Source organism: Thermobia domestica, chromosome 1 (genome assembly GCF_964235325.1).
Source record: "Thermobia domestica chromosome 1, izTheDome1.hap1.1, whole genome shotgun sequence".
Classification (NCBI taxonomy): Eukaryota; Metazoa; Arthropoda; class Insecta; order Zygentoma; family Lepismatidae; genus Thermobia; species Thermobia domestica.
This window is the reverse complement of record NC_137454.1, coordinates 126,899,164-126,971,252: the sequence shown is the minus strand read 5'-3', so window position 1 is coordinate 126,971,252 and position 72,089 is coordinate 126,899,164. Positions and strand designations below refer to the sequence as shown.

Sequence of the window (72,089 nt, the reverse complement as noted above, 5' to 3'; positions counted from 1 at the left end):
TCAAATTAATCACAAATGTCACAGAATTAATATTCCGATGCTCCTTGCATGTGTCAGTGACTGATATGGGGCTACAGCCTCCCTTCCAAAAATCATATTAAAAATTCACCATAAATATCCTTAGCAGGAACATACCGGAAGAAACTATTTTTTAAAAATCAATTAAGTTAAATTTGGTGTTATTGTGCTAAAAAGGTATGTGTCTTTTAATATGGGATGTTACTTTGGTACCGCACCGCCTTAGGGGGCACAGGGGACGAAACATAAAATGATGGATGTTTATAAAAATTCCAAATTTTATTCTGGAAATGCCAGTGAACATCAGATTAATCATAAATTTCGCAGAATTAATATTCCGATGTTTTTTGTATGTGCCAGTGATTGATATGGGGCTACAGCCCCCTTCCAAAAAATCACATAAAAAATTAGCCGTAAATATTTTAGCAGGGACATCCGAGAAACCATTATTTCTTGTCAAATTAATGTAAAATAATTTGTTATCTTAGTAAAAAGGTACGCGTTTTTGAAATATAGAATGTTATTTTGGTGACAACGGATTAGGAGGGCACAGGGTTTCGCAGCATAAGCATTTGAATCTTTATAAAAAAAAATCCAAATTTTATTCTGGAAGTGTGAATGAGTATCAGATTAATCACAAATGACACAGAATTAAGATTCCGATGCTCCTTGCATGTGCCAGTGATTGATGTGGGGCTACAGCCCCCTTCCACAAATCACGATAAATATCCTTAACAGGGACACACCGGAAGAAGCTATTTTTTTAAAATCAAGTAATGTCAAATTTGGCGCTGGCTTTTTTTTTAATTCGGTATAATTTTGATAACGCACCACCTTTAGCGGCAAAGAGGGCGAAGCATAAGATTGTGGATCTTTATGGAAATTCCAAATTTTATTTTGAAAATGTTAATGAGCGCGAGATTAGTCACAAATGTCACAGAATTAATATTCTGATACTCTTTGCATGTCCCAGTGACTTATATGGGCTACAGCCCCCTTCCAAAAATTACAAAAATTCACAATAAATATGTCATAATTAAAATGTAAGTTGTCATTATTGCAAAACAATAAAAAAAATACAACAAACCTGGAAATTACTGTAAATGAATAACTTCTGTCAGTGTAACTGATTATGCATATAGCTTTGTTGTTATGGTATCACTGGAATATAATCAAAGAATTTTATATTTTTAAAAATCAATTACAGCTCTTTTTATAGCAGAAAATCTCACACACAAATCACCTAGTATTTTCTACACACTTAAGCAGAACCATCTCGAAATAGAACACAAAATGACAACGGAAAACGTAGCAGGAAAAAAAAATCTTAATGAAAAGTAAGATCTTAAAAATTATAAGTGAGCTTTAAGTTTCAATATTGTTTGCTTTATTCTTAAAAAGAAAAAGCATGTATTTTCATTACTTCTTACACAATAAACGTATTATCCAACTTTCCATATAACAACTTACTCGTATGTACTGCAGATGTAATACACATGGACACACGGTTGTAATAAAAACAAATGTTTCCCGATGAATAAGAATCAGTTGCTGGAAATTATTCTTTGTTGACAAGAACTCTTTTTGGCTCCACTATCACTAATTGTTTAAAAAGATCATTAACCTAAGTGTAAAACCAATAAAATCAACTTACTTTTATTCGGCATGCCCTCCTGAACGAGCAAGACATAAATTAATGCGATTTACTAAAGAAACTGTGAACACCTTCTCTAACATATCTGGAGTGATCATCTCTATACTGTGGACAATCCTCTGTTTCAAGTCCTCTACACTGTTACATGATTTTTGGTAGACAATTTGTTTTAGGAATCCCCACAAGAAAAAATCGCATGGTGTAAGATCTTGGTGGCCATTCGACACTTGACCCCATAGAAATAACCCGTTCCCCAAATTTCTCTCTCAAAAGATTTATAGTCCTATTTGAGCGATGCGTTGGCGCTCCATCTTGCATAAACCATAATTCATCACTTTGACCCAAATTTAAACGATCCAGTTCAGCAAATACTTTTTCTCTTAGTAGCTTTTGGTATGATGACGTTGTTACATTTTAATCAAAAAAGGAAGGTCCTATCACCTCAGTCGCAGTTATACCACACCAAACCATTATTCCTCGTTTGTCCATTGATACTTCTGTTCTCACGTTCGGCTGTATCGATGACCAATATCTTGCATGTGATGAGGACACAGAACGATTTAAGAAGAATTTTGCTTCATCGGAAAACATCACTTGAAATAAGAACATAGGGTTTTCATTTAACTTCTCGATAAACCAGTTACAGAAATAAACACGATCATCATAATCAATTCCACACAATTCAGAAACCATTCGGGCCTTGTATGGTTTTACCTTAAAGTTTCTTAAAATTCTTTGTAGCGTAGTTTTCTTAATATTTAAGCCTAAGCTTCGACGAGCAAGGGATTTCCGCGGTGAACTAGTAACAGATAACAAAACCTGTCTTTTTGTTTCTTCTGTAGATACACTTGGAGATCTTCCTGCACTTTTTCTAGATGCAAGATGAGCAGTGTGAAAACAATTGCTGCGGAACTGTTTGTACAAACGGTGAATTTGCATATCGTGTACTTTTAATCCGAGTTCTTTAATTATACGGGATCTTGTTGCTCTTGCAGATATTTCTGATAAAATGTACCATTCAATTACATTAGCACGCTGATCCTGAGTTAAAGACTGCATGATCAAAGGACACTACAGTATGAATGCACTCTTATAGTATACTGGAAACGACAAGTAATTATCAAATGATTAAGCCAGTCTATCCCCGAGATTCACCTACTATGTAATGTCCATTTCCAAAGAAGTCAATCTAACCCAGGTGTTGATTACAGACACGAAATCCTATTAAACTGTTAACTCGTAAATCGTTGGTGTGTTGCGATAAGAAAATGTCTGAAACTGTTGTCAGCACACATGAACAAGAAGTTGAGTCAGGAATTAGAGGGTATTTTATAAACAAAAGTTTGTTGACATTGCTTAAAATCAGCTTACAGTGGGACGCCAACAAATGATTCGGACGTGTTCCAATGCTTCTTAAACACACATGTCTTAGCATGCATTCTGAATAGTCCAGAGAGAAGCATGGAAAATAATAAAACAAAGTGGTGTGGTTCTTTAAATGATTTTGGGACCGGAAAGGGGGAATTGAATCACTAAAGTTGTCGCTGGTACATGGAGGTAGCTTCTAAGCATTAATTTTGGTATATTTCCAAATATTTTGACGCTTACGGGAAATAACGAAAAGTTTGAATTTTTCTTACTGCCTATCTTCCCCAATTTGGAGGTTTGACGTAATAAAACTAGAAACGCATGTACCATCATAGATGAAAGGGGAGGAAGAAGAGGAATGGTATCGTATTTTCTACCTGAAACTGCTAATTTACAGCAAAATTCGTATAAATATAGAGCAAACTGCTTTCCGCATTTTACATTGAAACTCCAGTTAGGCCAATCAAATTTTGAGTTGACGCCACTAAAAGAGATCAACACATGACCATTATCATATTGTCGCTTTAGCTCTTTTTCTAAACAAACATTTTTCGACAATAATGCCAAATTTCACTTTAATAATGAAAAATATTTACCTTCTGCCAGTAGGTCCTTGCGTATAAGGACATTCATCATGAATTTCTATTGTTTTATGAAAGGGGATTGTAGCCTAATATCAGTCACTGGTACAGTCCGCAGCAACCTGCAACATGAGCATATATGTTTATTGTGAAACGACGAAGTCTTTTGCTCCAAAATAAATGTGCAGGAGAGGACGCCGTTGATTCCCTGTGCTGTTAGTCGTAGTTTCACAATAAACTTACATGCTCAAGTTGCAGATTCTTTGCTGCGGGAGCATTAATTCTGTGCGCCTTGCAATTAATTTCATGCTCATTGGCACTACCAAAATAAAATTTGGAATTTTTATACTTCGGCCCCTGTGCCCTCCAAAGCCAAAAATTACGAACCGTGCCCTTTGTCCCCTGTTACCAAAATGACATTTCAGATTTGGAAAATACATAACTTTTTATTACAATAACGCCAAATTTCACATTAATCGACCAATAGAGAAAAAGCTTCTTCTGATATGTCCCTGTTAAGGATATTTATCGTGATTTTTGGTGATTTGTGGAAGGTGGCTGTAGCACCACATCAATCACTGGCACATGCAAGGAGCATTAGAATATTAATTCTGTGTCATTTGTGATTAATCTAATACTCATTCACACTTCCAGAATAACATTTGAAATTTTTATAAACATCCATCATTTTATGTTTCGCCCCTTGTGCCTCCCTAAGGCGGTGCGTTATCAAAATAACATTCCAGATTTGAAAAACGCATACTCTTTTGATACAATGACGCCTAATTTTACATTAATTAGCAAAAATACCTTCTTCTCGTATGTCCCTACTAAGGATATTTATGGTGATTTTTTTTTATTTTCAAAAGGGGGCTATAGCCCCATATAAGTCACTGGCACATGAAAGGAGCATTAGAATATTAATTCTGTGACAGTGGAGAAACTTCTGACGCTCACTGGAATTTCCGGAACAAAATTTTGAATTTTTGTAAAGATCCATCATCGAGTGCTTTGCCCTCTGTGCCCTCCTAAGGCGGTGCGTTATCAAAATAACATTCCAGATTTGAAAAACTCATACTCTTTTGTTACAATGACGCCTAATTTTACATTAATTTAATAAAAATATCTTTTCCTCGTATGTCCCTACTAAGAATATTTATGGTGATTTTTTGTTTTTGAAAGGGGGCTGTAGCCCCATTATCAGTCACTCTTACATGTAAGGACAGTGGAGCATTAATTCTGTGACATTTGTGATTAATCTGACGCTTACTGGCATTCCGAAAATAAATTTTGGGATTTTGGTAACATATCACCCACCACCTTTTTACGCCCCTTGCCCCCCAAAAGGGGGACCTTCGCAAAATAATGTTTGAGACGGCTTTATTAGCTTTGTGAATGAGCGTTTTTGCGTTTTGTAACAAACACAACTCATTTGCTCCAAAATCTTCACGAATAATTATTGGAGAAAACTGCTTCTAACATTTAACATTGAATCTCCCATAAGGAAAATGAACTTTCGTGTTTACACCCCTAAAAGGGGACCTAAACAGCAATTTTCTCTTATTTTCTTTAGAAATTCAAAAAATTCAGATATTTCTCAATAAGAGTGCCAAATTTTACATTAATAATATATAAACTTCATCTTCTCCCAGCGTTGTAGAAAATAACACGAATTATGGAGCAGTCTGTATATATATATAGAGAGAGAGTGAGATTTTTGTATATATTTCCTCCTATTTCCTCCAGATATATATAGTGTGTGTCCATAAGTTACGCAACCCAAAGTTTGATGGCATATATTAAATATCTTTTGAACCAAGAACGATAAAGACATGAGACTTGAAACAAAGGTAAGCGTGTTCCATGTAGATATTTTCCAGATCATGACCAATGTTGGAATTTGTAACGTTTTTATGTAGTGACCAAAGAAAGTATCGATAGCATAACATAAAAATTGTACAAAATGAAGAAAATCAATATTCAGTTGCAGAAAACTGATTTCCTGCGGTGAATATCTATGTATATGTGCAGTATGCATCAACGCTTATCCAACTGTGTAAAATGGGTATTCTTTGGCAGAAACGCAGCCCCTGGCAACACTGTTGTCGTAAAATTACTGCAACAGGTGCAAGGGCGCCCATCAGGGGGGGCAAGGTGGTGCGCTCGCCCCTAGAAGAAATTGTACTTCGAAATATCGAAAACCCAATAGAATTTTTAGAATAGTTACAGCAAAATTTAAAACTATATTTGAAATGTGGCTTTTTTTGCCCCCCTGGAAATCACAACATGGGCGCCCACGAACAGGTGTATTCTGGTTAACTAATGATAAGCAATGAGAATTTGCACATAATTTATAACCTGTGTTTTGATTCAAAATTTGTGATAAGAAAATCCCACCTGACAGCTGGCATAAAAACTCAGGTTATGAATTATATGCAAATTCTCATTGCTTATCATTAATTAACCACAATACACCTGTTGCAGTAATTTTACGACCACATTGTTGCCAGGAGCTGCATTTTTGCCAAAAAACACCCATTTTACTGAGTTGCATTAAATAGTCTTTCTGCATGGCAACACTGCATCAACTTTGTCACATTTTTGCAACAATCGATAAATGTTGATGCATACTGCACACATACACAGGGATTCACCATAAAGAAATCAGTTGTCTGCAACTGAATATTGATTTTCTTCATTTTGTACATTTTTAATTTTACACGTCCGATACCTTCTTTCGTCAATACCTAAAAGCGTTACAAATTCCAACATTGGTTATGATCTCGAAAATATCTACATGGAAGACACTTACATTTGTTTCAAGTCTCATGTCTTTATCGTTCTTGGTTCAAAAGATATATGCCATCGACCTTTGGGTTGCGTAACTTTACGGACACACTATATATATATATATATAAATTAGGATGGCACTCTCGAGCCTAAAGGAAAGTATAGTTCGTTTCCCATGTTTCAGGGTTTTCTAATAAAAAAATCCGTGTAGATCTCCAGTGCTTCTAACAGCTTTCTGGTGTTTCTGGAAACAAAGTTACTAAGGGCTCTTTCTTTGTGGTCTCCTCATATCTTAAGCTCATGAGTTCTTCTTCTTCATTTCCATCCCTAAATAACACTGTAACCATGTCTTTCTTCACTGCTGCGTGGACTTCAGGATCAAAGAAATTGAGACCAGTAAGTGGTTCGCTCAAATACCACAGATGTCATGAGAACATGTTCATTGCTGCTTCTGCAATTTTTGCATTAACATTCTTGTAGGAATAAATGAGTCGTAAGAGATTCAGGTCATTTCTTGGAGCTAAAAGCACAAGAGGAAATGAATACACTGCGACGACAACTATAACGTCCCGGAACCTGTTCAGCTCACAAAATGTAAGGTTCAACTGTGACCGGAAAAGATATCTTCAGGCAATAAATAAATTTCACGATCGTGCAGGATGGTAGGTTCCAGGAACGCAGAATGTGATTTCTCCTGGAAGAACTTCGCCAAAAAATATGAGAGCAGGTTGTAAAAGTTCTCTGCAATCATCTCTGACTTGATAGTGCGTCAGTTGCTGCTTGAAGAAAGCTATCAGTTCATACTTTACTGGAGTGAAAACCTCTGTGACAACTTCGTCCTGAATTCCGGTGTCGAACTTCAGTTTGTCAGTTGAGTTCTATGCTTCAGAGAAACGTTGAAACAGTTTTATGTGTGGACCCATTGAAGCATCGAAAACCATGTCGAACACTCTCGCCACAATTAGTTCCATCATGTGATGCCTGCAAGGGACCTTGATTAGATCCTTCTGTATTTTCTGTTCCAGTAGGGTATAAGCTCCATTTTGTGACCCCGTGTTATATGCTGTTATATCAAAGCACATGAAATGCATACGTGAGGTTAAGTTACAATCCTCCAGCAATTTAAAAACAGCTTCCGACTGGAAGGTACCTCTTCCATTTGGAATAGGAGGCACTCCTAATAGTTTTGTGTCACCATTCCCAGAAGCGAGAACCGCTATGCGATTAACTTATTCCTTAGAAGTGAGAGCAGGTAACAATTCGTCATTCCAATTCACTGTAGGTGGGCTACCAGATGGAAAAGACGAACAAATTTCACTAGCGATTTCCTTGCTGTTCCTTTTGCGTGCTCTTCTAATAGATTCCTCACTAGCACAGAATTCTCGTAGCCCAAAGCGTTCGCTGCAGCAGCTTTCCGCTGCAGAAAGTGTATTCATGATTCCTAAAGAGTATTTCACATCATATCTTATTTTCAAATGTCAAATGCTAGGTTTTTCTTATGTCAGGTAAAATGAGAAAGTCAAACGACGTTACAACCACCAAATGTAATATACTCGTCAGACACTCTATATATGACACCTCTAAATATATCATCATCAAACTTTACAATACGTTGTGGATACATCCACAAGTCATATACTGTAAGTGTGAACAATGTAACTGAAAGGGAAAAAGTTGGGCTGATCCCGGTTAAGACACTCTGAGTTTCGCATGTAATGCTTAAGTAATGTAGACGTAGCTGTAAGTTGGAGCGCGTTGAGCGACCTTTAAATATTAAAATACTTTCATGAAATTTTGAACGCCTGTTTAAGTAACCAAAAGGAATAGAATTAGGGGGTGAGACTCTATTAAAATAAATTTTAAAATTTTCCCATATAACTGATTGCCACCCTAATATATATATATAAAGTACATTTTTTGAAAAGTAATTCCAGATATAATAATAATAAAAGTAGGGGAAGATCTCACACTTTCTTCAGTCAACAAATGGGCTTCCGTGAAACAAAATAAACGTTTCCCCTCTTCGAAACTGTATCAAGAATTCGAGTTTGAATTTTTTTTCTTTATAAACGTATGACTGTGAACATTGTGCTTTTCTGAAGATCTAACCGACATTTCTAAGCTATGAAAGTTTCATAGATTTAACTATCTAACTAATTAACTCTATGTCCTATGCTACCCGGAGGTTCAATGCCGCGTTCATAAAAGCTCTCCATTGACTTCTGTCCTTAGTGGATTCAGTTTCTACTTTGTATTCCTATTTCTGCAAGATCCATCTTAATATTGTTTTTCCATCTGCGTCTAGGTCTTCCTAATGGCAATTTCCCATTTGGGCTTCCAGTTAAGACTTTGAAAGCGTTTCTACTTTCTTCCATTCTTGCTACATGACCTGCACTGCTGAGTCTCCTAAACTTGATGACCTAACAATGTCCGGGAAATGGTATCAATTATGCGGCATAGAATAACAGTTATAAGTTTCACAGATATGGTATATCTATGATAATTTAAAATGTAGCTTTATATCAATGAAGGTAAAGTTATCATCTACTAATTATTTGTAAAAAAAAATAAGTCATAATCAAACATTATTAAGTTTCGGCATACATTTGTTACTTGCAGATAGTGTTGTCCATGAGACGATACTAGAAATAGATTTTCTGGTCTGGTCTTGTCTGGTCCCGTAAATTTTGTTGAAGTTTCGTTATGTCTCGTTTCTAGACGAATTCTTTTTCGTCTTGTTTCCTTTTGTAAATTTATGTAGAAAATTTAAGACCTGATTTTCTTTTAAATTTAATCTAGAAGTTATCAGATTCTCTCGTCTGGTTCAATCTTGCTGAGGTTATATGCATCTAATTTTCCCATTAAAGCGCTATTAATATTAGGCGTGCTTCTACGGCGATGCTACGGTTATACAATATAAAGGGAGCTCTACTAATTAGCATAAGCTCTCATCGCTGATCTTGTGGTTATGATCGGGTACACTACAGCAGATTAGATCCTGCTTTAAACGGGATTATCTCTCGAATATAGCCTCACTGCTGACAAAGGACATGATTCTAATCCAATCAATCTGCTAATTAATTTATATACACAATTCATTATAATAAAACAAGAAAAGTCAATCCGGAAATCAATAGTTTAAAAGCTATACATAAGGCTGTTTACGAGACGAGACGAGACAGAATTTTTTCTTGAGATATGAGACGAGACATAGCTCTTCTAATAGATACAGATACACTTTTTGAGACGAGACTGCAGTTTCAGAACACTTTTCGACACGAGAAACCCTTAAACACCGGCTACAGGTATCCGATAGCATGGAAAAATGAGATTATGTAATTAGAGCTGAATATAACGAAAATTATTACATGTAGAACTAATGTGGAATATTATTCTCAAAGATCATCACATATTGTGTTCAGGATTATACAGTACACGATTGTGTCATGGAGCCGCGATGGTTCAATAATAGAGCGCTAACTTTTGGCACTTTGGGTCCTTGGTTCGATTCCTGGTCCCACCAAGTGAGCTTTGTGATGGAACAACTATGTTCGTAGATTTTTTCGGAGTTCTCCCTTTTCTTCCCATTTTTGTCATTCCATCATTATTGTAAATCTTCTCATCACCGTCTCCTTTAGGCCTGGTGCATAATATGGAACGTTAAACTAAGAAAAAAGAGGGGAATATGTCTAATGGCGACACTCGGAATTCCCCAGGGCTGTGTGGGATTCTTGAATATTTTATGACGTAAAGAAACGTGTAAATCAGTATGCATCGAATAGCAGACACGAAGGACTAATTTCGGTGTGGTGATAACGAGTATGTTAAACAGAGCAATACTAGTGGACAAATAAATAACATAGTAAGAGGCTGCATGGTTACAAGGATAAATAAATACAAAATTAAAGGTATTCAAAAAACCTTGTGATTACTACATAGAATGATATGCAATTACTTCGGCAGAAGAGTAATTCTAGACTGCGCAGAAGAAACAGTATAAGTCAGGTTTTCACAGTAACAGTAAAAACACCGGTCTTCAGGAGGCTATATTTTATTTTACCAAGCATAAGTATGAATCAGTTATACTAACAGTACCAAGACATGATTATTGAACTCACGTTTAGAATTGACTTACCAAGTTAGCCGGTGTTGAAACATGATACATAGATCTCAAATTTTGACTTATCTCATTTTGGCCAATTTCTGATTTATACTATTTCTCTCGCGCAGTCTAGAATTGTTCTTATTTAAATATATAGTACCAAATATAAAATGCGAATAATGTGTTTGTCTAATGACTTCGACGCGCGTGGTATACGAACAAAACATAGGGTGTATTACACATTTGTTGAAAAGCCTTTGTAGGAATAATAGAAAAAATGAATGTTTATTTGTTGCAGTGTGGACATGAGTTTTGCTAAATGTCCAGACATGTTGAAGTATTTCTATCTCTTACGCGAAAATGAAACAAAACATAAATGGCACATAATTTCGTAATGAAAATAGATAAAACTAAAACGTACACAAAATAATTGTGATAACAGCATGGCTTTTAATACTTGACGATCGACATCGAATGTATTGAAATTTCATTATAGGGTATCTTGGGGCTATATCGATTATTTCACTTCGAACAGTATATAAAAAATAGAAAAACAACTTTCCCCCAAATTGTTAATTTATTTCGAAACACCATTTCTTTTGCTATAAAAGTGAACAATTGAAATTCAAATTTCTCACTACTCCAGAAATTACTGAAATTCCGTTTCCAGTTCTAGAAACGGAAAAACTGAAACACTACACATTACAGGATTTTCCATAACTAGGAGTAATTCTGATTATTGATCGGGCTATTCTGATAACTTTCAAAATCATGTCAAGGTACCTTTTGGTGTAAGAAACATATTAGGATCCATGTCTGTTGAAATTGTACGATATGTATATATTTTCCTTTTAAAAAATCACGTATAACCCTTTTATTCATTCCGTCAACCCTATCCTTTGAAAGACCCTTAGGTTTCCGAAATGAAAGGTCGGGATGTCGCTTCATAAATCCAGAAAATTAATCTTTCCAGCTGTCCTTTTAGTACTCCAAGATTGTCAAATTTGATGTTTTTGTGCGCACATAAACGCAGCCTGTTGAACTACTGTAGATGTGATTTCGAAGCCTCTGTTTGTCAGCAACCTCTTCGCCAACACTTTCTTCTTATCTTTCGAAAGAATGGTTGGATCTTCGACTACTTTCGAAAAGATGTTTTCTTCTTGAAGGACCTGGCTTTTGTTAGCACTCAAAATTCTATTCTGTAATGTCGTATATGCACGTTAAAGATGACCGCCGCAGCATGTAAACTTACATCTTCACGCAATACGGTTGAATCAGCCCCATTCATATTGTTTTTCAACCATTTCATTCCAACTCCTTTCGTCTTATACTTGTGAACGATAACATAAAAAAGTTATGGTAATTAATTTTTGGAGGGAGTAGCACCAAATCTGCTGATCTACATAGTATCGAAAAAAAAAAATAATCGTAAAAGCAATGAAAGCCAATATACAGGGTGGCCCAAAAGTGGGTAGGTATACAGTCCCGTACTGATAAACTCATTACTTTTAATATAATTTCTTATTGTTATCCATCAGTTAGACTTAATTTCTTTATTTGTTCTTAATGTATTTTTACTTATATATATCAAGCTCGAGACAGCCAGAACAAATAAATCTATAAGCTAGAATGTTATACTTGATCAATACATGGGTGTATACCTACTTTCGGACCACCCTGTATTTTTGGCTACGCTGTACTATACAACTTTGGCGACAAGAACGTTTATGACACAAGTTTCTCATATACTTATCCTATTATTACGTAACATATTCACTCAATTCCTTGTCATAATGTGGCTGGTACAACTTACATTCTAAAGTTCTTCTGTTTAACTATGTGAAAATGGATATTCAGATCCCATACCTTATTTCCAAACCAAACTCTTTAAATAATTTCTAAATAACAGCATTGTGGGGCTCGTCTCAAACGTGTTGGTTTTCTTCCTCCACTGATGCTACGCAGTTTCTCATCCCTAGCATCATCAATGCTCTAGGATCGATATCATTCATGGATCGATATAGCGCCATTATTCATACAACCCCGGACTTCTCTAGACATGATACTTGGGTGTGTATGTGTGTGTTTTGCAATTATAGCGACTATTTTTCTGGCTTCAAACGAGTTCAGGCATATAATAGATTTACACTTTCTGGTTAAACAACTGAGAAAAATGTGGAATAATAGAATAATTTAATTTTGTTATGCTAAGAGAAACAAATGATCTGAAATCACTTTAAACCTGTTGTTCATTGAATTATTTCTAAGGGAAAAGACATGCCGATGATATGTCATAATAACACTAGCATTATGCCATAATAACACTAGTATTATGTTATAATGGCACTAGCATTATGTTATTATGACATTAACATTATGTCATAATAACACTAGCATTATGTCGTTATGACACTAGCATTATGTTATAATGGCACGAGCATTATGTCATTATGATACTAGCAAGACTATAGTTGGCGTGGTTATCGTGCATCATACATTTTTAGTATTACAAAAAATAAACTTTTTATCGATTTTCTCGAAAACTATGCATGAGGATTTACTCTCACAATAATTTTGTTCAGCTCTATGACATGAGATCTATCGATTTATACACGTCTCACCTTTGAACAATTCCTTTTCCGTTAAACACTAATGACACAGTTTTTTAAAACTTTACTTACAGATACTCTCTTTCTGCTAAATATACACGTATATACTGTGAGCAAATGTATATTTCTGTTGAGTATGAGATTCTCAAAGCAAAGAAGCGCCATCAGAATAAAGAGAGCTGCTGGTGTATCATACAACAGTAAAGATCTCACTAATGTTTCCATTTGCATTGCTATCTAAATATGGAAAATGCGGTCTCCTTGGATCCTTCAGCAAATATTTGTTTTATTTGAATTTTTCCTTTCGGGAATTGCTGTTCTCCCTTTCTTTCGCGACTTCTCTTTCTTTCTTTCTTTTTTAATATGGTACACTAGTTCATTTACACAGTACAGTAACACTAACACCACAAAGTTTTAAAAACGAAATGAAGAAAAAAAATCGACAACTTGTCTCTGCAAGTGATCTCTCTGAAGGCAGGTTGAGACCATTTATCAAAAGTGAATGAGAAAGTATATAGGAAAGAGAAGAAACTGAAAAGGTTTTCGATCAAGAAGGGAGTTAGCTTAAGCAATATATATTTTCTGTTCTTCCATATAAATCACGAACTTCAATACTTGGCAAATTGTTTCTTAAGATTCTTCTGTAAGACTGTAAAAACTGTACAATTTTGTTGCTATCAAATCTGATTTCTTCCAAACGTTTCCTTCATTCAATATTTTTCTTTCAAAGTAGAAAGTAGGTAATAATCATATAGAGGAAGATCTGTCGAGTATAGTGGATGAGCTACTTAAACAGCCAGTGTCTTGTCAGCCATATGTGAAAAAGGACTTGTTCTGAGAAAACAAAATAAAATCTGCACTGTTTTGTCGTCAATTTTCTTCTTATACTTTGTTGAGTTTGCACATCAATTTTGCAATAGTATGCGGTAATTATTTGAAATTTCTTAGAGATTGAGTAAGACACTTAATATATTTAAAATAAAATAAGTCATATACCACTCCTTTAAGATTTGTTAGAATGAAAAATAAGATTAAAAGTAGTTTTTATGCAGATCTGTTCTTCACAGATGTGGTAACTAATAAAAAATTTATAATTTCGTGTACATATTAATTATTCTTCAAATAAAAGTTTCCCTCGAATTGCAGATCGGCTAACTATCTATATCTGATAACTAATAAATCTCCGGTTTCGTTCTTCAATGTCTAGGGGTTTTAGGTTCATATATCATCAGAGTAGTAAAGAAAAAGTGAGGTCTTTTAGATTGACAGTTAATACTTTATTTGCAACTTAAACTCCTCTATATTAGGTTATGGGATTTAAACTACTAGCAATCGAGAATTTAATATTGTTCTCACCAAGATAACAAATTTGATCATCTTCACCAACTTTCGGTGGAGAGGGTAAGAAAAGAAGTTCCACTTAGTTGCCATCATAACCCACTAGCAAGTTGCATTCCACAGGTTGAGAATCGCTAGCAAACAATCGTTTCCTTACAAATACGTATAGTTCAGTATTAACGATTGGGACTGTAGATACCTTAACCTAAATGAATATTTTCCTTGAATTAGAGCTTGTATTAATGGTGGTGTAATTAGGAAAACTTGAGTTATATATCGATTACAGAGAACGAACCATAACCCAGTTACGATGGAGTTTTTATACCTTCCAGACCACAGTTAGATCTTACTATACTAGAAACGAGGATACGTATATTGTTATAATATATTATAATATACCTTCATCTATAAATGGAAGCAAATATCTATAGTACAATATATAGTGGTACACAAACATATGGAGACATATCGTGAAATGTGCAGCTGATTCGACAGTTTAATTATAGCGGAGTTTGTAAGTGGCGCTATTGTTTGAGGCTTAATTCAACCTCATGGGCAAATGGAAAGCTTCATCTGTAGTCGAGAGAGTGTTCCGTGACGTTTCCAATGAGCCATGTCCAGCTAACAGAATAAGAATGTGGGAAAATTATTGGGGTCCATATAGTGTAATAACTAAGGTAACAAAGGTGTTTGGTGTATCGCGAGGTACAATATCCAAGATCAAGAGCACATTCAATAGTACTGGCAAACTGCATTCCCAAAATACCAACGTGGATGGAAATATGCGTTAAGGGGTAGAGACAGCGAACATTGCGTAGAATTGCAATACAACATGCAAAAGTGGTTGTTTATTGCCAGAAATGAAACATGGATTGCAGGAAGGTCAGCGACGTTCGGACAGCTACATCGTGGCATTCTGTTGAACCCGTCATTACCCTGCAAAGTTACGTCCCTGCAAATGACTACTTGACTATATTGGACAACTAGATTCATCAAATGATGTAAACTTTGTTTCCCTTTACAGATACATTTAGCATGACAACGAATCCCATGTTCAGCAGCGCACATTATTTAGGACTGGTTTACTGAGCACGAAAATAGTGTTGCATCTACTATCGCCCGATATCAATATCATTGGACGTTTGTTATCAGTGTTTAAAACAAATGTGAGAGCGCGTTATTCATCTCAGTATTTATTACTAGAACCTGCAAATGCTTTGCAAGGAAAATGACACATAATTCTCTTAAAATGCATATAGATTTATCAATTCTGAAGATACTGTAAGTTGTTCTGAAACCTAAAAGTTGTCTCCACCATATTAGTCTAGGTAATGTTCTTGCAGACTGTTTTTACTTCCAAACAATTACCTAAAGAAATAATTTAAAATTCGTGTTTATATTCTGATAACATTGCACGGTTACTTACCGGAAATAGACTGAAATAATGATGTCGTCATTTCCTCTTCGTTACCATGGTGATCGCCATGTTTTTTTCTCTAAACAAATGCATAAAACGATAGGAATACTGTGAAGTATACTGTTAATAACACACAGTTAATAATAATTTTAGAATATTTTGAGGACAAAGTAAAGTTGGCAGGAAAATATACAGATTAAGATAATGGATCTACTATTTAGAGAATTTACGAGTGAAATCTAGTAATTAACGAAATAACATATAAGGAACCTTTTTCTACAGTGGCCACATCTCTAGGTAATCTGATAAGATAGCAATTGCGTAAGTAATGCCAGATCCATTACCACGTAAATGCACAGTGAACAAAATTAATTATACGCAATGTAAAAAACTCTAAAGTACAGACTGATCAGGGGGGTCATTTAGGGGGCAGGGAGAGGCATTTGCCCCCCCCCCGGCTGAGTTTGAGATTTATATAGATTTTTATCAATAGAATAGTAGTAAGTCAGTGAAAGATGCGAAATTTGACTTATATCAAGGTGTCTTGCCCCCCCAAGCCAAATCTGAAATGAAACTACTGAGGCTGATGAGCTGTCGGCACAATGAAAATGGATCAAATACGCGATTTGTCTACAAGGAAAAATAATTGTCTAGTTTGAAAATAATGTTAATTATGTTGGCGCACTTAGATATTAATATAAGTGCACCCTTTAAAATATAAGAGAATAATTACAGTGGCTAAAAAGTAAACAATCAATCAAAAAGAAAAAAAAAGACACGTAGCTTGTAACCATATGCGTTCTGAGAATTTTCATCCAGGACCAATTTTTGATCGGTTAACATGCATCGGATCTTTCCTTATATTTCCTACTTACCTCAAAAATATATACTGACAGTACAACAACAAAACCTCCAATTATGAGTGGTTCAGCATAAGTTTTCAACACTATTTCTGTAGACCTACACGTTTGGTGGTACTAAATACAAATTTTCCAGAATTATTTAAATTGAATATCCGATCATAAATACGCTAAATATATTTTGACGCTTAACATAACCTCCAAATGTAAATCACAAAATTTGCGATAACAGAGGAAACATTTCACTTTCAACGCTTGACATATTTTAACATATTGTTTACCTAATTGCTTGCTTTTTCTATGTTTTTGTAGTTTCATTCATTGAAATTTTTAAAAACGTATTCAAGTGTTTCTTTTACACTAATGTTTGCAATCATCCGGAAGTTAACACATCACTGTTTTCGCTTTCTACTTAGGTTCTTAGGTCATGTTGTTTACAAAATAAAACTACAATCATCACGGCAACGAGACGGACGTGAGGTCACACTATTTCAGTCTATTTAGAACGTTTCAAGCTAATCCATTCATCTGCTAATTTATTTATTGTAATTTATGAGTTACTTTCTTTATGCTACAACAATTGCGATATTTTTCTTCCTTTCACGCTTTTACTGTTTGTCATGCCTTCTCAAGCATCTCTACTAAAACAATGCTTCTTAAATAAAACTTTTCTTAATAATTCCTTGTTAGTTTTGTACAGTAATTAACTCTACATTTCTTTTCATTCTCCCCATATCTACATTTCATACGATTCAAAACTTTTTGTCATTGCTACTTTGTAATATCAATGTTTTTACCACACGCAATACAATATTTTTCACATAATATATTAGTAATGTAAATAAAAATTGTTCATATTAAAATGCACATTTAGATTAGAGAAAATATATTGGTAATAATACCTATTTAGTAAATGGATGGCTATTATTTACAATATTCAAAATTGTGAAGATTTTTAAGAATCTATGTAAAAGAAATCGTAGTTTGTTAGTCACAAGAAACAATCTAACCTTTGAGTAAATGAAGAAATTAACTTCTTTGTTAGAATAAAAGGAAGAAGATGCATAGATTAAGTAAAAAGTAGGAACAACACAGTACTCATGTCAGAGGGCTTGTTTCACCACTGTAGGATTCTGTGGCTGATAAGGGAATGTGAGGTAATGAAATGTAGTGAGTGGTAACAACTGTGTGTTATTCAATCAAAAGAACAGTGTCATAAAGTAGACGGGAAACGCATAACAATATATTTCGGAAAGACGACGAAAAACGTACGTGAATCAAGATCGAAGTGACACGTGGATACAGTGTACAAGAATGTTAAGGACTTTGTGACGACCTTTCCACCAAAATTTACTAACCACTTTGCGGGAAACACTAACATAATTACAAGAAAAGCCATCATCTGTGCCATATGGCAATTTCTGCGGGACATCGACAAAGATTAAGGTGCTGGCGGTATTCGACACCTTCACACGTGTGGTAGTTGGTGGAGCAGAGATGGAGGCCGTGGATCACGTCTCAGAGTTGATGACGATGCGTTTTGATGGATCGGAGTGGGTCAGTGGGTGAGAGAGGTTCATGGTGGATGGTGAGTCGGAGTGGTTCATGGTGGGTGGTGAGTCATAGTGGGTCGTGGGTCAAGTTCTCATTGACCCACGCCATCTCTGGGTGGTAGAAGTAGAGGGTGATTGCATTGATGAGTGTAACAGGTTTTCTTCTATGCATAAAGCCAGGTAAGAATCATGTCAATGTTGACACTACTTTTTATGCAAATCTTGTACACACATTGTGGTAGCCTCATCCTCATTTACACGCACGGTTCTTAGTTTCCATTTCTTCACGTGCGTGGGTGTACGCTATGTCGTACGTCTCCTCCACTCACCGTCGTCATAAGGTATTTATCCTTTTACCAGGTGGCACGTTACAGATGTTAACTGACGTTGTTCTTTAACGGGTACCCTTATTCCTGTAAATCATACCACACGGTACAAACCCCTACGACCTCCAATGAACGAAGATCAATACGACAGCTACAGCGAGGAATTGCTTGTTACGCATCGGTAACGCAATGTCCGGGTTCTTGAATGAACAGGGATCATAAGGAAGGCGTTAATTGTAACATCGCACGGAGTTTTGCCAGATACCGTGACGAACTTAGTAATAACTAAGAGAATAAAGAGATTGTGAAAACCATGTAATCATTTGATCATCAAATTTATAATACTGTCCAATCTTACATTCTTGAGGTTTGATTAAGTACAGTATCTATTACATATACAAAATCAAATAACATTTACAACTTCTACTGAAGTAACTGAAGATAGATAACATAATTGTATTACGACGTCAACCATCTCTTCATGTGTATGGATATTTCAACCACAAGGTAAATATCTAAGAACTTGGACATTATATAGAATGGATGATAGGTTAGTTTCTTGGCCTTCTACCAGATATTTGTCGAACTACGTGGACATACGGATTTTTCTTCAGGGTATCAGATAAGTATCTATGTTTGACTAAATTTCTCTTCTTTCAGTCATTATTTCTTTTGTAGCTTAAATACTTATATTCATAATTCGTAAGCAAGGTTTATTACTTTCAAATTAAGACTCTTTTCGTCCTTTCATACACATATTACATATTCTTTCTGTATATATTTAAAAATATTCGTATTATGTACTTCGCCGTGACTGATCCCTACTTTCTATTATTCTTTCTAAATAATTGATCCATCGTAGATTCAACATCGAGGGTAGCTACATCTATTAGATACTTTAAATGTAAAGTATGGGTTGAACTTCATAGTCTTGTTAACACATAAGAAGAGAGTTAGCTGTATTGAAAAACGACTATGCCAGACTACGTTGGTTAACATCTCAGTTTTGATACTTCAGGGTTTAAGTTTTCTACAGAGAATTCAGAGAATTTTGATGAACATCCTAGTACGTGTTAGATAAAGTAATTCATGTTTGCGTGGCAATACGGGTTCGGAGGAGAATAGTCCCCGAAACGGTAACTTCTCAGCAGTTAAACATACTTAATTCTGGTACCTCGACAAACATTATTCTTCCTTAATTTTATCTTATAAGATAACTTTACCTTTTAGATCGAATTGTTTCTTCCTTTATAGATATTATAACACTTCAAGCTAATTCACTGCGAATATAAGTGATTTTTGTCTTAAACTAAAATTGTTGCTTTGAAACTTTTCGTTGATAAAATTATTGGGTGATATCAATAAAACGGAGAAGTTACTCATTACGCCCAATTTTGAAGTAGTTACTCGCATTGGTATCAATAAAAAGAGAACTGAGCACTAGTCGTCTCGGCTGACCTCGGAGAAGCCCCGCCCTTTTGAAGTAACCACACCTCTATTCTCGAGCCGAGTAACTACTACGCGTTTGATATCAATAAAAATCAAAGACTCCTCTGTGATGCTAGTAACTTCTCCAAATTTGTGGAGCAAGCTAAATAGGTGACTCCGTGCGAAATATGGCAGAGTATATGATTGTTTTACTACGCAGAAAAATTTATAAACTGCATAGAAATGTTGGAAATGGAGATTACAAAAAGCATTATAAGTTTATGAAAGAAAATGTAGTGATTAGCACAACATTTTTTAAGGAGAATCAACCGAAATTCGGGGTGGTGGACTACGTAATGATGAAAAGGGTTTTCTTCAAGGGCGCCGATCCTGTGAGGGCCCGGGCCCCCCAAAGCTCATGTGGGCCCCTATTGTATTTATGAATATACAATATTTGGCATAATTAGAGTGCAATTTGTCTTAAAATCCCGATATATATACCTTCTGCATCTGAATGCCCTCTCTCCCCAAATTTACAGAGAAATCGGTGCCCTTGGTTTTCTTGCGTTACGTGAGCGATCCGGGATTCCAGGTCGGAATGTCAGGGGATTCTGGTGTGGCTCAAAGTACTATCTATGACTACCTGAAAATGGATTGTTTTCGGAAGTGTACGTAATATACAAACAGCAAAGGCAGAGTGGCAAGAACAATATACATTTCCGGGTGCTATCGGAGCACTTGACTATATGCAAATGGCATTAAAGAAACCTAGTATTTTGGAGAGTAATACGTTAATAGGAAGAGCTATTTCGTGGCTAAGCGGTTAGCGTACATGCCTTTGGCATAGGAGACCCGCGTTCGATTCCCGGCAGGAGCTCATGTGGTTTGGATTCCACGTTAATCAGTGGGTTCTGTTTCATATAGGCACGCTACTGAAAAGGACGTTAAACTAATAATCAACTCAACTCAACGTTGATAGAAAGGGTGTATACATAAGAATGTATTTTGTTTATGTCAAGGCGAAAGGGGACACGTATGGTGTGGAAAATGCAATCAGATGGACGTGATTTATGACGTGGGTGGCTGGACTTTTTTTTAAAAGAAAACAAAGGAGCCAAGTGTCTGATTTCGTTCTTAAAGCCAAACAATCTACAAAGACCTTGGACAACACGTGATATGTGCTTGTCGTGTTAATCTTGATATTGCTGGATTCCAATCAACATCCATCAGCTCAAATAGGTTCATTCCCATGGTTTCAGTATTACTTTCTTCTTTCCTTTTTTTATTTTTTCTTCTTTTTTTATTTTTGTTTTATTCTCGCTCGAATATTAAAGATTCTCTTTTGAATTTGTGTCTCAGTCGTAGATGTATTTGATATTTCGTTGCATTTCACTGTAATTACCTTCAAAGTTTCGGCTTTCCTTCGTTTACTTTCTGGTAGCTGTGACTTTGAATGTACCATTGGAAACTCTTTTAAAATATCCACAAATGCACTTTGGTTGAAGCTATCGTTGCTACTTGCCCGTTTCATGGCTTTTAAGATACTACGCCATAGGTTAAAAACAACGAAATGACTGCGCGATGAATGGGAGAAATGAATAATCACTTCTTTTATTGATACGACTCAGTGCTACGTGCAGAGGAAGCGCGAGTAAACGTTCATAAATCTGGAGCAGACTAGACCTGAGTAGTGGCTTGTTTTATTGATACGAAATTGAGGGAGGAGATTACTCCAGGCGTAGTTACTCCGATTCTCGAGCAGGATTTCTCAGGAGTAGTTACTTATTTTTATTGATATCACCCATTGTGTATATTCTTAATTTTTTTAGTTTTCTTTCTTTTCTTATTATTCAGGTGCCAGAATTAGACCTTTTCGCCAGCGCTTTGTTATGCTCCATGTAATGAAATAAGTTCCTGTGCTCAAATTTACAATACGAGTGCGATTATACACATAAATTATAGCATGAAATACGAAAATAAAATTACATAATGTGTAGAGAATAATGCAATTAAAATATAATACATGAATTGATGTCTGTAGTGTGGAGTGTAAACCTGGAGCACTACAACATGCATGAGATTTTGTATTATACACTTGTATTTGGTATATAATAAAGCATAACTAAAAATAAATTCTTTGTAAAGCTGTTTGCAACGAAGATGTACTCCTTTTATTAAAAGTAAAAATAGCAGTGAAATTAAATAATAGTTACTTATTGAAAATAAATTTATTTATTATAAACTTGAAAATTTCGTTACAAAGTACTCGTTGAAGAATTATTGGCCTCAAACGTTTATTTCATTATCTTATTTAAAACATTTGATATCCATTTCCTATATTTCAACAGTTTTGAAATTTTCTTGAAAATATTGAAAAATATAAATATGAAGAAAATTTATTTTAAGAGTACATTAACACAAGAAAGGCACTGCAACTAACAATCTAGATTTTTTTTTACGATTTTGAAAAAGTTGTAAACTGTTCATTAGTTTTTAGTTCGCCTTTATTTGAGATAATGATCTCAAGGTTGTGTACATGTATTCGTTTCCTGACAAAGAAAAAAAAAAACATAAACACTGATCAATGTAACATGATCCTTAATGAAGAAATTAGATTCCCTATTAGAAAGCAAGAAAGTATATATACTTGTTCGTATGTGTGTGAAGATCTGATTTAGCCCGATTCGTCTTTTATTTCTTATAGTTTTAAGTTCAAGTTAAAACCAATCAAGGACTTGGCATGTCACTTGTCATTTGGATCACTATGTGATTGGTTGCCACGCCCTGAGATTAATTTTTTTCTCTGTGTGTTGCCTCCTCACTTAATTTGTCAAAAAAAAAAAAAAAAAAAACTTCCGCCGCCACAAGGTGAAATTAATACGGAATTTAAATCACCACTCAATGATAGATCTATGTTTGAATATCAATAATGCGAAAATGTCACATGGTTTGCTAAATGGTCATGGAAGAACAGAAAAAAAATCCTGAATAAAAGAACTTTTTCACTATAACGCATTAATTACAATTAAAAAGTCGCTTCTTTTTTATTTTTAAAGGATAATTCGCAATAAATTTCTCTTTCAGAACCATTTATTTAAAGATAATTTATTTTGAAACTTGATGCCTCTCCTGTAATGGACTTCCTTTTCTGAATTATTCCATTATCTTTTGTCTTAAATAAGCTTTCAGATAATTATTTTAGTATGCGATATCCTTAACTAGTGCAGTCAAAATAAGGTTTGAGGTAGATATTTAGAATAAAAAGATGGGAAATTCTGAAATTTTGTTCGTGGTGTCTTCCTCATTAACCTCCAGAAAATCCCAAAAAATCCAGTTGCGGGTTTTTCGAAATTTTGAATAAATAGTCTGCCATCTTGGATTTCTCACATGCACTTAGTTTATGACACAATTTCTAAACTAATTAACGAAGAAGGATCATTTTTTCTTTATTATACTTCTAATATTATAGGCAATGTAACAAGTTATCACCACTTTTCTCTGAATAACCATTTTTGCAAAAAAAAAAAAAAAAAAAAAAAAAAAGGATAAAGTGAAAAATTGGGATATGTATTATGGGACATATTCTTTTCATTGCCTCATACAACTTAACAGAGTAGAAATATGAGAAAAGCGCTCGAAGAAAAGTTGTTGGAAATTTCATAAGCTTTAAAACGATGTCTATATATTGTCATTATATACAATGTCATAGATGTGAAATTAAGCTTCAAACGTCATCGAATTGCGCACAATTTCTGTAGAAACATATGAATGAATCATTTAATATGAAGATAAAGAGAGATTATTTAGTGATTTGGGATGGCTTTTCACTGCAATTTCCGGTAAGTATCAGCAGGTTTGGAAGTCCGGCTAGTTTAATAAATAGTTCGTAAACAGTGGCGGCGGCAGGGGGTGCGCAAGAACCCTGAGTATAGACTTTTGCACTATCTTTCTGTATGTAGGCCTATGTGTCCATTGAAATTAGTGTTTGAGATAAACGTTTCAAAAACAACATGAAATCTATTCTAACATGTTTTACTGATGTTGTTAACCTGCAAAAAAGAAAATCCTGTTGCGGGTTTTCCGTCTTTTTGAATAAATACCCCAGTTCAATGCAATTACGACAAAAATCGATCAAACTTAAAGATTTTTTTAAAGAAAAGATTAAACCTGTGTGAATATGTTATATGTATAGATATTATACTAAAACAGCCCTAAAGCTCTAGTTGCTGATTTCCTACCATTTTAAATAAGCAATCCGCTATCTTGAAATTTTCCGCAGTACTTAGTTTTGGCATTATGGCTCCTAAGCCAATAAACGTGATTATATCATTCTTTGTTTATTATACTTCTAATATTATAGATTATATAATAAGTGATAATATTCTCCGCGTTGATGTTACCAAAAGTTCAGTGTACCTTAAAGTTTTATCTATTAGTGCTTGAAAATATAAATTTAGGAAAAAATAAAAATGGTGAATTAAACAAGGGATTAATTATTACTTACCGTAACAATATACTTACCGGGAAAATATACTTACCGAAATTATTTGACTTGCGTTTTGACTATTTACAGCAAATACCATCATATCCTGTTCCATGATTTTCACTATTTCACTATATGTACTAGCTTTTATAATTGTGCTTAGATTCTTCTGCGCAGCTATTAAACTGCTAAACTTAAAAGTATTGCAATTATAAAAAGGAAGACAATACACACTGATCACCAGTTGAATTATAGACACCTACCTAATAGCATGTAACACCACCTTTCGCTTTGATAACAGAGGCTACCCGCCGCGGCATGGACTCCAGGAGACGCCTTAGTGTTGTTGTGGAATCTCAATCCATATATGCTGCAAAGTCTCCCACAGAGATTGCAGGTTAGTTGGAAGAGTGGTCCACAACCGAAGGCGTCGTTCCATGGCGTCCCAGATGTGTTAGACCGGATTGAGGTCTGATGACCATGTGCCAGATCAGAGGAGTGTTCATCAAACCAGTTTGCTGCAATCCTAGAGCGGTGGACCGGCGCATTGTCCTGCTGCAAGATAAGGTCACTACCTGTATGTAGCACCCTAGCAAATGGCATGACATGGTCGTCCAGAATATCGCGGTAGCGTTTACCTGTGAGGGACTGTGTTATACGTGTTAGGATACCCATTTCACTCCACGTACACATGTCCCAGATGAGAATACCACCACAACCGGCCTCACAGTTCCCTGCTGTCACGATGGACCCATTTCCTCTTGCGGTTGGTGACGCATGCTTACCGGTTCATCGGTATGTACCAATATGAAACTGTCCAGGAAACCTTTTCCCCACATTTCCACAGTGCAGAGACAGTGTTCCTTTGCCCATGCTAGACGTTGTTTCCTGTTTTGTGTTGTTAGAAGGGATACTCGCGTGTGTCGATGGCTTCTGCATCCCATGGTGGTTGCTAATTGTGTGGTTGCTGACACGGCGTTGTTGCCTTGCATTGAACCTCACTGCGATTTTACGCACTGTGGCCGGTCTATCGGCTGTTACGATGTGGGCCACTCAGCGTTTACCCCTGTCGTCGTCACGCCCTTGACCAAGGCAGTCCGCCCGTGTGTGTGCGGTTTTACCGGAAGCCAGGTACTCACGATAAACCCACAGTTGCCTTTGAGTATCTGAGTGCCGCAGCCACTTCCGAAATCGAGCCACCCAGTCGTCTAATCCTTACGGTTTGACCACGGTCAAGTGCACTCAGGTCCTTCGTCTTGCCCATCACATACTGCACTGACACGGATACTGAGAGAGGAAGTACACGGCAGCAGTACCCTCGTGATGCATTTCATTCACAAGAACTGGTGGAGCATCTGCAGGGCGGTTTCTGCAACTTTCCTGCTGTCTCTAATTCAACTGCTGATCAGTGTACATGGCAAAGTAAAAACCCTTGCGACGATAAATGAACTTAAATAAAAATTCCAAATATACCAGTGTACTTTGAGACTTACTTTTCTCGATGACATTTTGCAGTTGAATGGCCACAGTTTTCGTTAACTTCCTTCACAAAGAAGTTGGTCTTGGTGACAGCTTCATCATCATTTCCTTCATCTCATCTTCAGTTAAAGTAGTGGTATTACCACATCCATGTCCACTACTCTGCCCACAAAATGATGTACAATCTATCTATCTTCTTTTGCACCCACAATTGTTTCCGCAGTTCGTCTGGCAGTTGCATGCTATAAACTCTAACAAATTTTCTGGAACGGGTTGTTCAAATGTTATAAAAAAGGCAATCACCACAAATTCTCCAGCCCCATTCAATTGGAGTCATCTCTTGATTTTTCCACTGCTGAACTTGATAGAACACACGGAGACTATAATGATTTGCAGAGCTGTTGTTGTAGATAGTATTGCTAAGTTGAAAGTGTCACTAATGCGTTGTTTGGATACAATCTTTCTGTACATGCAGAATATTATACAATCCAGATTTTCTTTCTCTGCACACCTATATAACGCTAAGAACATTTTTTTTTAGCAGCTACCACATCATCTGCAGATGATGTTGGTTGTGGAAAGTATCCATATCTCGACGCAGTTCTTCGTTTTTTCTCAGTATTTTGTGCGCAACTTTCTTCTCTTTACTGTGTGGAGCAGAAGATGTATCACAACCAGTGAAGGCATGCAGAAATAAAATGAAGTTCACCATATCACCCAATGTTCTCTGAAGTTTGGTACTGCTGTATATCTTATGCGGTGGCTTCGAGCCAGGAAGAAACACGTAAGTCTCAGCTTTTGCGAGTGCTACCATCAGAACCAAAATATCTTATTTTTGTCCCTTTATTATTGACAAGCCAGATTTTGTTGCGAACTGTGTGTGCATATCCAGGTGATTGACGTAAGGTACAACCAGATTTCTCGAGATATTTCGTCAGAAGTGATATCAATTTGGATTTGTTCTTTGTGTTTGAAAGAAATTCCTGTTGAGATAAATGAACAAAGTGGATGTTATCCTCAATGATTACGCGTATTCATGGTTTCTTTGTTCGTGTCCATTGTTTTATATCCTTTACGCCAGGTCCAGCGTCATAATCATCAAATACAATAGATTATTTACCATAGTGTTTTGTGATAGACCTCACATATTGCTCATATAATTAGCCGCAAAAAATATCTAAAACCAACAAATAGAGTTTTGGGACTCTTTTAGTATAATATCAATACATATAACATTCTAACAGGTTTAATCTTTTAAAAAACTTTAAGTTTGATGGATTTTTGTCGTAATTGCACTATACTAGTGCTATTTATTTAAAAAGGCGGAAACCCGCAACTGGATTCTTTTTGCACGATAAAATCAGTAAAACATATTTCAATATTTCAATAGATTTCATCTTTTTGAAACGCTTATCTCAAATACTAATTTCAATGATCACATAGGCTTACCTACAGAAAGACAATGCGAAAATCTACTTTCAGAGTTCTTGCGCACACCCCTGCCGACGCCACTGTTTACGAACTATCTATTAAACTAGCCAGACTTCCAAACCTGTTGATACTTATTGAAAACTGCTATGAAAAGCCGTCTCAAATCACTAAATAGTATCTCTTTTTCTTCATGTTAAATGATTCATTCATATGTTTCTACAGAAATTGTGCGCAATTCGATGACGTTTGAAGCTTCATTTCACATCTATGACATTGTATATAGTGACAATATATATACACATTGTTTTAAAGCTTACGAAATTTCCAACAACTTTTATTCAAGCACTTTTCTCATATTTCTACTCTGTTAAGTTGTATGAGGCAATGAAAAGAATATATCCCATAATACATATCCCAATTTTTCACTTTATCCTAAAGTTATGCAAAAATGTTTACTCAGAGAAAAGTGATAATAACTTGTTACATTGCCTATAATATTAAAAGTATAAAAAAGAAAGAATGATCCTTCTATGTTAGTTAGTTTAGAAATTGTGTGTCAAACTAAGTGCATGTGAGAAATCCAAGATGGCAGACTATTTATTCAAAATTTCGGAAAACCTGCAACTGGATTTAAATAAAAAATTCTGGAGGTTATTGAGAAAGAGATCACGAACAAATTCCAGAAGGTCCCATCTTTTTATTCTAAATGTCTAAGTTTGGCCCGTTTTTGATGTAATTTGACTGGACTATAACGGTATTGAATACCTCTTCAATGTATCTTTTCTTTTCTTTCTTTCCTCATTTTTAAGCCAATTGAGTAATATGGGGAATTGTATTTCTCTGTGTTTCGAAGTTTATTTTACTTATTTCTTGTTTCAATTGTATTTTAATGTCCCTTGCTTCGTGAATTAAATTTCGTGAACTTTAGGTAATTTCAATCTATATTGCAATATCCCGCATGTGGCTCTCTTGACAAACAATCTCCACGTGCTTATGTTTACAAGCATTAACCATGTGAGTCCTACTATTACCTGACCAGCGAACGAGTACGGGCGGCCGGTTTTGGAACTAAAATGCAAGCAGCAGTGTTTCTAACCGGATTACTTGTAATCAATCTATCACAGTTCATTTTGTCCTGTTCATAATAAACCACTTCACGCATATGCTTAAGTCAGGGACAGATGCAGGGAGCGGGTTGATCGGGGCAATTGCCCCCCTCCAGAATACGATATTTTTTTTATTTTAAAAATAAAACTTTAGAATTTTCACCTTTGTATAATAAATTTAAAATAAAACCTAAAATTGATAGGCCTTAATTTTTTTTTGTTTTACGTTCCAGAAGTCAAGTAAAGCAATAAATTGCAAGAAATTACCTACATTGGCATTCGTGCTCCAAAAAATGTCCACCTTCGAAATCGCAGGTGTCCATTTCTGTTCTAGAAACTGCAGACAATAGCTACTTCTCCTTTTCTAAAGTAGTTTTACTTTTTATTTTATTATATATATATATATATATATATATATATATATATATATATATATATATATATATATATATATATATAGAATATATATATATATTTTGCAATACATTCTTACCTTGATTTGACTTCGAACGACCGTCCACCCTAAACATTCAGCCTGGATTCGCGCCTGGCTCAAGTTAAGACAGTTTCAAAAGTTTGAAGTTATTTGCAGAACATCTTAAGTAAGAAGCAAAAAAACAAGAACAACAACAAAAAATATACCCTCCATATTAACTTGCGAACAAACTAGCGAGCAGCGCTTTACAGACTGCTCCTGTTTAATTGCAATTTTCATACAACCTGCATAATACACGGTAGAAGCTCACTGAATTGTCAATTGTGATATGTTGTTCTTAAATTGGTAATTTCCATTCATATATCTCTATTCACAATACATCTGCATTACTGCAGGAATGGTTCACTACAACCACATAACTTACAGTGTTCTTTATTAAGCGGAAAGAGATCAGGTTATGCATAACATCCAAACTGCAAGTTTTAAAAACCGTTGGATACACTGCAGAGTGAAACTCTCTGCTCCCCTGTCGCACCGCGCTTGCCAAGAAAGTGATGTAAACACAACAGCAGCGCCATCCTTCCAAAACCGCACTGCTATCCTGGTCAGGTTATACAACTTATTACGGTGGCAGACAACAGTAACGCTAGTGACACCACTGGTATTGTGACAACGAAGGACTACCGGCGTCACCGCCACACTGGAGCACCTACTGTATATAATCAAGAGGATTTCCCTGACGATCATCAGTTTTCAGCTGGTCACCTCCACTCTCTCAGCTTGCCTAGAGCTTTGAGAAGAACTTAGCCCAAAGCTTTTAGCTTACTAGGAGCTCTAGGCTATCTTTTGTACCTACTTAATCTGCTCGGATTTCTTACCTTTGTCACCTAGGTTGCGTGGAGCTTTTGTGATTTTTAATCCCCCTCTGCTTGCTTGGAGCACTGGGGATCTTGAATCCACTCCTCCTAACTTGCTCGCGGTTCTGTGGGGATCCTTCCCTAGGCTGCCAGGGCTTTGGGATACCATATTTTGCCCAAGTATTAGACGAGTTTTACATCATAGTGATTTCTTGTAATATACTGTTTATAGAAAATAGGATTTTGTAATAAAACTTGGTAGTGGGAGGAGACGATCCCGGATTGTAACTTGCTCTACCTATACCTGCATAACCGGAACTTTATAATATCGATACTAATATACAAAAGAAAGTATATGTATGTGTGTCTGTCTGCCTGTCTTCAGATTTTAGCATAGAAAGGTGTCACCTAGAACAATTAAAGTTTGTACACAGATAGATCTTCACTGGATTTAACCCCGTACAAAGCCGTTTTTTCGACTTTTGACTCAAAGGGGGGATTCGGAGTACTGTTTTGGAGGTTCAAAAAGTATAGAGTATCTTAGAAGACTCTCAAGTTAGACAACCATAAACTACTCTACTGTATTGCAGGTTGAATATTGTTCAGTCTGTACGAAGAACGGGCATTTCTACTAGTGTTTCATTAGTAAGTTTAATTTAAGTAATATTAAATTTTCACACTCATATTATGTAATATTCATTTTTTAAAAAATGCAAAAGGCATTCAACTTCTATCAAGGAAGAAACCAGTAAAATCGCATTCATTAAATTTCCAGTTATTTTCAAAGAAAGTAAAAAATAATGCCCTATTACTCAATGGGCTAAGAGAAAGCGTAGATATTCAAGACCGTCTCAGTTTGCGGTAAATCAAACCTCAATGATGTCCGATATTATTAATGATTATTTTGATGATATTGATAATTGATTTAAACCCTAAACATGTTTCTTACTTACTTTGAGTTTTCAATGTTCTACCTGCACGCACTTTAGAATCACAGGTAAAGAAACTGTCTACTTTTCCTTTGCTCTACTGGCTTTAGTGGCTCCACTCAGATATGCATGGTTAATGAGATAAAATACTCAGAAGAGAGAAGACAATCTTTCAGATAGAGAATATTCTACTCAAATGGTTCCAATATGATGGCACTAGTCACTTGGGTTATGAATTTTGTCCAGATCATTCAGGTCTAGGTCTCACTTCTCAGACTAACCCGGACCGACCTGATGACTCCACAGCAACTGGAGTACCAGCTCTTCAGCATGACAGCAAATTTTTACAGTTGATTAATTATATCCATGTTTTTGCTTCCCGACGTCACATTTCTTAATCAAAGTATCATATCTTGACTATTAAAAATATAATTTGATTCATCTTCCCACACTGAAAAGTAACAGAGTGGTTTTCAATACAGACTATACAAAAATATTTACCAAATACTGTTTGATTTCAACGGCTAGAGATCGTATCGAGATCGAGACTAATCTTGATATCGTCTCGGTCTCGTCTCGAAATTTCGAGACGAGCCTGAAATCGAGACGTGTGTTTATTCGTTGAAACAAGATCGAGACTTGCTCGAGACGAAACCGAAATCGAGACAGACACTTGTGATTCCGGACGAGACCTAGCCCAATATCGAAAAGCTCGGTCTCATCTCAAACATCAACAAAACAATACTGAAGTTTCCTGTACTCAAAACTGTTACGTTATTAAGTTATGTATAAGACAGTTTAGCGATTGTTTTTGGATAGCTGTAATCATAGACGTATACACATAAAAAAGGGGGAGGAAACAACAGTTCTGGTCACTCAGCATATTGCAACTGTTTTAAAGGTGATATAAACTTTATATGTATATTCAAAGAATATGTTGCCAATGGATTTCGAACCATATTTTGTGCAGTAAACACATTAAATCTCAATTCCCTAGATGATTTTTTTTTTCAGTTCAGGAATTCTTCAGGGAAGGACATATTTAACAGTTTGTTGTTCTTTTGCTGCAACCGTTCGGATAAGAAAAGGCACCACTTTAATTTGAAACCGAAGAAAATCCTCAGATTGGAATAGAGAGGAGCAGATATTCCTGAATAAAATAGGAAAAGATCATAGAAAGAGTATCATATTAAATCAGGGGATTCGTTAGTTTTATCAAAAAACAGGTTATAAACTATATCTATATTTATACCTATCTATCTATTCGGTCATTGTTAAAAGTCTGAGCACACCAATGATTTTCAAATTTTCGAAACAAAAATACATAGTGTCCATAGAAACTCCTCTTTGTTGGACTTGTTTTGCAGAATGAACATCATAGATCAAACATACACTGTCTTCTTTCCAATGAGACATATTCATTGAAGAATTTTGCGTTCGTAGAAGTGCCGATTCTTAGCCTTGATAAGATCTTTACAAATCTCAAGCATTTGTTTGATGCATTTATCCAACTTTTGCAAAGGTGTGCTACTCCAACAAAGGTGTGCTTCTAGAGATTTGCTCCAATATTTTGCTCCACTGCAGACATGAAAGTATATGACAATTTGGTACTATTCATATCGTTAAGCGGAGGAAAATCAGGATATATACATACAATACAAATGAACTATTATAAGTAATGGGATATCTTATATTTAAAGTAGGATCCGAATTACACAAGATATCGGAGTTCAGTCTAACCCTTTTAGAGATCTAATCCAGGATTTTGCATAACAAATTGGAGTTTTGTAGCTATAAGACTATGAAGAGTTAAGCCAGCCATACAGAAAGCCTGTGCTACAAAGTGTCAATTAAATTGGGAAAACTAAGGCGGTAATAAAGCATTTTATCCTTTTGAAACAAAACATATTGCAGTATTAATTTATCTGAACAAAAACACGAGAGGTACAAAAAGTGTAGCCAGCCCCAAAAAGTGTTGAGATGGAGGATGGATAAACCAAGTTCCTTGGCCATTGCATTTGAAATGAACGTTGCAATTTGGCGCGAGGTGTCATGTTGATGAGCCTTAGGGATGGTGCTGGTGGGAGTGGTGGATTTTGGAGTCACTACCAGCCTTGGGGATGGAATGTCCCGGCGATGAAACTAGGAACAGACATATTTGTGTCCTCGAATTTGTTAGACACCTCGCGTCAATTGCAGTATTCATTTCAGATGCAGTGGCCAAGGATTTTGGCTTATCCATTCCCCATCTCAACACCTTTTGAGGCTGACAAACTTGGTTGCACTTTTTGCCCCCCGCCCCCAGTATTTTTGTTAAGATATATATTTCACAGTTTCAAACATATATTGTTTTATATATATATTTTTAAAAGTATTTATATTTTGTCAGGTAGCCTTAAATAATATTTCCGAATCTTTCAAGTTTTGAAATTAATGAATGGTTTTGTAGCCGTACTACTCATATGAGACAATTTGGGAATATGAGCTATTTCATTTACTTTGTACTTTAAGGTACGAGAAAAAATAGATAAAACACTTATATGAGATTACCCTGCTCATTTAATGAAAATGATTTGAAAAAATGTGTTTTAAGAAAAAAACATTCAGATAAATTATGTTATTGTAAACAAGTGAATTGAATTTATTCTTAGTTTATATGGACTCGGATATTACTGTTTTTATCGATCGCTTTTGTGCACGTGTACAATATTATCTGCTTTAAAGTGAAAAGGATAAATGTTATACTGGCAAACACCTGGTTTCATTGTTTTTATCAAAGAGACCTTTAAACACTGATAACCCCCAGTTCATTTAAGCATTGTAGAAAAAGAGCGTGAATTGTAAAGCTTGCTTGTGTACAAGACAAGAAATCTGAAAGAATATATCAGTGATAGTGATTAAGATATCTGGAAACTTTCGAAACATGAATCAAGAAACCTTAGGTACGTAAATACATAGCTCATTGATCTTATAAAATAACATGTGCACTGTGTTTCTCCATCAACATATTCGTCGTTAAACAAATTAGTAATATAAAATAAAGCAAAACGAAGTGTTAATATTGAAATAGTTTTAGTTTAAATGAAACTCATTAGGTTTGATTCAAATCATACTTGAATTTAAATTCATTTATCTAAATTTATTGGAACAATTGTAAGTTTGGCTGGAATCTAGTTTAAGTTTGCTGTACATAAGACATAGGTATAATTGAATTAGACAAACGTACTTTTCTTTCGGCTATCATTTACTCAAAATGATCTTACAAGTGATTTACGGAACTATTGCAGATCATTCAAGTTTAAGACGAAACTATTTGATTTTCTATAGGCCTACCTACTTCTTTTGCTTCTATCTGAGTAAATAGAACACACGTCTATTACGTGATAATCAAGGGTGTTTGCCTGTGAATCGTACAACCATACGGGTTCGATTCCCGGTGAGAGCTCACCTAGTTTAGACTCCATGTTAAAATGTAGGTCCAATTCTCATACAGTTTCAATGTTGAAAGAGACACTAAATTTCAAATCAACCATGTAGACACATTGTCATTTGATATCAGACATAGTAAGTATAGAGCAATTGTATTTCTGTTCTTTTTTTTTTTTTAATTGTAATCTGAAAGGAAGACCATCTGAAGTGACATAGTTTACAAAGAATAATGACTGGCAGTCATCTGGATGATATATGGTAAGCATATGTGCTTCCATTGCTAGCGGTGCACAGGATCTCAGGTTCGATTTCAGATGAGAGAGCATAGAACGTAAGTGTTTCGGATTCTACTTAAACTAGGTCCAGGTTTCATAGAATTTTGGTGCTGAGAAGCGACCTTTAAACTTCAACAAACGAACAAATGAGCTTTTATCGCTATTATTTATGTCATTTTAGAAGTTAATAAGCTTTTAGTTAAAGTAGTTCCCAAGTTACTCCCCGATACTAGGTCAACTGAAAAGAATTGATATCCCACAGAGAATCCAGTCAGGAAGTTTCACACTACACAAAAGCACTCTTGCATGAATTTTATTAACATAATAATAAAAATTTGACTTCATATTTTGTTCGCAGTCACAATGTGAAAGCTATAAAATGAAAACCCGCTCAATACAAGGATTGTTCATATAGTTCCCAGACTGATGCAGTAAGGTTGAATTGTTGATTTGGAGTTTAGCACCGGAGTTATATGAAAAGCTGACCTACAGCTTAATGTGAGATCCGAATCAAATGAACTTGCACTTTGAATTGAATCCAGATATTCCGCACCGAAAACGCGTGAACTAACCATATAGTTGCAACTTGTGAGGGATTTCTGACGCTACAAAAAATTGTAGGTACAGGTTGTCACCCATACATGATTGTACTCTTTAAAGTGCATTTCAGCTGTATCTACACACTACTAATTCCAACGACGTTACCATCGCTATCAGTGCAGGAATGTGTCGGAGTTCCTTCGTAATATTAGTAAGGATGGTGTCAAATCTTTTCTATTTTAAGGTCCGTTTCAATATAAGAACAAGAAAACGTCAGCCTGAGCTAGATTCGGTGGGTATGAAGGAGTACGGTGGAAATGTTATTTTTCGCCAAGAAGTCACATACCATTGCTGAAACATGATATGGAACATTGTCATGGTGCAAAACCCTCTTTCTATGTACCCACTTGTCCGGTCATTTACAATGGCCAGAATCGCGTAACTGTTGTTACATAGCTGTGTACATCTCCTTTTCACAGGTTGGTTAAGTGGAACAAATTCGTGATGTATGATCAAGAACATGTAAAAAATTTTCAAAATAACACTTTCGCCAATAATCGGAATTGTCTGGCCCTATCGGGTCATGGGAATACAAGTAACTTCCATTGGAACGACATTATCTTCGTTTCGGATGTGTACATGCAAATCCATGATTCATTCTCTATGATGATACTGGATAGGAATATCAGATTATTGTCGGCTATTTCCTCCATTTCCTTGCTGATGGTGGCATGAGTGTTCGCTTGGCCTTGTGTGAGAATTCTCGACACGAATTTCGTCAATTAATGCCAAATCCATAGGTCTTTGTTGTATAAAATTTTGTGGTATGAGCCGATGGAAATATTTAACTCCTTTCCAATTTCACAACCATTCAGTTGACTACTGTATCTCACAAATGTACTGACCTGGGTAACTTCCAGCTAATTCTGACTGACAGACGGACGCCTAGGAAGCAGATCATTTTTCCAGCTTGGAATCGTACATGCCCTTCAAAAATCGTTGCTCGACTCACAGATGCATCTTTGAATGCTACTTGTAACATTTCTCACCTTTCTATGGCCGTTTTACCAAGTTTAACACCAAATTTAACATGGATTCGCTGTTCCTTTTGATCACCATTTCAAAATACGATCTACAACATATTGCACGTAATACCGTCTCACTTAACACTCTCTGCGCTTCGGTGATAAGGCCTTGATGTCGTATGAGATGATACCGTATGAACCTGAGTGAGAATTTCGAGCTACAATTAATACTTTAAAACAAGAAAAGAAAAAGTAATCTGGGAATTAAATTAAAACCCCTTACATTTTGTATATCCATGACACGTAATCGACGTTATATATATATATATGACTGAAAAATTTATTGGCAAGCAATTAATTCAGTAAATATTCAGTAACTAATTCAGATACGAGTAAAGCAAGGTCGAGAATCTAGATCAGTCATGCTATCATGATCATGACTAATAAAAATCATATGTGGATTCCACGATAATTGAACTCAAAGGAACATGAATGAAAGAAGTTGTCCAGAATGTTAATTAACTAATTGATGGCTCGCAAGCCCTATGCCCTAAGATGGTTGTATAATGGATGGAACAAATGTTAATTCGACGATGCAATCTCTGGGAAAATAGAGGGATACATAACTGTTTGCAAACCAAATTCAATAATGGTGTTATGGGTAATCTTGGCAATATGTGTCTTCACTTTGTTCTGATTCAGAATAACACCTCTGCGATTCAAGACATTGGTCCTACTGTTTTGAAATTTTTCATTCACATGTTCCAATTGATTTGAGAACACGGTTACAATTATCTTCTGGCTACGTGGTAGCAATTTGCGATGAATGATATCCTGAGCACAGTCTATCAAACACATAACTACTTGAATTATGTTCATTAACTGATAGTTTTGATTGTTTAGGAGTGGTTCACACGATGCCAATCAATGATGATGGTACCGTGGAGTATCAAAAGGAAGACATTTTGCATTCCATGTTAGCATTTTGACCAGAAATGAATCTTCCCTTTGATGAGTCAACAAAGAAGCACAGTGATTTGCTCGTACATCTTTCTAAAATCCAGCAGTCAACTTATGTTGGATCAAACCTTCTACTGTATATCAATTTCCAAGCTGGTGAAGATGTTGAGTGGTTTCAGCACTTCAGTTGAATTCGTTTCCCAATGCCTCATATGTCCTAGCGTCATTGAAAACCTCGTAGTCTACAACTTGCAGACGTTTCCTACGTGTGCCCTGTAAAGACGCATCACAGTTCTTAATTTGTTAAGAAACCATTGTATTGTCCAAACGTTTACCACATACATAATATTTGGCATATTTCCCTTTTGTTTATTTCCAGATTAATTTCTCAAAGCATAAAGCTGGTAGAACGTTGTTATTGATTCTCATGTTTAAATTGATCTCTCTAAAGTCTTCGTTTACTGTCGTACTCACAACCCGTAAGATACAAGGAGAGACCCACACTAACGCACTACCTCCCTCTCTTATGTCACCTCTAAGCGCATGCAGTACCACCAGGTGGAAATCCGATGTATCTGTTTTAAGCAGTAGAAGACCAATGTTGTAAATTCATTCACCTTTCATTATTTTAGCCTTTTTTTAAAAAATGGATTTCATGTTGTGATGGCATTTTGTTATTTACTCTTAATAATAGGAATTTAATTTCTACAAGCAATGTATGAAAAATTGTTATTCATGTGTCTTCATATACTCACACAACAAACTAGAGTAGAATTGTATTTTAAACATTTATTAGTTTGCAACAAATGTGAAAATTGTGCTACAGATAAACATGTAAAATGTCAGTGTAACATGTTTTAGAACACTGCAATTCTATGTGTTACAATGATATAAATTACTTTACAGTGTGTGTACACTATAAATTCACATTTTAAGGTATCATCTTGGCATAACTTATAAAGTACTAGCATCAACTACCCGCTTCGCTGGTTAAATTAAGAAAAAATAGTAGTATTTTCTGTTAGTCAGTCACTTTTTACTATTACTAAAGTGCTCTTTGGTATCGGTCATTTTCGATTATTTTTATATATCCTCCTCCCCTCCCCCATGTTGCTGGGCACGGCATCGGAAGTGTCATTGTTCATCTCAGAGATCCCGAAAACTATGAATTCGATACTGATATTGGTCATTTCAATAATATATATATATATATCCCCTTAACCAAGTTGCGGGGCTGAATTTGGATTCACGGCATCGAAAGTGTCACTGTTCATTTCAGTGACCTAGGGATGCATTCGAGTCGAGTCGAGTCGAGATTTAAGCCTGTCTCGACTCGTCTCGAGAAAATGTTGTCTCGACTCGTGTCTCGACTCGAAAATATGTTTCTGTCTCGACTCGTGTCTCGACTCGACTCGAATTCGAGTCGAGACGTCTCGAAATTCGAGTCGAGACAAAATGTACGAGTTAAAATATACGCACACATCAGCCAGACCATCATGACTACCTACCTAATTGTCAGTATGTCGACATTTGGCATGGATAAAAACGGCGACACGTCTTGGCATACACGCAATGATCCTTGATAGGCCGCTGGAGAGAGCTGGCACCACATGTGCTCACTCAGCTCACCTAATTCCCGTAAATTCCGGGAAGGGGGGCGATGTGTTCTGACGTCACGTTCAATCACATCCCACAAGGGACATCACTCAAATGTCCGGCTCCAATTTCAATGAAACTTTTTCTGCTAATAGAAGGCATGCATGCATCATTACTTGTGATGACAAATTTTTGCCATGGTGCATGTTTTCTATTTTTTTTAATAACTTTTAAGAGTTGTGATGTGGTTATTAGAGATTACTACAGAAGTCCCTTACTACCCTTTGTAAACGGAGCGTTAATGAAGAAAAGTGAAGAAGAACCATGTGGATACATATAAGTCCTGGGGGGAAGTCGTATGGTAGATATGACCTTGATGGCAGACATCTTGAAATCCGCCATTTTGAATTAAGGCCAAGTTTTCAAAATGGGAATAGGGTAATATGATACATAATTTCGGGCTAGAATTTAATTAGAAAAATAATGGCGAGGTTAATTTTAAGATACACACATTTGGGGGAAAGTTACAGGCATATTAATTGTTTTTACTTACTTTGTGCGTAAGTCCCTTCTTACTTTCGTCTCAAGACCTGTAAATCGATCGCAACGGCAGAGCCCGGTTTCGCACTAGTGTTTAGAAATCTTTAAACTCACTTGAGGCAATATTTGTGGATTATTGCCTCACACACACACACAGAGAATCAGAGTCCTCACACACCAAGGGTGAGAGCTGTGCCACTGAGTCACAGCGGCCACGGGGCTAGGTCGAGTCCACTTTACGTTCATAGTTTCTTAGTACACAAATGTTACGATTATGAAATAGATTTTCCTTAATGAGCTGCATAAAAACAAAAGCTTTCGAAATGCATTAAACAATTAGCTCGATTTGAGTGTGAACTTAAAGTTATATCAGAGTGTAAATACGGATACGCACCAAAGCTCGAAAACTTAATACACTTTCTCCTATATAGTCAGCATGTATCAAGCAATCGTTTAGCTTTCATTTGAGAGGATGGAAATCGAAGCCCCCTGAACAACTATGTTACTAATGTGCGGAATGTATTTATCTTACAGTGAACTGCTTTGATGCCAAGTGGCCTAACTCCAAAATTGAAATTTTCCAGGAGTGAAAGTTGAAGTTCAATATCTCATGAACAATCCATATTTCTTTTATGTTGGGAACCAAAACCATAACTACTGTATGTAGTTCATTGTTTTATAACTTAGTGTTTACAAAAATCCTTTTAAAAAATACCTATTCATAGAAGTGAATGGTACTTATCTGTACTAGTTCTTGGCATCCAAGCAGTCCATTTATTGTAATACTAGCTTAATATACCCATTCTTCGCATGGGGGCTGTATTTGGAAGTCAACACCTGTGGAAGTATCACCATTCATTTCAGTGACCGCGAAAACTATGGATTTGACACTAGTGTCAATCAATATGGGCTATTTATACATGTCTCGGTATTCCTCACCCGCTGACACCCGGCCCGCATACAGTAGTAGCTGAATTTGCAAGTCATCGCTGATGGAAGTGTCACCATTGATCTCAGCTAGGGATGGTATTGAGACGAGACGAGACTTTGTACAGTCTCGGTCTCGTCTCGGTTTAAAAATAGCTGTCTCGGTCTCGGTCTCGTCTCGAGTCAAAAATCGCCGTCTCGGTCTCGGTCTCGTCTCGGTCAACAAATGCTTGTCTCGATCTCGGTCTCGGTCTCGAAGGCCAAATATCGGTCTCGTCTCGGTCTCGTCTCGAAAGTCTCGAAATAAATAGGTGAAATTAAAATTGTAAAAATGTTATTATTGTAAAGTCTGTCGTTTCTGCTTCTTATTTTTGGCCTTATTCTTGACTTAGAATTATAGTATGGTGTACTTCTTCAGAGCTAATTTGCTAGCGCTGATGCCTTCCATGCGTGTGTTCCAGTTTCAATCATCAGTGGGTATATCATATCTGGGATAAAATTCTAATAGTAACTCATATTTCACTTTCAGCAAAAGACTTTCTCATATGGCCTCAGTACTGCCCATACAATTAAACTCGATTAAATTAACTTCAGTACTATACAGTAGTTTATTTCCTTCCTTAGAATAAGAATTGATCAATACCTCCTAACGGATAACGCAACACATAGCAGCATGAATGTATTTAATCGTACCAAAATTGAAATTTTACAATTTCTCATTTATTGTCCAATACGTTCTGTTTTGACTGTCATTTTAAAAACATAATATAACTCTTCGTTATCTGAACAAATAGGGTAAATTATTACTACAATATATTTTGTTTAAAATTGATCAAATGCTTTATTACCGTTTCACATCTACGTGTTTAATTGACACCTTATAACACGAAATTCCTGAACTTTATGGTGGGAGCTACGACACTCATCTTTGCTATGTGTGGCCTCGGGTTGCATCACGAAACAAGTTAGATGTTTCGCATAGTTCGCGTTTAAATTTAAGTACATTTTGTTTCTTATACAAGTTCCTAAAGTTGTAATGCATTACATACGCATACGTATATCCACTGCCGTAACGTAGATTAAGCTTATTCCTGAGCTCTTAGCGGTGCATGAGATCTTTATTCGACAAAACCAATCGTGCGTTCATTACTTTGAAATTTTATATTGATTGAAAATTACTTGCAAAACATGAACATACATAAATATTATATAAGTATATAGGTAATTCAAGCTAGCTGTATCTATTTTCTCTCTCTCGTCAAAACAAGTGATTCTTAACTTTCTAGTTTTCTTTTGTATTCATTTTCGTAGTTTTGCAGCAACATGTAGCATTAAATAGTCAAAAAAATATTTTTTTTCGCTGTATGACTTTCGTTAAATTTTAGATCCAATTTTACCCTACCTTACCTAGTAAATTTATACAGTATATATATATATATATATATATATATATATATATATATATATATATATATATATATATATATATATATCTGAACATTAGTGGTAGATTATGTTAAGTCACTTTTTGGTCAAATTGAGTTAGAATACTTTTTTTTAATAGACTATGTTCTTTCTAGTGGTGTAATAATGTGAGTCTAAAGCCATCTTACTACTTTGTAACTACTTAGTATACTTTGAAAAACAGTATTATAGATGTTAGTTAAGGAACCGGTTTTTCGCTTCTCCTGTAAAATTACGAAATTATGACTTGGTTTAGTTTACCTCTGAGGTCTCGATATAAAATCATCACCATCATCATAATCAAGCATTATCAATCCACTGCTGGATGAAGTCTTCCCAAGTTTTCTCTACAACTATCTATCTTGGGTAATTCTTTTCCAGGTTACTCCCCAGTGGTTCCTGATTTTGTTACAATTTCTTGTATGCGGACATTTCCTAGGCTGTTTTTGTCAAGTGATATCCAATCTAAAATTGTTTTCGTCTATCGATCACAATTTCGTCTTGCAATATGTCCATCACATTTTCCGGTCTATTTTAAACATTATTTCATTAGTACCAGTCATTAGTTACCAAATAATTCATTTCTATATGTTTGGGCTACAAATAGTTCATATCCTCTACTTTTGGAGCACAGACACGCTACTTTTTGATCTTCGGATCTGGCACCACTGACTCAATTATTTAAATCAAGGCAATGTAAGAACCCCCATTTGCTGTAATGGCTAGTACGCTTGATTTTGGTTCGCATGGTCCCGAGTTCGATTCCCGGTTGCGGTAATGTTCAACGACCGAAGTTTTTCGGATTCCACTATGATCAGTAACTCCACGTCTCCTTTAGCCGCCCTAGCATAATCGTGAGACGTTAAACTAAAATAAAACAAACCAAAAATCAACACAATGTGTATTACTAACTGTAAGTCTTTGAATAATTGCATATAGCTATATCGTATGGATCGAGTTTGAGGTGGTCGGTGGTCAACCTATAACAAATGAAATGCAGTTAGGGTGTAATTAAAATTTTAATAAAGCAGCATCTAAAAAATACATCAGGCCTAAGGCTTAGGGAGAACAACTAGTGCCACTGAAAAGTTGCCAGTTACGTTTAATTTCAGTTACAATTTGCTTTTACATGTATTGCTGGAACGAAAACTTTGACATTAACATTATAAGTTGCCCAAAGACTATGAAAAACATCGTGTTTTGAAAACATTCTTGCACCATAAAACAAATTACGAGTAATTTTAAAATATTTTGTACTTTAGCTACGTTATTTGCACTATATTTATAATAATATTTAGCAATTTATTTAAGTTCCCAACACTGCTTAAAATAATGTAACTGTGACTTGTTGTAATTAAAACTACTGAACACTAATGTTATAATGTTCCTGCCATTTGAGTTATTAGAGATCTCCAAAATGTTGATGTTAGTGATATGCATTGTCCTTTGTTACACTGAATAATATATGTGCTTTTGTGGTTTAATTTAATATCTAAATTAGAAATATGTAGAGCTCTTTCGTGGCTAAGCAGTTAGCCTATGGCGTGAGAGACCCGGGTTAGATTCCCGGCAGGAGTTTATGTGGTTTAGATTCAACGTTAATCAGTAGGTTCAGTCTCATATAACTTCGCTGCTGAAAGAGGCGTTAAACTCAATTAGAAAATGAAATGAAATTTTTGAGTTTTACGTCCACGGTTATGCCGGTTAGGCTAAAGGAGACTGTGATGATGAGAGATGAATGAAATGGTGGAATGAAGAAAGTGGGAGGAAACGGGACAACCCCGAGAAAACCCACGCACTAAACTAAATTAACTGAACAGAAATATGTAATATCAAACGTAGTGCAATTTGAGAAATTAGAACTTTATGTTGCGTTGGCAACATTGCTTGTTTATCTAATGGTATTGCAGAGTATCTAGAAGAATTTCCCCTTCCATATTTCACACAACATGTTTAAAAAAATTCAGCATTTTTAATATATATGACTATTATATATAACTAGATGAAATACCCATTTTTCGCATGGGACCAGTATTTGGAAGTCAAGGCCTGTGGGAGTATCACTATCTCAGCAACCGCGAAAACTATGTATTTGACACTAATATCGGTCATTTTGTATTATCCTACTTCAATCCTACTCAATCCTATTCAATCCTACTTCTTTATTTCCACTGGATAAAATGTCAACTATGGTTTAGCCCCTCCCTCGATCATATCCTGGATCTGCTGGTATATATATATATGTTGAGAGAGGGAGAGCTGACTACACATCAGCAGTGGATTTTGTTTCGGGAGATGCTTGAGAACGAATAAGAAATATTTGTGTTGTACGTGCAATGCGAAGAAATGATCATAAATCTATTTCGGGAAGGGCTTCAGTCAGATAGTCATCCCCTAAATACCCCACTGAACATTAGTCAACTGTTCCCATATTACCTAATACAGCAACGAAAAAATTTTTGAGTAAAGGTTATCTTAATAGTTGTCTATAGCAATATTCGAGACGAGACCGAGACTTTCGAGACTGACCTAAGTCTCGTCTCGGTCTCGTCTCGGTTTATAGAGCTCCGTCTCGGTCTCGGTCTCGTCTCGGTAGGTAAAACGCCGTCTCGGTCTCGGTCTCGTCTCGGTATATAAAAGGCCGTCTCGGTCTCGTCTCGATAATTCGAGACGATACCGAGAAGAGACCGAGACTAGTCTCGGTCTCGGTACCATCCCTAATCTCAGCGACCGTGAAAACTATGGATTTGACACTAATGTCGATCAATTTGGATTACTTTTACTACATGTCTCGCTAAACGCCCCCCTGAGACACCCTGGTTCCAATTTTGACAAAAACGCTTCGCCTTAGACTGGGACCTGGACCAAGGTATCCGTGACCAAAATTTGGTAACTCTCGGTCAACTTGTCTGGTCCCCAGGTCGGTCCCAGTAAACGTCCTCCCCGAGACCCCCCTGGTTCGAAATAAAAAAAAAAACGCTTCGTCTTGATCTGGGGCCTGAACTAAGGTACCCGTGACCAAATTTTGGGAACTCTCGGTCCACTCGTCTGGTCCCCAGGTCGCACACAGACAGACAGACAAACACACAAACAAACTCTTTATTTTATTTATATTAGATAAGATATACTATGTAAAATAGTCTCGTATCATAATATGTGATGTACAACAAATGTTACATTATATATTATCCGTAGTTCGTGATATGCTGCAACATATTAAAGCCTCAGAATAGTTGGGCAAGCGAATAATCCAGAAGTTACGTAACCCTATTGCGTTCATGGGAACGAAAACACAATAATTATAACTATGCTAAATTACTATAGACTACCAACTGCTCATTCAGAGAATTTATGAAGTTCACTTTATCGCAATAGTTTTATACAAACTAGATTTAGACTACGGATAATAGTTTTATACAAACTAGATTATCAATTATGATTATCATTATCATTATATTTGCAGTACAACCAAATACAGCGACATTAACTATTAGTTCTAATTAACTGAATTGAGCTGAAAATTAAATCTTGATCTTTAAAGATTAACTATTAATTTTATGCGTTCTGTACCTTTCTGAAGGAATAAAAGCTGGAATTGGTTTCAAGGCTGTTTCTGAGTGAATACTTTCTTCAAAATAATATTAAAAATTATAGAAAGATTTTCGAGACATTCGAGTCGAGTCGAGATTTTTAAGAGCCGTCTCGACTCGACTCGTGTCTCGACTCGAAAATTCGAGTCGAGAAATACGTTTGTCTCGACTCGTCTCGAATTTTACAAAGTGTGTCTCGACTCGAATCTCGACTCGAATTCGAGTCGAGTCGAGTCGAGATTCGAGACATGTCTCGACTCGAGCGCATCCCTACAGTGACCCAAAAACTATAGATTCGACACTCCCTTAAGTAATGTGCCAAAAAACATCTCAGATTTGAACTTGATCTAGGTTGAAAATTTGATCGAGATCGGTCCGGTGGTTCCAGAGTTATTAAGTTTTATTTATTTTTATATATATATATATCTCCCCCTCTCATCCCCCTCCCCTAAATTCTATCGTCTAAGTGAAATGATAAAAAAAAACATCTGAAGCTCGAACCTCATCTATGTTAAAAATTTAATCGGAATTGATCGTTTGGTTCAAAAGTTATTAAGTTTCTTTTTATTTTTTTTTAACTCCTCCCTTCCCCTTCTCTAAGTTCCATTGTCAAAGTCAATAGATAAATATCATCCCAGGCCCGAACCTTATCTATGTTGAAAACTTGATCGAGATCGGTCGGGTGGTTCAAGAGAGATGAAGTTACAACTACAGTCCCCCTTCCCTCCCCTACGTTGCACCGTCAAAGTTAAATGATAAAAAATATCCCAGGCCCGAACGTCATCTATGTTCGAGATCGCTCAGGTGGTTTAAGAGCTATTAAGTTGTATTTATTTTTATATATCTCTCCCCTCCCTCCTTCCCTAAGTTCTATCGTAAAAGCGATATGATAAAAACCATGCCAGGTCTGAACCTTATCTAGCCTATGTTGGAAATTTGATTGAGATCGGTCTGGTGGTTTAAGCGTGATGAAGGCACAAAGACAGTTACTTTTATTTTCATTTATTTAACATATATATCTCTCTCCTCCTCCTCTCTTACGTTGTACCGTAAAAGTGAAATGACAAGTACATTGCAGGCCCGAACCTTATCTATTTGAAAGTTTGATTGAGATCGGTCGGGTGGTTCAAGAGTTATTAAATTCATGTTCATGTATTTCCCCTCCTTTCCTCCCCTTCCCTAAGATCTACGTCGAAGTGAAATGATAAAAATTTTCATAGGTTCGAATCTTGTCAACCTCATCTATATTGAAAATTTAATTGAAATTAATTGGGTGGTTCAAGAATTTTTAACTCACGAACATAGTCACTTATATACAATATATATATATATATATATATATATATATATATATATATATATATATATATATATATATATATATATATATGAGAGTAATGAAAGATCACTGTAATCTATTTGAAATGTTCAGCAAGAAAGATTTCCGAAAACGATTCCGGTTGAATAAAACTTCAGTTTTGATGTTGGGGAATATTGAAGAGCAGTTAAGGTTATAACTAGCACGGAAGAGTAATATTCCGGAAGAAGAGACTAAATACGCTGTTCATATTAATTGGAGTTATCCGCTTCTTGCCACTTTGCATCCTATATATAGCAGAAATAAAACTCTTGCTGATGTCTATCCTCTTGGTTGAGCGTGCTAGTGCTATGGACTAGTAATGAAAAACGCTTTTGGCGTGGGTTCAAACCCGGCCCAAGGAAGGCTTCTTAAAATTTTCATAACACTTTTTTTCATTAAAATAAGGTGAAAATAATACTCGAAAAAGTGATTTACTTACTTTTGTGCAGAGGAGGAGGAGGAGGAGAAGAAGAAGAAGAAGAAGTAGTAGTAGTAGTAGTAGTAGTAGTAGTAGTAGTAGTAGTAGTAGTAGTAGTAGTAGTAGTAGTAGTAGTAGTAGTAGTAGTAGTAGTAGTAGTAGTAGTTGTTGTTGTTGTTGTTGTTGTTGTTGGAACGGGTTAGAAATACCGCAGGGTTCGTTTTCTTCCACTCTGACTCCCCATGATATAAATTTTGTGACCAACTTAAAACAGCGCGTGAAATAAAACGTACTTCTGGGAGTGTTACTCTCCCGAGCGGGTCTTGTTAAGTTTTCCAACAAAAAGAAACAATTGTGTTTCGCCTTGAAATTGCTTGCTAACTACATTGCGTTTTTATGCAACTAGAACCTTCCATCCCCATCAGTCCGTTTACATTCAATACTCTTTTTATTTTTCCCCTAATGAAATTACAATACATTTCTAGTATTCGGAGAAATTTTTTGCTCGTGGTTTGATTATTTTTTTCCATCACCATTACGATAACTGAAATAAGACTACTCACAACTCTATGCACACAATCTCGAAAGTGGAAAAGACCGCCACGCTGTATGCTTTCTTCATTTGTTACTTTGTTAAACGAAGATTAGAGACAAAAGACAACCAATCAGACTCGATTTTACAAATTGACCTAAGTTTACTTAAATGAGATGTACTGAACTTCGACTTTCAATGGTGCAACAAAAATCCTGGAATCACGTTTAAACTTGAAAGTTTAATGTTGAACGCTTTTAAGTGATTGTGTTCGTTTAAACTTTGTTGGTGCACACGGCTGTAAGAGTCACAAATATAGTCACTTTCAATGTTATAATATACGAGATTATTTTTAGGTCCACTTATGCTTATAATTACTTAATTCCATAACGTATGGATATCAGTGATGCCAACCCGAGGGGAAAACCCCATATTGTGGGATTTTTTGATAATGATTTATCGAAATGTGATAAAGGGATTTGCTGTAAAATGTGCCAGGATTTATGGGCTTTTTCATATATCTATTAAATTGACGTCAACAAAATTGTCTATGAGCGAAGAGTAGACAAATGAGCCTTCAGTAAACTTGAAATTAATGATAATTGTAAAATTTTGTTACTCTAAAATGAACGTTAATGTTAAAGTGATTTATGTATTGACTTGTGAAACTCTAAAACAAGTGCCAAGGAACAAGAATTGTACTCTGGTATTTAAAAGAGAGAGAGAGAGAGAGAGAGAAATGAAAGAAAGAACAGAATTAACGGAGGAAAATAAAACGAGAAACGTCCAATTTTCAAATTGTTCTATACGAAATGACTGGACAATAAAGTTTATGTAGTTTTATTGCGTTCAGTAGAAGATTATGACACAAAGGTGTGTTGGAAATACTGAAGCTATAACAAAATGTACTTATATTCATAGATATTTTCAATTGTCTATTTAATTGAGGAAAATACTTGTTCATAAACTATTTGATTAACGTTGATAATCAGAATGTTTGAATAATTCACTTATATATTGAAGAAAATTACTGATATGCACTAATTTCGCTGTTCATGTTTTCTAAGTTTAGAAAATTTTGTTATTAGTATAGCGTGGGAAATTCAAGCGCAAAATGGGAATTTCTGACTCGAGATGGGATTTTATAACGTTTTAGGTTGGCATCACTGGTGGTTACTTGAATATTCTTTGTAATTGATAAGAACAATACATGTTTAATATGCAATTCATAATGCCTAATAACGACGAAGTTAACGTGATACTTAAAATATGTATACCTCTGTATAGATATAATTAATTTTAATAATATACACATGAACACTTTAGATGACGTATCTTCACTGATATTTCTTAAGGCAACAAACATCAGTAGCTACTCCTATTGACTGACCCGTTAGCTTAAACCCCTTTTCACCGTGAGACTAAATGACACGAATCTTGGGACCTAAAATGGAATGAGAATCTTCGCTTGTTTGTTTCTTGTCTAAGACTTAGTGCTTATATTGGGGATGGAACTCAGAATCACACACACTAAAAGCACATATCTTAGACACTTGACCGCAAAAGGACATTTTTTGTTGTTTGGATGGTCGAAAAATAATTTGATACACAATTATTGATAGTCTTGCCGGTTTCTAAATATTCGATTAACCTAAGATGTCAGTTACACATATTGATGCAAATAAAGCAAACTGGATGATATTATATGAATCCAACAATGTGAAACATTAAAAATGTTAACAATTGATGGCTTATATTTTGAAACACAAAACTTCAAATGCAGTGATCAGCTAGAACATTATGACCACCTACCTACTATCGATATAAACCGTCCAGGCAATAGCAGCGTTACCTGACAAGTAATACCCGCCAGTCAGACACACGTACGGTACATGTAGTATCAATGAGCATGCTGGCCGTGTGTAGAACAAGAAAGGCGCGATCTATCTGAGTTCGACTGATGGCAGATTGTTAGGGCCCGGGGGCTTGGCACGAGCATTTCGGAAGCTGCACGACTGTCAAGTATTCGAGGAATGCTTTGGTGAGTGTCTTCAGCAAGTTGCGAACCCAAGTTGAAACATCCAAACGTCGCGGGGTTGCCCCCCCTCATTACAGATGTCGGAAGTCGTAGGCTGGGCAGACTGATAATACAGGACAGGCGGCGAACTGTACCGGAACTAACATCAGACTTTATTGCTGGGCAGAACACGAGTGTGTCTGAACACACAATGCACCAAACACTCCTAACGATGGGCCTTCGCATCCGACGACCCATCCATGTGCCAACGTTAACACGACGACATCGGCAACTACTAAAACGGACACGTGATCATCGCTACTGGATCTTGGTGCAGTGATAGAGTGTTGCATAGTCTGATCAATCCCGAAACCTTCTTCATCATGTCGATGGGAGGGTGCAAATCTGTCGTCTTCCAGGGGAACAGCTCCTTGACACTTGCACTACGGGACCTAGACAAGCTGGCTCAATTATGCTCTGGGGAACATTAACGTGGGCATTCATGGATCCAGTGGAGTTCGTGCAAGGCACCATGACGGCAGAGGTGTATTTTACACTGGTTGCAGACCACGTACACCCCTTCATAACGACCATGTTTTCCTACTGCAGTGGCATTTTCAACAAGATAATGCGCCGTGTCACAAGGCCAGGAGTGTGATAGAGTGGTTCGAGGAACACAATGGCGAGTTCCAATTGATATGTTGGTCCCCAATTCGCCAGATCTGAACCCAATCGAACACCTATGGGATGTGATTGAACGTGCTGTCAGAGCGCATCGCTCCCCTGCCCGGAATTTACGGAATTTGGTGATCTGTGTGTGCAGATGTTGTGTCAGCTCCTTCCAGCGACCTCACGTGAGGGGAAATGCTAATGCAGTCATTGAATAATTAATTATATTCCAAATTGTAACGAGTGAAGATAAAATGTAATTATATTTCTAGTTTTACTTTCAACAGTAATGTCCACTAGGTTAAAGGAGGCGAATGATCAACGAAAGTGACTAGCTCGCGCCAACTAGGCTTTGTGATGGACAAAACACCGTGTGCGTGAGTTTTCTCAGGGGTTCTCCCGTTTCCTCCCACTTTTTTCCCTCCACTATTTCATTCAGTTCTCATCATCACCGTCTCCTTTAGTCTAGCCGGCATAAGAGTCGGACGTAAAACTGAAAGATTTCATTTCATTTCATTTAATGAAAGTGAATAATTACGAAAGAATTAATGGAATGAAAATGTGAGAGAACTGAGAGAAGCTCGAGACAAATGTACGGACTTGATGTTGTCCACCACAGGCTCTCATGACCTGGGATCGAACCAGGGATCTCTTGTATTGAGTGTAGAGGTAAAAGCGCATGGGGCAAATTAGTATTGAGCATACTTTATGTGCTATTATTACTTTTCATCACAGTTTATTGTGTTTCACGCAGGATACCATAAAAGTGCCAAAAGTATAAATGGAAACACTTTCAATTTCAAAGGTACATTATTGTTGCATAAAAATCATAATTTCAATCGATTTAGCATATTTTAATGCCATGAGTGTGCATTAAATGTTTCTTTAATGTTAGGAACAACACACAACTTGTTCTTGATATCAAACCCTGTTTTTTATGAATAAACTATGCATAAATCTATTATGTCAATTTCAAAACTCTTTCTTTTTATCCACTTAATTTGTCATATGAAATCGTTTAGAGCTTTCGTTTGGGGCTACTGACATACATGTGTGGTTACCTGCATGTGTTATCTTAGATTCATCTCCGACGCGATCGATGTTGTTTGGCCCTTATATTAAACAATTAAGTGTACAAGTCTAGCCTTAGCACAAAAGGGGCATTAAACTCAAATCAATGAAAGAAATTTTTAAAAAACGCTAAAGTTTCAAAATAGTTGTATAGAATTCGTTATTATTTTCAGCGGATAACTATCTTTTATGACAAACCACAGCTTACTTATTTTCGCAACATAAACAAATAGAACATTATCGAGTAATACTAGTAACAGTAGTGATAGGTTTATTGAGTTTCATCATCTACAAGTATAAAATAATTGTAAATATTCATTAATAAAATTGTAATTATCTTTAAAATTGATTTTAGATTGCTTCACATATATTCAACAAAGAAGAAAATGAGCAACGCTTATAAAAATATTTGTACTAACTTATGCCTTGGTAAATATTTATTGTATGCTATAGATAATGAGTTTGTATGTTGAGAAATAAGGATATAGTCTAATAAAATTTAATACATATCTTTTCTAGGAGAAGGTAGGAAATTCCAGAGGCCAGAATCAGTCCCATTCAAAGTTTGGCGGCGAAAGGACAATATAAGAATTGAAGATTTAACCGAGGATAGAATTGACGAAGCATTAGAGCTACTCCGAATTCATTTTATACCCAAAGAACCATTGAATATAGCACTTAATCTACCAGCAGACAAAGAACAAGTGGAAAAAATGATTGACTTCCTTCGACCATTTTTAAAAGACAAATTAACACTCATCGCTGTTGATAACAATACTAATAAGATGGTTGGTATTCATATTGGTAACGTGTCTTACAAAACAGCACCAGAAGAGAAAAAAGAAGAATTAGGTGACTCGTTGTTCGACATGATACTACGCTTATATTACAAACTGAATTCCATGGTCGATGTGTATGAAATTTTTAACACCGATGCTATATTTGAAACATATTGTTTATGTGTTCATTCTGCATATGGCAGAAGAGGTATTGCAACAGAACTTGTGCGCGCAAGAATAGATCTCGCAATAGCATTAGGCATGAAAGGAACCAAAACAACATTTTCAGGAATATATTCAGCTGCAGCAGGCCGAAATGCTGGTCTGGTACCTTTGGCAGAAATACGGTATGAAGATTATAAAGTGAATGGAGAAGTTGTTTTCAAGAACACGGATCCACACAAAGCAATGATATTAATGGGAAAAAAATTGCCGTAATCTTAACATATTGTTTAAGATAACTGTTACAGAATTACAAGACAGAGTTGTGTCAATATGCAAGATATTAATGTAACAGGTTAAACTGTTTTTGGCTCAAAAGATATAATATATTTCAATAAAAATTTCTTGTTCGCCTTATGACTGGAGAACTACATGTAGTGTAGGCAAACCCAAACTATCACTTAACTAAGTATGATGTGCTTTATTCCGTAGAAAATACGAAAACTCAATATAGGGACGGTTCAAAAATTTTGTGGCCTCTGATCCAAAAACTAATTATTAGCTAATATCGCAATCTTTTGATGAATTTTTTAATAATTCCTAAAATTTTTGGCCAAGATCGCAATCTTTTGATCCATTTGTTTGTTTCATTTCTAAAATTTTTGTTTTCAAACGTACATATACTGTAGCATGTTAAATTTACCGTTGAAGAGTTACCGGTGAAAGCAGAAACATTTTTAATCGCAATCAATTTGCTGTCTCACACAAACACACACACACACACACACACACACACACACACACACATATATATATATATATATATATATATATATATATATATATATACACGAGAAAGGTTAAGAAGCTTTTAATTATTTAGTTATTTTAGATAAAAATATACATGTGCAACATAGAGAATTTGTGTCTCTGTAACTACAAAATGGTTAATACTGAAAATTAATGTTTGGAAAAAATAATATTGTAAGTTATATAAAGTAAAAATCAAATACTTGATGTAGATAATTTATTTGTAGTTCGGTGCCTTGCATGACTCTTGGAACATGGTCATAACCAAAGAACACAGGTAATTTCACTTTTCTAAATATGTTTATTACTTCAAGATTTAATTTATGGAAACGATGCGAAAACTTACCGCTAAATATTTATTATTATTATTATTATTATTATTATTATTATTATTATTATTATTATTATTATTTGAACATATGTATAAATATAATAGTTGCAAAATACGAAGACGTTTCCACCTTCCCCACGTTGTACTCTGAAACTATTTGTTACATATCTACAGGTATAATTAGGTAAGCTATTTCCCCTTTTCCATAGGTATGAAACATAGAATCGATTTATACTGACTCCACTTGAAAACAAAATTCCGAACTCTGATGTTTTACTCTGGATCAGTATTTCATCGACAGTTTCTCTATTGACAACGAATTAATTCATTCTACGGTGCACAGCAATGTCTTAGCAAAGTTTACGTATTCAACTTCATCCTTCTTCTGCCGCCTTTTCAACAGTATTATACATTTGCCGTAAAAAAATATTGTAGAGTTTCAGGCATTTCTAGGTTTTGCATTATGCAATGTTTTCTTGATTTACGATAAATTGTAACCTATGGTGAACTAACTTACATTGCCAAGGGCGAAATGGAACAATAAAGAGATGTTAAGTTCTTGTTCAATATGTTAATTATGACTTTATGAACTACCAATTTAACAAATTTCATGCTCTATGAGCATCTTCCTGGTCTCAAGTTTTGATTACTGGTTCCAGCTGCAAAGAGTACAAACGTCATATTTTCTCTTTTTCAGTGAACATTCCTTATTAGTGTTACCTATGAATAATTACAGTAGTCATACTGCTTGTAAGAAATTCATTGAAAAACAAAAACTCCGAAACTTCGTTTCTTTTCTGTCCTTCATATGATTGCTCTAAAAGAACAAAAAAAAATCAAAATGATAATACATTCGATTGAAGTCATCCGATCTTGTCCAAACTCAGAATTTTGGTAGATGTAGTATTATTGTATTTAGTTCCCGAGTTCTGGATCATCACAGCGGATCAGCTATAAGTTTTCACTTGTAGCCGCTGATGCCAAATGCGGATCGGCTGATGCCCCACCGTCTGGGTTTATAAGATCAGTAATAATTTTTTTATCATTGTAAATTAAGTAGGAATTAATGACCCCTCAAAAGAGAAATAGAACATAAATAATTTACAAGGACTGAGCTGGAAATTAAGTGATAGGCACCCTGAATACTTATGTAGAGAAGGGTGATTGCTATTATGTGGGGGACTCTTGTGAGGGGCTTGGACTAGGAAGTACTTTAGGGCAGATTCGACGCGTCGCTGGTTATGATTAGATTAGCATTAGTTTTATTATCAAACTAAACACAACAACACACTTAGCAAGACTATGTAATAATATCAACAGTTAAAAGAGAAAGTTGTAGATCGAGAAACATGGAAGAAACATTTCCAAGCCTAAACCTAAAATAAATAATTAAAAGAGAACTCATAGTCCTGGGACTACCCAAAAGACAGAATATTTCAGAAGTGGTGATAGTTGTTAAGATAATTAGTGCAGTAAAGAGGAATGTGAAGAGAGCAGTTAAAGAGGAATGTAATGGATAATATAAGAAAATTTATAATATTTATATTACAATTCGATTAACGACTATTCTGGAGCTATCTACTTGTTACCTGGCATGTGGTATTGAATAACACTGATTCAGCAAACAGAAAGGAAACGATAATATTGGAGCTGCTTGATTTCAATTTACTGTCCCTTTTCTATATGAGACAAGACCTATTGCTAAAAGTGGAATCTGAATCATTATTTCGGTTTTATCAAAGGCTTGATAAAGTGGGATAAACTTCATAAACAACACTCAATGGAAACTGAATCCGTGAACACACGATTATACGATTTTAGCTTAAGTAGTACGATCTACGTTTACAGTCAAGAATGAAGTGAAAAATAAAGAAGGAATTAGAGACTGTAAGATGATAGTATTTACGTATATATTATTAATTTCACATAATTTATTTCTAGATTATCGAGACAACACCGACACGAGTTCAATACTTGGTCCTTGATACCGAGACCAAGATCGAGACAAACATCTGTTGATTGAGACGAGAACGAGACTGCGGGTCGATATTTGCCAATCGAAACGAGAATGAGACAGTATAGAGTCTCGTCCCGATTCCATCCCTACAGCGACATGTCTTACATTCTAAGTGGCTACTTTTACATAATTAAATTCGATTAAGTTATGAAGATTTGTCATAACCCCCAAAAACATGTAGCTTTTCTTTTGTGATGCTCATGCGTCTATACTCTTAAGATCTTGTAGATATCTTTCAGTGCAGTACTTTGACAAATACTGACACACACAACAAGAAATAAAGAAAATTATTGGTTTAATTAGAGTAGGGAAAAAGGAGGGAATTGTGTTTGCAATAGTTATATTAGCAGCTTTGTACAATCCGCGGCAAAAAACCTGCAACATGAGCATATAAGTTTATTGTGAAATGACGAAGTCTTTTGCTCCAAAATAAGTGAGCACGAGAGGAGGCCGAGGTTTATCCTGGCGTGATTCGTTCCAATTAGACGTTATGTTCATTCCTTGTGCTGTTAGGCGTAGTTTCACAATAAACTTACATCCTCATGTTGCAGGTTTTTTGCCGCGGATTGTACATACTGTATGACATGTGTATATGACGATATTTCGTAGTGTTTGGGTAACTCTGTATTACAGGTATGTGCGGAACATACCGGCTCATACCACGCAGTTCCTGACCCGTTCAATCACGTTTGATAACATTTGAAAAAATTATGTATTTTTCAATGGAAAGGGCTTTGAATAGAAACAAAACACACAGGCAATGAATGTCTATGAGTGACCAGATAGAAAAGCTGGATTACACATATGGTGAGTACATTGACTGCCATCAACACTATTTCTGACATTTTAGGCCGAAGTTTCTTGCATCTTAACTCAAGTAAGTTTTTTTTTTTCCACATCGTTTTCGTGATTCAATTTCAATGTTGGTGTAAACTTTTTAGTATTGACCCATCAACTTAAGATTATTTGGAAGATATTTGAAAAAATAAACGTCGTAAATTCTGGATCAAGATATTTAGATAGGCTTAGTGTCTTGTCGCTCAAAGTTCTTTACAGACGACGTCATCACAATGTACTATTATTGTTAAGATGACTAATTGTTCAAGAACGTAGAGATTAATATGAATCAAGTTTGATTTAATACGTAACTACAAGTTAATGTTTTCTTTGATGTTAATTTTGCATGAAGAAAATATTTTCTTTCGAAAGTACGATAACGAGGGAACTTGTTAAGATGGTCATTAATCGTAATCCTCGCATATACAATTATACCTCAAGAACAGAGGTCCTTAGATACACAAAGTAAATCAAGGATGAAATGACAGTTTCATGGAACAACAAGAAGAAACTTCCACTTAATAGTATAACTTGGTGTAAAGTGCTGAAAGTTTCCAAAACGTTGGGGGACTAAGCTAACAACAAGTACTGCTAAGGGGAATATGGAAAGGGTTGGTCTCTTCCTTGTTAAAATTTCACTTTACAATAACCATAAAACTGAAAAGTTCGTGTCAAGTCATTATAAAGGTACCAGAGACATAGATGGAAAAGCCACCCATCTACTGTGGACGGTGCAGTAGAAAAATTTCCAGATTGAGCCAGTTTGAGAGAGAGAAAATTTAGCTTCACGCACTACATGCAACAACAATATGACCTCTTCTCTCTCAGTATCATCAATAATGAATATATATAAACAGCGGCCATCACCATCTATCCCTTCGCTTTCTTCTTCCAAGGTTCGATGTCACAACCTGATGAAGCTTTTTCATTTTGTGCTAACAGGGACGCGAAAAGGATATACTTTTCTGTCATGTCCTGTTGTGCTTTGCTGTTTTAAAACATCGCTCTTGTTATTAGCTGGTCTTCCTGTGTGGATTAACTCGCTAGATATTACAAAGCACGGAATGGGTATTACTTTTTATTTTTCGGCTTTTAAAGTTTAGAGCTATTAAGAACCTGTTTTATATTAGTTTCCTGTAGAGTCTTTGCTCTTTTTTCCCCGTTCTCTCCTAATATATATATACGGCAGGCATAGCTTTGACCAAAGGGTTGTCACACAGGCACGTGCTAGTTCTTTTCACTTATTATTAAAAGCACTTCGTAACAAAAATTATTGACAAAATGTGCTTTCATTCCATCATGTAAAATTAATATAATAATATCCTTATCATTATTTTAATATCAACAATTATTTTTTTAAAATCTACCACATTCGTCGTGTTACGTAGAATTATTATTTTAAAACTATCGTATGACATCATATTTGCCAATAGGTCACTGAAATTTTAATAACAAATCTTACAATGTACTCTTATCTGTATCTATGACCTCCCACATGAATGAATATATTTCAATCTTAGTAAAAGGGACCTGACCCACGAGTGGAATATTTTCGTAAAAAATACTCCATCTTTGAAGAGAATATTTGGCTTTCTTCTTCTTCCCCGTTCTCCCCTATCCTAAGCCAAACTTTTCCTATCCTTGTAATTTTTGTGCCTATATATTGTATTATTTGGTTGCTATATTTCAACCGCGGTTTTCCTTTGGGTATTTTTCTTCTTTTGCTTCCTTCACAGCAAATAGCATGAGCCTTTTAAGTCTCATAACATGTCCAATCATTCTTTCTCTCTCTTTCTTACTTTCTTTTCCGTAATCTTCAGTAGACTACTTTTCTTTTGTACAACTTCCAATGCCCTTTCATTTCATACTTTATCCACACATTTAATTTAAAACCTTCTTCTCTAGTCCCTCATTTAAAAGGTTTCGTTTTATTTTCCTTTTCTCAGAGTCCATGGCTCGCAACCTACATTCCGCACATACCATTTATCAGTGTCTTCTTCACTTCTATGCCGGTCATAAACTTTTGTTTTCTATCAACGCCTTCTTCGCTTGTGGTTGTCGCGCAAATCCGATGCAAACATAATTCATCTGATTGAGCTTAAAAACAAATCGAGATCACCAAAATTTAAGCTAGTATGGACTATAGGGAGCGGAGCTAGGGGAGACAAAATTTTAAATGCCGCCAAAAGGCACTAATGGTGTGGAAACTGCAAAATTGGAAGCAAGAAAGTCAAAAGCAACGTACCATTCGTAAAAACGACATAAAAGACTATGAAATACCATAAATAGATTGCTATCTGGAATACAGTGTTGCTGACACAGCAGAAGGTTGATATGTCAGATATGGTACAATAAAATAGCAATTGGACACGGGAAATGCCTAATTAACACAAAAAAAACAATAAGAAAGATTGCTTACATGAAAAGTGTGCACGATTTTATACTTGAATATTGCATGCAAAGAAAACCAATAGAGAAAAACATAAAGAACAATACTTACCCGTTGTATTTTAGCTCCAGTTGACTTGAACGTCAATAATGAAATGCGTGGTAAACGCATAAACATTGGTTAATATGAGTTTGCTTACTTTCGCTATTTGGAAGGTATTTCATTTCACAGTCATTAATGCCTTTCTCTCATTTCGGGGTCATTCAAGGTTTTTCTCCCCTAGTTCCGCTCCCTGTGGTCCACAGTAGCTTAAATTTTGGTGATCTCCATTTATTTGCCTTTACGCTCAATCAGATTGTGCAACAACTATATGAACCTTTACTTCTAAGATATTCTGTATCTTACTTCTTGTTTTATCTAGTCTCTCCTGTTATTTTACTTTCTAAGTAACAGAACTCTTGCAGCTCTTTCGTCAGATGATCTATTTTGATTTTCATTTTTCTTCTAATCTCTTTTTGCTTATGTATCTCACAGTGTCTCATGTTCATCTATTTCATTTAGAACTCCTATTTTTTTCTAATTTCTTCTAAATGTATGTATTTCTCTCCAATATCATTGTTCCTAGGCGGTGGATAATAAAATCCAACAAACAGTATAAAAGGCATTATAAAAGATTAATAATAAAGTCGTGTAACACGAAACAATGATCAACAAACAGTATGACGACGCGACGCATTGATTCACGTATAGTTAGTTAGTCCATGTATTTTTGTGAGTGATACTGAAGTACTGATCTTCTTACGCTATTATGGAAGTTTTACAATTATAATTAGGCCCTTCTCTTTGCTATATAATTAATACCCACTTCATGTACAGTACACATATTGCAGACATTTAAAATGAAGGGGGGCAAGCTAATTAATAATTAATATCAGGATATATAATTTACTTCCTAAAAAGAAATGTTGATAAACCATTTATTTATTGGTATTGGAAAACAATTTTTCATTATTTTCTAAAAAAAAAAAAAAAAAAAAGAGAGAGAGATAGGCGTTATATTTTACATTTATACCTCTGCAACAGCAATCGAATAGGTTTGCGATAAAAAGAAATGAAATGTATATAACATGTATCATAATTTGTTGTTGAGAGGGGCTGGAGAGACAAGAATCATATCCTGTTTGTTTGATGATTCTTTTTTTTAAATGAATAATAAACGACCGACATATGATGTGTAAATCCACGTTAGGCAACAGAGGAAAAAAAAAACACACACACACAGAAAGAGGATATGTTCACATCTCCCTCTGCCTCCAGTTATCTGACACACGTGTAATATTTCACACATACCACATATGTCATTTCAATAAGCGTGAAAGTATAAAATAACGTGTACGCTTGTTGCATTTTGGGGTTTACAAGATGAATTGGACCAGTAAACAAATACTTCATTCTTTAATTTTGATCTAGTAGGATTAAATGTTGCTGAAAAAGAGAACTATTGTATACACAGAAACCAATATGATGATAATGCAACATGATAGCCTGTATAAATATTTTTTTTGTTGATGGGATATTACACACTAATCTAATCTATAAATACCCTGAAGCGTATATAGAGAGAGTACTTTATGATTTTACCAATGCATATGATAGATGTCATTATACTGTTTTATTTATTCGATTATGTAGACTCTCAAAATATTTTTTGTGCTCTTTCTTGTGACTAAACATTTTGATATTGTCATCTGGATGGGCTTAGTTAGTATTACACACTAGCTGCGCAATATGATGTTACGAAACCTGAAATGAAATTTAAATGCTAAAAGGTAGTTGAAATAGTAATTATTTGAAAGAAGGAAACTTAGAAAATTGTATTAATTAACTACTGTGATCTACAGGCTATGGAACACGATGATTCCTTGCCACATTCACAATAGTTCACTTCTGTCCTTCGTCAATTGGATCCAGGTTCTACTTTGTATTCCTATTTCTATGACGCCCACGTCAATATTGTCCTCCCATCTGCTTCTAGGTCTTCCACGGGAATAGTATTTTCCCGATTGACTTTTTTAGTTAAAATTTTGAAAGAATTCCTATTTTCTCCTATTCTGGTTACACGACCTGCCCACTTCAGCCTCCTAGACTTAACAACCCTAACAGTGTTAAGTAAACAGTTTAAATTATGTATTTTCTCGGCATGAAGTTTCCGCCATTCTCCACTCCCATCTTCTTAGGTTTGAATATTCGCCTCAGAGCTTTGTTTTCAAATGCTTTCATTCTGAGTTCTTCCTTTAAAGTAAGCGACCATATTTCGCAACCATACTTCACAACAGACGCAATTTTCGTTCTAGATACTTTCAGCTTCAAATTCTGCAACAGAATTTGCGAAGACGAAAGAGTTTTGATTGAATAATAATGCAAATCCTATGCTTTGAGTCGACATTTAATTATTTCATGAACATTGTATTGGTCTGGTAATATTGGTCTCAGATATTTGAAAGTGTCCACTTTGTTTAAAACACCACTCGACATTTTCAAGTATCCAAAATAAGTTTTTAAGTACAATTCACACATAATAGCATTGAGCTCCATTTAAATTCATCGATAATATAATATCGAATACTAAACCATCGACAGAACATTTCATCGGTGATACATTTCATCGACAGTACATAACATCGGAAGTTGATAATATCGAACTCCAAAACATCGATATCAAAATCATCGATAATCAATTAAGCGATAACTAAATCATCGACAACCAAGTCATTGGCAACCAATTCATTGACAACCAAAACATCGACAACCAAATCATCGACACCCAGAACTTCATGGATATACTGCGGATGCGGTATGAATGTGGATGCGATATTTTATATCCACACAAACTTCTAGTTTAATTTATCATCATGTCCGTTCGCAGCGGTGCGCAAGGCTCCCCACTGGAATTTCGAAGGGTGTTCAATTCCGAAACATACTAATTTGCCCTCACATACTATAGTACTATGGTTTATTTACTGTAGGACATGTACGTACACAATTATTGTTTTATATGATGTATTATGTGCACGCATGCATCAGTGTATTTGTATTAGCGACTGCGCTAATGTGTCGGTGTTTTGCTCCCCTTGTAAAATATTCTGCTGGCGCCCTTGTTTGTCAAACAATATATTATCAAGAGTCAATATTTCTAAGCAAATGTTATATTTTCGTTGTCAAAAAATGTTTAAAGGCATTGCACCAGACATCACATACATAAAATCAAACTGAATCAAAAGAAGCACAGGTTACCTTCATTACCTCTAGCCCGATTTAAAATAAAGTATACCTAAAATAGAACATAACCAAATTTTCTGCATTTTTAAAAGTTTTTTACGGTCTGAATTTTTTCTAAATACAATGAGATCTGAACAATACATTATGGTCAAATTGGATTCGGATTACGGATCCCACTTATAGATGGTTTTATCTTACTTTTTGGCTAACTTTTTGAGTTTTAGCGATCTGAAATTTCCTGAAAGCAGTACTCGGGACCTCAGGAATACATAGTGATAAGATTTGAACCAGAAAATCGTGGATCCTTTTATCTAACTTGCCCATATACGGTAAATTTCATCTTGACTATGGACTACTTTTCTAAGTTTCTTTAGCAAAAAATTTTCTAAAAATATTATTTAGGACCTCGGGAAGACATTGTGATCAAATTTAGACCGAAAAAGACCACGGACACTTTTATCTACTCTACTCATAAACGTAAAATTCCATCGTAATTATGGGCATATTAAAAAAAAAAAAAAGATTTTTGCGGTCTTAGATTCTCTGGAGACACTTTTTGGAACCTTAGAAACACATTGTGATCAAATTTAAACTGAGAAATTGTGTCGCTCTTTTTTTCCCCTTCCCATAGGCAGTAAATATTATCTTCTTAACTTTGGGCAACGTTTTGAGATTTTCTCGGTCTGAAATTCTTTGACAACTTTCTACTTTGTATTCTTTTTCACAAATTTTTAACAACGAATACAAAATTACTACTCATGTTTACTGAACACCATGTTTGTTATTAGTGTCTTCTAGCAGCAAACCACAGCACCCAAGAGTGCAAACTGTTTTCTTAAAAAAGAAAGATTTATTTAGTGTGACATCATTAGCTACTCTTGAGGGGGAGTTACTACAATTTTATCGCTATAAATTAAGGAAAGAAAACTTAAAGTATGTGTTAATTCTTGTATACACGAGTTAATACATGTTTTAAGACTTACCTTAATCCGTAGTGATAAAATTGTGGTTTACTGATGTGACATCCGTCTTGAGCCGCTACTGGTTGATTTTTCTTAAAAAAAAAAAAAAAAAAAAAAAAATTCACGGGCTTAACAAATAACATGGTGTTATTAGTGAATATACTGATGAACGAAAAAAATATAAGCTAGAATAGGAATGTTATAAAACATTGGGTGACATTTGAACTGGATAACAGTTGTTAAATTCGAAGTTTATATCTCTTTGCAGTCATACTCGAATTTCCTTTCCATTCCACACCAACTGGGTAAGGAAATTCTAAATGGTTAAGATGTTTTTTTTTCCTGCATACCATAAAAAAATCTTAGAGACGTGGCCGACAGAGGTACAATGACATCAAAAGACACAAATAAAAGTAATTCCACGAAAAGGCAATTTCACGAGTGCTTGTTACATAGAATTCAATGTGCTTGTGTTTGTCGTACACCGTCAAAGTTCGTTTTCGTGTATTAGAATTCTATCGTCAGTTGAAAACCACTCCAAATATACTTTTCTTTCTACATGTGGCCTCTTTTCCTCGGAATCACCAATACTGAAATGTTTATCGCGTCTTTTAAAGCATCACTTCTAACTTGTTTAATTCTGGTAAATCTAAAAGTTCACGTTATAAAATGTAGACATGTATTTTCTATTGCTTTTTCTAGGAAATATATTTTTAGAATATAAAGAACTACATTCACTTATTTTATTTGACTCAGTTGAAGTACAAGATTAAGTTCTGCAACCTAAGGTGCTTGACCGTCTATGCTACTACCATTGAAACTTCCTTAAACATTTATATCTGGAAAAAGAAAAAAACTACATCGCTTAATATTCTATATAGGCCCAGAAACTGAACACTTTTTATTGTAAATTCGTATGAATGAATTTGAAAATACGACCTTTTAAGACTACAGAAATGAGAAAATAAAGCAAATCTGAAGAATGGGACTACCTTAATCAGGGACGCCCGCAGGATTTTTTCCAATGCTGATTTCAAGGGGAGACAAAAGATTGCCACACAAGCATATTTGCGAATCCACACACACTTTGATGCACGTATAGGCCTACATATAATACATCATACAAACAATAATTATTTACGCGTCCTTAATTACTATAGTAAATAAGCTATATCAATATGATATTTAATATGTCAGTAAAATTAAGAATTCAAGGAAGTACTGTGAACTTATTTTTGTGGTATTTTTAAAGTGTAATTTTACAAATTAGAAAATAATTTCATTTGTGTGCCTAGAAGCCATATCGTTCAATGCATGAGGACTACATTTTAAACTTAAGGTTTCTATAAAATTCTCTTGGCGCATTGCGACTTTTCTACATACTGCTAAAATAAGTTTAAATTACGAAATAATATATTTCGTAAGTTAGCTCTCTAGTTTGATTTAAAATTAATCTCGTGTAGAGCGGGATGACCTAGTACACAGGGGTTAGCATTCATAACTTCGAACCTAATTTCAGATTTTCATTATTTTTCATAATCTAACTAACTAACTAACTAACTAACTTTATGGCCTATGGAACACGGAGTTTCAATGCCGCATTCACAAAAGCCCTACACTAACTTCTATTCTTACCCAACTTACAAGGGTTCTTAAATATTTATTGATGAGATATTAATAATGCAAAGCTTCGTTGCAATTCTTCCATTTATTTATACTTTGTAGTCCTGACAACCAAACACCAAAGACCTATTATTTAAAAATTTTATAACATATGAATATCTTCTTAAAAATCGATATTATTTTCTAACTTCTTCTTCTTCTTTTTCTTCAAAATAACCTGGTTTAGTACATATATAAAATACTTAGCGCCCAAATTTACAAGTTTACAAGTAATAAAAATAAGTAATAAAACAATTTAAAAAATATACAACGTACCATTGTATATTATGGCTCCCAACGGACTTTTCTTTTTTTATTTATTTATTCAATAAAAAGAAAAAGAATTCTGGACCGTTTACTTTTGCATATTAATCATTTGAATTTTCGAATGCACCTCGTATACTCGACAATTACATTTCATATAAATATACATATATTTTATATTTACTTTTATAACAAATATTATTATCATATTTATCATTATATTTATTTTAAACTTTATCATCATCTTCATTCCTTTATACTTTTCAACGACGATAAGGCACATTCGAGATTTGATTAACAAGTTATTTGACTTCTTTTTGGGACCATTACATGCTTTGTTACAATTTAATAATTATCTATTTGGGCATCATGAAGAAGGTTTTGAAAAAGATGTATGTGATATTCATATAGTTGTTCATCAAACATAAAATGATCAGATGTAAGACATAGTTAAACAAAATATAGATTAAGATTGTAATATCGATAATAATCAGAATATAATATAATAATTAACGTCTTCTTAGCATCATAACATGAATAATGCGATTGATATTTCATTTTGGCAATTAAAAATGAAAAAGAAAAGAAAAGCACATAAATAGTATGAAACACAAATATCAAATAATACACATAACAATAGACATTTGTAGACATAATTTGAGAAATTGCGATCATATACATGAACTCAAGATTAAATAACATAAAGTAAAATACAATAAACCGACTCACATATCCATAAAATATTTTCATTTTTTTTCAACGCGAGTTCAACCCATTTCACATCAACACAATCTATCCTAAGTCACGGTGTCTCATAGCTTCAATTAGATTACATTGTATTCAAGGGCGTCATTTAAGGGAGCAGGGAGGGGCAATTGCCCCCCTGAGTTTGAGATTTCTATAGATTTTATCAATAAAATAGTAGTAAATCAGTGAAATAAGCGAAATTTTACTTATATCAAGGTGTTTTGCCCCCCTCCCCAAGCAAAATCTGAAATGGCGCTCCTGATTGTATTCCACATTCTTGGGTACTTTCTTGACGGTTACACATTGTTACAGCACTCGGATTCCTTGTCATCTGTACCTCGATTTTGCAAAGTTAAGCGACGGTTGTTGTTCCTGCTGAAATTCCGGTTGTTATTTCTAAAATTCCTGCTTGCGTTTCCATGGTTCGGCTGCGCCTGATTACCGGTTGCATTGTAATCGTTTATTCTACTATAAAAAGTATTTTCTGGTTGTATACTTAAGTTGCAAATTGGAACTTGTTGTTTATGATTACGACCAGAATTGCCTTGACCTCTGTCTTGTTCTCTATTACAGTTTTGTACTACAAATTGACTTTCATAATTCTGGACGAGCATTACCAGATGATTAAAATTAACACATTGCGCAGACATTAGTAGCTGTTGCAATCTAAAAGGCAATAGTATCCGGATAGAAGCAATGATTCGTGATTCTGGATGACCCGGATTTAACGCTCTCAACTCGTTAAATGTAGAAATCACAAATTCTGTAATATTCCTGTGTAACTTGGGATTGAAGGGTTTCGATCTTAACAACGCGTCTCTATTTGCTATCATAAAATCGTTTTCGTAATTAGAAAGCAATGCGTTTTTAAAGTCGGAATACGTACGAAGATTATTATTAATGGCCTTGAACCAAGTTAGACATGGTGGCAACAATATATGAGGCAGTAACTTCAAATATTGAGATTCATCTACGCCCATTAGTTCGTACTCGTCCTCGAATTTTTCGAGAAATCCCCTCGCAGTTATGTCTTCAGGTACACCACTAAATTGTGTAAGTGATTTCACTTCACTAAATCGCAAAGATATACTTGTATTAACCTTTAAATATCTGTGATGGGCCCGCTTCTGATGGGATGATCGCCTCACTCTTCTTTCTCCTTCTGTACTATCTTCATTACAACTCGAGGATTGGTTATCTTCAAGAATTGTTCTGGGATGGCGTGTAGATTCCCAACCGATAGATGTGGGATGTACAGGATTCATGTGCCCACCATCTTGCACTGCACCTTCTGGCATACGCTTTTCTTTGATGAAGTTCAATTCATCCTGCAATCGTTTAATTCGGTTGTCGTGTTCTTCTACCACAGTCTCAATAGCATCCACAGAGTCTTGAATCTCAGTGCATCTCTGTATTATCTTGCCCATTTCTTCATCATAATGTTCGCATTTGGCTACGATTAGTTGATTCATTTGTTGTAGTTGATGTTGTAAGCCGTCATTACGATGTTGCAACTGTTCTAGTCGCTCATCAAAATGTTGGGCTTGCTGGTTCACCCTTTGGTCCAACTTTTCCAATTGCTGATTCACTCTTTCAAATTGTTCGTCATTATGTCGAACTTGCTCCTGAGCTTGATGAGATTGATCCTTGATCTGTTGAGATATCTCCGAACTTGATGTGCTTGATCCTTGATCTGTTGAGATATCTCCCTTAATACGTCCATCATGTGGTTCGAAGAATTCGTTATTGGATTGTCGACCGTTCCATTACCTGTAGTACTCATATTGTTTCTATAAATGATCCGGCCACTCCTCAACAGAGTATAATTGATATTTGGCTCAATGTTTGTTCGCTTCTACTCAACTTCGAAACGATACAATCACTCAGTCTCGGGTTTTCGGCACCATATACAACGGTTCTTAAATATTTATTGATGAGCCATTAATAATGCAAAGCTTCGTTGCAATTCTTCCATTTATTTATACTTTGTAGTCCTGACAACCAAACACCAAAGACCTATTATTTAAAAATTTTATAACATATGAATATCTTCTTAAAAATCAATATTATTTTCTAACTAACTTCTTCTTCTTCTTTTTCTTCAAAATAACCTGGTTTAGTACATATATAAAATACTTAGCACCCAAATTTACAAGTTTACAAGTAATAAAAATAAGTAATAAAATATTTAAAAAATATTTAAAAAATAAACAACGTAGCATTGTAAACTGGATCCAGTTTCTACTTTGTATTTCTTTTTCTGCGAGATCCATCTTAATATTGTCCTCCCATCTCCCAGACAGCACGTATGTGTACGACACATGTGCCCTATCCATGCATAAGCCGTACATGTGCACATGTGCATTTGTGTGGATGATGAACACATACATAACCAGTGTATAAGCCGTACACGTGAATTTACGTGGATGAAGCACACACACATAACTCGTGTATGTGCACATGTGCATTTGCGTTGGTTATGCACACGTATATAACCAGTGACTAAGTCGTGCATGTGCACATGTGCATTTATATAACCCGTGTCTAAGCCGTTACATGCACATGTGCATTTGCGTGGATGAAGCTCACGTACAGAACTCGTGCATAAGCCGTTATGTGTACATGTGCATTTGTATGGATGAATCACACATTTATATAACCCGTGCTTAAGCCGTTATGAATACATGTGTATTTGCATGGATGCAGCGCCCGCACGTAACCCGTGCTTAAGCCGTTATGTGCACATGTGCATTTGCATGGATGAAGCACACATTTATATAACCCGTGCTTAAGCCGTTATGTACACATGTGTATTTGCGTGGATGCAGCGCACGTACATAACCCATTCTTGAGCCGTGCATGTGCACATGTGCATTTGGGAAGATGAAGCACATTTAAATTATCGGTGCTTAAGCCGTTGTGTGCACATGTGCAATTGCACGGCTACTGCACGTGTGTACGAGACGTCCATAATACCGTGCAAGTGTATACTTTTACTTTCATTCTTTTACTCTCATTTTCATCAAAAATATAAAGTAACCTCCAATTTTGGTAGGTGTCGTTTTTCCTCCAGGCGGTGTTACAGAAACTTTTCGACGAATGACACCTGAATGATTGTAGAAACTCCATAACTTCCGCTGAGCTAGGATACAAGATCAACAGGTGACAGCACTGTATTGCTCTAACTACTATCGGACAGTTCATAGCTTTACAAAATTATTTTCGTGACCGATTACAGCAAAATATGTTGCGTTTGTTACTTGGCAAATATGTCAAAGATACTGCTTAAAGCTTTGCTCGTTGCAAGTAATAAACTCCAAAAGTAAAAGTCTCACTGACAAATATTAGTTACTTGTGATATACCTTGAGGGTGATGTCTTTGGTGTTATAGATGGTATTACTGCGTAAGTCACCAAATATATAAACTGTTTTTCGTTGCATCTTGAATATGCCTTTATATCACCTCTGCACTACGAGGAAACCATCTGTGTCCTACATGTAAGTCATCTGGATACTGCGTGTAAATCATCTCTGCCCTACATGTAAATCACCTGGATACTGCGTGCCAATCACCTGTGTGCTACGTGTAAATCACCTCTGTCGTACATGCAAATCATCTAGGTACTGCGTGTAAATCACCTATGGGCTACGTGTAAATCACCTCTGTCCTACATGTAAACCATCTGGGTACTGCGTGTAAATCATCTCTGTCCTACATGTAACTCACCTGGTTACTGCGTGTAAATCACCTGTGTGCTACATGTAAATCACCAGTGTCCTAATGTAAATCACCTGTGCACTAAATGTAAATCGAATACGTGCTACTTGTAAATCACCTGCGCAGTAGGTGCAAATCACTTGTGCAGGACGTGTAAGTGTGCATTGCACATGTCCTGTGCACGTGAAGATGTTGAATAGGACTTGTGATGTATATGTGCATCACATGTACAGGCGTGCATTTATACAGATGATGCACATGTTGCATCCGTGCAATTGTACATGTACTATACGGGTACTGTACATGCATTGTGCTTCTGGGTCTGCGCCTAGGTCTTCCTAATGGTCGTTTTCCTATGGGTCTTCCAGTCAAGACTTTGAAAGCGTATCTACTTTCTTCCATCCTAGCTACATGACCCGCCCACCTAAGCCTCCTAGACTTGATAACCCTAACAATGTTGGGTAAACCGTATAAATTATGTAGTTCCTCGTTATGAAGTTTCCGCCATTCCCCATTCCCGTTCCTCTTGGGTCCGAATATTCGTCTCAGGATCTTGTTCTTAAACATTTTCAGTCTATGTTCTTCCCTCAGAGTAAGTGACCATGTTTCGCAGCCATACCGAACAACAGGCATGATTATCGTTTTATATATTTTAAGCTTCAAATTCCTCGACTCGACAGAATTCGCGACGACAAGAGATTTTGAACCGAATACTAACACGAATTCCCTGCTTTTAGTCGACATTTAATTTCTTTGTGAATATGATTTTCGTCTGTTAATATTGATCCTAAATATTTGAAACTATCCACTTTATCAAAAGTATTATTTAATATTTTAACGCCTTCACAATTTGCCGTATTACGGTCACGACGCACTTCCATGTATTTAGTTTTCTCTGCATTTACTTCTAAACTCAAGTCACTGCAAGCGTTTAATAGTACATTTACATTTCTGTCTATTGTTCTGATATCATCACCTACTAAATTTACATCGTCAGCATACGCCATAACCTGGTGAACACCGTTTAACTTTAGGCCCTGGTTGCTATCTTTGATTTTCCTTATAGCGTATTCCAGGACAAAGTTGAATAATAATGGCGACAACGCATCGACGTGAAAGCTGGTGGACAAAAATTTTCCTACTCGGACTTTACTTTGGGAGTTATTTAAACATACATTAATTAACTTAAGTAGTTTTTTCGTTATTCCAAATCCCATATGGATTTTGCGCAATGTTTCTCTCCTAACCGAGTCGTAAACCTTTCTAAAATCAATAAATAGTTGATGTATCGGGGTATGAATTCCCACTTCTTTTCGAGTATTTGGCGAATGGTAAATATTTGGTCGATGGTTGATCGATTTCGTCTAAATCTGCACTGATAATCTCCAATAGTTTCATCTGCGTATGGGGTCAATCTTGTTAATAGAATGTTTGACAGGATTTTATAGGATGTTAAAACTGCACATTATTATTAAACAGTTTAGTCACTTATATACCATTAAGAAAATTTTATGTTTATTAATTGAATAACCAATACGTAGGCACTAGATTGTACATTAAATATTGATCAATAATCAATAATTGAAGATATTTATATTTTAGACAGCAGACTGCGTAGGTGTGAGTGAGGGAACGAGCGAATACATTTTCAAATACGGATTGGCGAGAGGTGCTGAAATGTCTTGAAAAGAGAGGCAGCTTCTGGGTAGAAAAATTCCATGGTTTCGCTCTTCTGCGAATTTCGACTGGCTAGGCGCTAGTTCCAAGAATTTTCCTTGAGAATACGAGGGTTGATTTAAAAATACACAACTTTATTGTCACACTGTTGACAGAAGAGAAATGCCTCTGTATTTATTACAGCCAGTGTTGTCGTCTTTCTTGTGAATCGAAACGATGATTGATTCTTTCCACTCTTGAGGCAGTTCTTCCTTGTTCCAGATAAGGAAAATTAGTTCGCGTATCTTGTTCCACAATTTTTCGCCTCCAGCTTAAATTAACCCAGCCGGAATTTCCTTCTCATTCGGAGATTTGTGCTACTTTAATTTCTTTTTAGCGTTTTCTACTTCTATTCGGTTTGGTTCTGTAATATACGGTTCTGCGATGCCGGCGTGGGAGTCCCGGGTTCGATTCCTAGCGGGAGCTCATGTGATCTGGATTCTACGTTAAACAGTAGATATCGTCTCATATAGCGTCGCTGCTGAAAAGGGCGTTAAACTCAAAATCAACAACAACGACTGTTGTATCTCCTATTCTCCACACATATTAGTGTTTGGCTGCGTGTTAAGCAAATTGTCAAAGAAATTTTTCCATTTATTTAAGATACTATTTGTATCCGTGAGAACTGTTCCGTCACCTTTCTTTAATATATAAGCATGAGATTGATAGCCTTTCTTAAATTTATTGATCCCCTTATACATGTCCCGAGTGTTTTTATTTTTACTATTATCTTTAAGTTCCTTAATTTTAGCTTTCAAAAAATCGCGTTTCTTTGTTCTAAAAGTCTTGTAATTTTTCCACCTGATGTCTACAAAATGTTGTGTAGTTATTTCATTCGGATTTTGTAGCCAACGTAATTTTGCTTGTTTTCTCTTGTCTGCTAGTTTAATGCATTCCTGGTCGAATCATGGTTTGTTCCTACTTATTTCCGCGTGTCCCAATTTTTCTTTTGCTGAAATTTTAGTGCTGTCTCTAATTTTAATCGAAGTAACCTCAACACTAGTGCACTCCGAACCTTCTAAAGCCGAGAATCTATTCGAAACTTCAATCCGGTATTCCTCTCTTACCCGGATCTCTTCTAATTTCTTCAAATTAAATCTATCCGTTTTTGGACATTGAATATTTCCTTTAATCAACAATAATCTCTCTCTTATTATCGTTGCTACCAGGTAGTGATTAGTGTCACAATCAGCCCCTCTAAACGACCGGACATCAATTATGCTAGATTGTCTTCTAAA

At 35.5% G+C, this 72,089-nt stretch overlaps 1 protein-coding gene across 1 annotated transcript; it reads left to right on the top strand.

Moving 5' to 3' along the window:
- Positions 1–33,590: 33,590 nt before the first annotated feature.
- LOC145666585 (arylalkylamine N-acetyltransferase 1-like) lies at positions 33,591–53,801 on the top strand. Its single transcript, XM_081733979.1, has 2 exons — positions 33,591–33,707; positions 51,698–53,801. Exons 1-2 carry the CDS (start codon positions 33,689–33,691, stop codon positions 52,393–52,395), a joined length of 717 nt encoding a protein of 238 aa, XP_081590105.1. The 5' UTR covers positions 33,591–33,688; the 3' UTR covers positions 52,396–53,801.
- Positions 53,802–72,089: the final 18,288 nt, after the last annotated feature.